The 72089-nt window shown below is 38.5% G+C and overlaps 1 protein-coding gene across 1 annotated transcript; it reads right to left on the bottom strand.

Annotated features, from left to right (window-relative positions):
* Positions 1-31181: 31181 nt before the first annotated feature.
* On the bottom strand, positions 31182-32144 carry LOC126471145 (uncharacterized). Its single transcript, XM_050099243.1, has 3 exons — positions 32099-32144; positions 31555-31724; positions 31182-31424 (listed from the first exon to the last, which is right to left on the bottom strand). Exons 1-3 carry the CDS (start codon positions 32142-32144, stop codon positions 31182-31184), a joined length of 459 nt encoding a protein of 152 aa, XP_049955200.1.
* Positions 32145-72089: the final 39945 nt, after the last annotated feature.

The following is a 72089-nucleotide window of genomic DNA, read 5'->3' on the forward strand; positions in this document are numbered from 1 at the left end:
GACATGCATTGTAGGCTTGCACCATTTTTTGAGTCTCAGTGTCAATGCCTGTGCAACAAACATGATGTGATGCTATCATGTGTATTATTCCCCAAAGTGACCTTTGCAGTAACTGGAGTAGCAATGGCTGGGATGTAGGCAGGACGATAAAACTACAGTTTTCATCCACATAACCAGCAACATTATGAAACTAGTTGTGTTGACCCTATGTTGTACTGGGAAGTATGTTATAAAAGCCGGCAGTAATCCTTTCGGTAGCTGATATGGCAACCCATACTTAACTGATGATGTGACTCTGCAGAGTAGCGTGGTTCCCTGTGTACACGGGTCTATGTGGTGAGAAGTAACAGGGAGTTCTACTAGAATAGATTACACATTGTTATTTATTTGTAAATGCATTGCCTTGTACGTATGAAACTTACTCCATGAAGTTTCATCGGATGGAGAATTTTCATTTGCCAGGCCTATAATGAATGTCAGGCAGTTCTGCGCTTGGGAATAAGCCCCATTACTGTGATCATTGTACTTACTTTTGTGGGAACTTAGACTGGAGGCTTATAACAGCTATGAGTGGCTTATGATCTGGAATTATGTAAAATTGTGTTCCTTACAGATATATGTGAAATATCATAATCCCATATGCTATCACTAATACTTTCACTCTATTTGTGAGTAATTAATTTGGGCCACCACTAAGTCACCTAAGGTAAAAGTGGTCGGCTGGTGTATGTTGTAAGAAGTCTCAGTGTACTTCTTGTGTTCTTCTGCTATACTGTCGCCTCAATGACAGTGTCATATCTCAGTATATGGCCAATTCATGCATCTCTTGTGTGTAGGTTAAGCTTTGAAGGACATAGCTTCCTTGCCTTCACTCTGTTGAGCATTCTGCATTAGCACCACATCTGGAAGCCTACTACTTTGTGTTAGCCTTATTACCTATTCAAGTACTAATGTTGACATTAAGTGTACAGCATGCACTCATGGACAGGTTGTCTTATACTGTTAATGCTTATAAGTTCCCAAAACACAGAAGAAATGTGTGGTTACATCAAAAATGGCAGAAGCAGCCTCTCCAATTGCCACACTCAGTTGCTTTGACGAAATACCTGGGGGATCATTAACAGAATATACTGAGAAACAAATGGCAAAAAGACAAGTTGCTTTACATACATGTATAATACCAGATAGTGAACTTACATTAATTTTTGGAGCTTTCTAGAATAATTTTTCACTCTGCAGTAGAGTGTGTGCTGATATGAAACTTCAACGCAGACTGAAACTGCCAGTCAGACCAAGACTCAAACTTGTGAACTTTGCCTTTTTGAGCAAGTGCTCTACCAAATGAGCTACCCAAGCATGACCCATGATCTGTCATCTCAGCTTTACTTCCACCACTACCTCATCTCCTAACTTCCAAACTTCACAGAATTACTACTGCAAAACTTGCAGGGCTAGCAGGCCTAGAACAAAGGATGTTGTGGAGACATGCTTTAGCCCAGTTTGTGCATGTTGCCAGTAGTTTGGAATAGAGGAGATGAGGTCCCGGTGGAAGTAAAAATGTGATGATGGGTCATGAGTCATGCTTGGATTTCTCAGTCAGTAGAGCACTTGCCTGTGAAATGTGAAGGTCCTGAGTTTGAGTTTCAGTCCAGCACACATTCGTAATCTGCCAGGAAGTTTAATATCAGCACACAGTCCACTGCAGAGTGAAAAATCACTGTGGGAACATCCTCCAGGGTGTGGCTAAGCTGTATCTCCACAATATCCTTTCTTCCAGGAGTGCTAGTTCTGCAAGTTTCACAGGAGAACATACCTGTGTTTGTAACACTTCTGAGGCTGCACAATTTGCCCCACTTGTTGGGCCAGCATCTAGTTTTCCTGCCCAATCTGGACAAGTGCAGAGGATGTGTACGCTAATCATATGGAGCTCCAATGGCAGTTGTGTAATGGAGTTCCTCATAGAAATAGCATGCAGGGTAGGAAAGAATGCCAGTGTGCACTCAGTATGTTTGCCGTGGGATCTCAGGTACAACTGGCTGCAAACAGTGGCACATGTTGGCATGAATGATGACTGCCACTTGGATGCTGAGGCTATCCTTGGTTTCTTTCAGTTTATAGCTAATTTGGTGCATCACACAGAATGCATGTTGAGCTGACTATTTGTTGCATCATACTAATGGTTGATCACAATCCTCTGGTTTGGAGCAGAGGGGAAGGTCAAAAAACAGAGGCTCAGCCTCTCCTTTCAATCATTGTACAAATGCTGAAATGGCAGATATAGACATAACTGAGCATGGAACAGAAAAATAACTACAACTACTTAGTAGTGGATAGGCATTATGACCAGATAAGATACCTATAGGATTCTACAAAGGTTATGCAAAAAAACCATACACCCCTTCTAGAAGTTGTTTATCATAGTTCACTGGACCAAAGAACGATACCTGAAGACTGGAAAAAAGCACAGGTCATCCATATTTTGAGGAAGGCCCATAGGGCAGATGCATCTGTTGCATAATTATGCAACAAGTTTTATGCTCAAGAGTTATGACATTTTTGTTGAATGAAGCTCTCCTCTATAAAAATCGACATGGATTGTCAAACAGAGATCTTCCAAAACTCAGCTCACTCTGTTCCTCCATGAGATACATAGTGCTGCAGACAATGGCGCACAGGTTAATGCCATGTTCGTTGACCTCTGGAAGGCATCTGACATTATGAGCTTATTTAGTATCACAACAGATTTGTGACTGGATTCAAGCCTTCCTTGTAGACTGAACTCAGCATGTCACCCTTAACAGAACAAAATTAACAGAGGTAAAAGCAATTTCCAGTGTACCCCAGGGAAATGTGATAGGGCCATTTCTGTTTACAGTGTGAATAAATGATCTAATAAATGTAACGTATTCATTTGCAATTACATCTACATGGATACTCAGCAAATCACACTTAAGTGCCTGGCAGAGTGTTAATCGAACCACCTTCACAATAATTCTCTGTTATTCCAATTTTGAACACTGTGTGTGTGGGGGGGGGGGGGGGGGGTAGCGAACAGCTATATCCTTCCGTGAGAGCTCTGATTTGCCTAATTTTGTTATGATGATCATTTCTTCTTATGTAGGTCAATATATTTTTGCATTCGGAGCAGAATGTTGGTGACTGAAATTTCGTGGCAAGATACCGCCGCAATGAAAAATGCCTTTGTTTTAATGATGTCCACCCCAAATCGTGTTTTATGACAGTGACACTCTGTCCCCTATTTCATGATGATGCAAAACGTGCTGCACTTCTTTGAACTTTCTCTATACACTCCTTTGGTTTTTGAACACATTCTAAGTTGATTTTTGAACTAATCATAAGTTGATTTTTGAATGCGTGCGTAGTGTACGTGATGTCATTGCCAGGGGAATCTCTGTCACATCAAGAAGTAAAAAATTTTTGCAGACAAAAGAGCATGGGGCTATACGAGCTGAGGTGAATAAACCCGAATGGGTGAATGCAATCGCTGTTTGTTTATGTGGTTGACTGGGTGTGGCAGTGATGGGCATTGTTATAACTATTAGTGAAATCCAGAGATTCAAGCTGCCAGAGTGGAAAAAACGACTAACAGGAATAACAGCTAAGAAAGATTACCTATAACCTTCTCAGTGTAACCAAGAAAATGAGATTTTGACAGAAAATTTTTGCCAGAATGCCACAATACTAGGGCCAGTAGTACAGTCCACAGTTGGCAGCCACTTAAGTACAATTCTTGGCATACGTGTTGTACAAATACATTATAATGCCTGACCAGAGAATGAATATATCTACTGTGAAGGAGATTAAATAAATCTGATCACACTAGGTAACCTGTGCAACCTAAACTACCTTCTTTCAATTCTGGAGATTTGAGAGCGTCCGTAATGTTTAGGAAAATATTAATCTACTTTCTCATCAGTAACTGAAGCTACCATACATAATTATTTCTAAACATGTTCAGGAATTATGGAAAATAATATGCACTGCATATGTTGAAATTTAGAAAAAATGATGAACACTAGACATTAAATAGAATACATCTGTATTTTATATTAGTAAACAGTGATAAATCACTAGCAGTTAATGTACCTCAGCTATCCTTTCTTCCCTGTAGATAGTTTAGAATGAAAGATTTTCTGAAATGGATGACTATTAAACTGATAAATATTGCATGGGATGTTAATAACTCTTCCATAATTGCTCTACCAAGTTGTTAAGTTCTCAGTAACACTTTATAAAATCATAAAAGTAAACGTGAAAGGATGTGCCTATAACTCTCTACTTTTTTAGGAATCACACAGGTAATTTAAAAATGATTACAAGTCCTCTGTTTATTGCCTGAAAATTTGAAAAAGAACTTACCCTTCTCTCATTCGTTTCTTGGCACGTTTAATCAATGGCGATTGGGATGTAGTATCACAGGAATTGGGAGTTAGCTGCTACAGGAGCTGCTTTGGCTACATACATTATCACTCATGTTCCTCTATATTCAGAATACCTATAAACATGAATTAATCTGGGACAACATTTCAGTTTGTCCTTTAATAGGCAGCAATGGAATAGAACAAGTTAGGTCACCTGAAAAATTTTGTACTATGTACTGGGCTTACAGATAATTAATCAGACTTTGCCTGTCCTTTTGTTCCTCTAGGATTGCAGTATCAGTGTTCATAAGGGAAAATATACATCTGCATCTACATCATACATGGTGTGTGGCAGAGGGTACTTCTCACACCTATAACTGATCCCCCCTTCCTGTTCCACTCCCTAATGGTGCATCGGAAGAATGATTGTCAATAAGCCTCTGTATTAGATAATATTTCTTGAAATTTCTCATCAGTGTCATTTCCTGAGATGTATATGGGAGGAAGTAATATGTCATCCAACTTTTTCTGGAAAGTATTCTCTCAAAATTTCAGTAGTAAATCTCACTTGTAATGCTTGCCAATGGAGACTGCTGAGCATTTCTGTAACACTCATGCACCAAATAAATGATCCCATGACAAAACATGCCCCCCTTCAATGGTCTTGTTGATCTCTTCTATCTGTCTACCTGGTAATGATCCCATACTGAACAATACTCAAGAATCGGTGGAATATGTGCCTTATGAGCCCCTTACTTTGTGGATGAGTTACATTTCTAAAGATTCTTCCTACGAATTGAGTCTGACATCTGTTTTTCTTACAATTTGTTTTATGTGGTAATTCTACTTATGGTCACTTCAGACCAGGGTACAGATTAGCTAGCTGTTTATCAAGGAGTTCCTTGTGAGGTGGCGGAGTGGCCATGTATGTAAAAATTAATATTCCATTTGACTCCCTAGACATACCACAATACTGCACTGAACAGATATTTGAATGTTGGTTCAAATGGTTCTGAGCACTATGGGACTTAAAACATCTGTGGTCATCAGTCCCCTAGAACTTAGAACTACTTAAACCTAACTAACCTAAGGACATCACACACATCCATGCCCGAGGCAGGATTCGAACCTGTGACCATAGCAGTGGCGCGGTTCCAGACTGCGCGCCTAGAAATTTTAATGTTGAGCAGAGGCAGTTGAATTTAATGAAACTAAACTTCTAACTTTTGTTGATTATAGGTCCCCTAACTCTGACTTTAGAGCATTTATGCTCAAGTTAGAGTGGGTTCTTGATTCACTTTATAGGATGTGATAGAAATTAGTTATATGTGGTGACTTCAATATTCATTTTGATTATGATTGTTCCAGAAAATGGATGCTGGTAGATCTCCTAAATTCATATGGTCTTATGTGGACGGTGTTATTTCCTGTCAGTGTGCAGGGGAACAGTGGCACAGCCATAGACAATCTTTATATTCATTCTTCGTTACTTTTATTTATTTATATTCTGTTAGTAAAAGAGTTATGGCCTTTCAGACCATGATACACAATTTTTAACATTAAGAGGCTTTTATTCTCAAACAAATGTCACATATAATTACAAATTATGTAGGAAAGTTAATCCAATGGCAGTAGAGAGTTTTCTAAAACTCATCAAGGAAGAAAAGTGGCACAGTGTTTATAAAGCTGATAACATAGATAACGAATATACTGCTGTCCTTAACACATTTCTCATGCTCTATGTGAGTTACTTTCCATTATAACGTTCCAAATGGGGTAAGAGGCAGCCTGGGTGGCTGACTAGTGGGATAAGGATATTGTGCAGAACAAAGAGGGAATTATATGAAAATGTTAGAAGTAGTCACAATCAAGTTACAGTTGCCCATTACAAACAGTATTGTAAGATGCTTGAAAATGTTATTAGGAGGGCAAAGAGCATGTGGTGAGCAAATGAAATAGTTAATTTGCAAGATAATGTTAAAACCATATGGTCAGTTGTGAATCTGGTCAACAGCACAAGGTCAATGACATTGAGTCAGTTCGTAGTAAAAATATTTCTGGTACTGATAAACTAGATATATTTACAATATTTAACAATAATTTTATAAGCATTTCTGGTGAATTAAATAAAAATTTAGTTTCTACTGGGGATCATATAACTCTCTTGGAAAATGCATTTCCAGGAATGATGCCTGAAATACTCCTCTGTGTAACTGACATGTAGGAGATTGCATCAGTAATTGAATGACAGAAGGCTAAGGACTCTCATGGATATGATGGAGTGCGTAGCAGAATATTAAAGTACTGTGCTGCACATGTTAGCACTGTAATTAGTCATATTTGTAATTTTTCCTTAAGGAAAGGTCAGATTCCTGAATGGTTTAAGTATTCAGTAGCAAAGCTGTTTTATAAAATGGGAGAAAGGGATAATACAGACAATTTTAGATCTATTTTTATGCCATCAGTGTTTGCTAAAGTTATTGAAAAGGGTTTGTATGTGGGGATAATTGATCATTTTATATCACACGATTTGCTGTCAAATGTACAGTTCGGCTTTAGAAGTCGTTTAAAAACTGAAAATTCTCTTCTCTCTGTGAGGTACTGGATGGGTTAAACAAAAGGTTTCGAATGCTAGGCATAATTTTTTTATTTAGCTAAGGTGTTTGATTGTGTGATCACAAAACATTGCTCCAAAAGTTGTACCATTATGGAATACGGGGACTAGTTCACAACTGGTTCACCGCTTACTTTAACAACAGACAGCAGAAAGTCATTGTTCACAGTGTTGAGAATGACTATGATGTGGGGTCTTGAGTGGGGTACAGTCTAGTGAAGGTGCCAAGGGATGAGTGTTTGGGCCACTCCTGTTCCCTATTTATATAAATGTTATGCCCTCTGGTATTGCGGGTAACTCCAAGATATTTCTGTTTGCTGATGACACTAACTTGATAGTAAGGGATGTTGTGTGCAACATTGGCTCTGTTTCAAACAGTGCAGTTGATGACATAAGTTCATGGCTACTAGAAAATAAACTAACGCTGAATCGCAGTCTGACCCAGTTTTTTACAGTTTAATTCAACAAAACTCAATGTTTTAATTTCTCAGAATGGGCATATGATTAGTGAAACTGTACAGTTCAAATTGCTAGGAGTTCATGTAGATAGTACACTGTTGTGGAAAGGCCACAAACAGGATCTTGTTGAAAGACTTGATGCTGCCATTTTTACTATTCAAACGGTATGAACACAAAAATTAGTCTTCTTTGCTTATTTTCATTCACTTGTGTTGCATGGTATTATATTTTGGGGAAACTCTTCCCATTCTAAAAGGATATTTTTGGCTCAGGAATGGGCGGCTTGTGCAGTAAGTGGTGTAAATTTGCGGAACTCTTGTCGGCCCATGTTCATTAACCTGGGAATTTTGACAATGGCCTCTCAGTATATATATTCTTTACTGTTGTTTCTTGTTAACAATATCAGCTTATTCCCAAGAATAATCAACTTTCACTCAGTGAATACTCAGCAGAAATACGACCTGCATTCGGATCGGACTTCCTTAACACTTGTGCAGAAAGGAGTGCAATATATTGCTACGTCCATTTTCAATAAGCTACCACAAGAATTCAAAACTCTTAGTATTAATTTACTTGCTTTCAAATTGAAACTGGAGAATTTCCTCATGGGTCACTCCTATTCTCTTCAGGAGTTCCTGAAAAATTAAGCTGATTTTTATGTTATATTTTTGACTGAGTTTCCTGATACTTATTGCTTGACCTATTTTTTTCTTCGTAAACATTTTATTTTTATCTTTTATTACCTTTAAGTTGTAATTTCATGTCCTGACATGTTCCATGACCTCGGATATTTGATCCTCAATTTGGTCCTATGGAACTTGACGTTTAAATAAAACAAAATAAAGATAGCTACTCGTATATACTTTATGGCTGAAACTGTTTCACATAGTTTGTAATCAGTGGTGTAGTACACAGTAGCGGATTTCTTTTCCTATTTATGTGCGATACACAGACTGGCAAGTTGCACAGGTCACACCAATACTCAAGAAAGTTACTAGGCGTAATCCACTAAATTATAGGCCCATATCATTAACTTCGATATGCAGCAAAGATTTAGAAAACATTGTTCTTCTGAAATACAACCACCTCTTTACACATGCAAATTTTTGAGTGTTATAGACAAGGGATTTCAAATTTATTCAGTATTTCTATATTTCCAGAAGGCTTTTGACACTGTACCACACAAGTGACTTGTACTGAAACTGCATGCTTATGGAATATTATCTCAGTTACATGACTGGATTTGTGATTTCCTGCCAGAGGGGTCACAGTTCATAGTAATGGATGGAAAGTCGTCAAGTAAAACAGAAGTTGTTTCTAGCATTCCCCAAGGTAGTGTTACAGGCCCTCTGCTGTTCCTTATGTATATACACGATTTAGGAGACAATCTGCTCAGCTGTCTTAGGTTGTTTGCAGATTGTGCTGTCGTTTATGATCTAGTAAAGTTGTCAGAAGATCAAAACAAATTACAAAACTATTTAGAAAAGATATCTGTATGTTGCGAAAATTGGCAACTGACGCTAAATAATTAAAAGTATGAGGTCATCCAAATATGAGTGCTAAAAGGAATTCATTAAACTTTGGTAACACAATAAATCAGTCAAATCTAATGGCTGGAAATTCAACTAAATACCTAGGTATTAAAATTATGAACAACTTTAATTCGAAAGAACACATAGAAAATGTTGTGAGGAAGGCAAACCAAATACTACATTTTATTAGCAGAACACATCGAAAATGTAACAGACTGTTAAAGAAATTGCCTACTCTACGCTTGTCTTTCATCGTTTGGAGTACTGCTGAGCAGTCTGGGATGCTTACCAGGTAGGATTAATCGAGTCAGCCCCAAATCTAAGATAGTCCGAACCGGGGCAGAAATGTCTTTGAGCATTTGACTTAGGAAGTAAAAAATTAAAAAAAATCGTTTTTGAAAATTATGTTCATTTTGTAGTGCACATCTCTCTCAAGAGTCTGATATGTAAAACATACATGTTCGAGAAAATGTAAAACAAGTTGTTTGGTCTTAAGTGTGACAAAGTGAGGTGTCAGGCATATTCACGCATCATTCTTCTATCACACATCACTGTATTTCAGTCTGTGGAATTAAAAAGTCAATATTTTGTAATGGAAGCTGTCAAACTTATATTCAGCGACAGTGGGAATTAAAATGTCCTGTGGTGCCTATTCTATTCCCAGTCGGCCAGTTTGAGATCATAAATCCCTTTTAAAAACAAAAAATAAATAAATAAAAAAAACAAACAATTAATACTGGTTGGTATTATATATGACCGGGAGAATAAGAACTCTTCAGAAAATTTGCACTCTTTATTGCTTTATAGTTAATAACTTTCTCTTTTGTGTAACATAAAAATAAATATAGGAAACATAAAACCAGTAAAGGCAAGAGACAAGCATGACGTATATATTTCTTCAGTCCTTAGGTCCCAGCATTTTTTTCTCTCTAATGTAGCTACGGCTTTACACACAGTCCTTTACTTTCTGCAAAAGAATCTATAAGCCACACTGTTTTGGCATAAATGGTCTTTCTATATACCTCATTTACATAAATAACACAACAGAATGTATTTCTCGAAGTACCAATATGTAATGTCTATAATGCTTGTTACAGAAAAAAAGTTTTATTTTAGGAAATTTGTATCACATTTCAATTACATGCTCCAGCTTCTCAAGCATGAGATCGAAAAGTAGTGGTACGGAATTTTTATATAAATATGGAATCATCATAATTTTCCATGTAATTTGTGTAATGTCCCAGCTCCTTCTCCTTCCTTGATCTAACAAACAATCTTGTCATCAATAATTCTGTAACATTCCCTGATTAACTTCACTAACCCTGCCAGAATCTCCAGTTCAGGTAATTGACAAAAATAACTTCGGTGGATGTTGTTTTGCAAATGTCAAACATATCTTATTAATTTTTATAACATATTGGATCCCTAAAGTGAATAGTAACAAATCAGACTACATATTGTACATTTACAACTTATTTCTACAGTTAAAAGTATGAATTACATGGTTTTGTGCATAGAATACCACAAGATTGAATAAAAGCAGTATTGCAGTAGGTAAGCTGTCACAGACTTAAATTTTTTCTTCAAGATGAGGTTTTATTTGTCTTGGATATTTGTGACTTAGTTTTTTCTCTTGCATGGTATAAACCTTTTTTTGGAAAAAAATTGTGTTGCAATGGTTAATATGTATATTACTGTGCTATCTGGTACTGTAATCATGGTCAATTATGTTTTGCATAAAAGTGTTTTCTTTTCTCATTACACTTTTTTGACTTGCAATACTACTTTAAATATATAAATGCAGGAAATGAGCAAAATTTTTAGATCTTCAAAGTTAGTTTTGCATGATTTTCTGCTGCTTGCTTGTTTAATTATTCCTATAATTGGCTTCTGTTTCCTGAAAACTGTCTTGGTGTGATTCACATTCTCCAGAAAATGATACTGCAGTTCACTGATGAATGTACATGAGCAAAGTATATAGCCCAAACTAATTCTGCACTGGTGTTATTGCAAAACAATCTTACTACATAGCTAATTTTTGCTAGTTTTGCATTTAGGGATGTACTATGAGAGCTCCCTGTAAGATTTTCTTGAATATGAATCAAAGGAAATTTAGTTTCAGTTACAGCATCAATGTTTTGGTTATCCTGACATATTATTTGTTGTGCTGCATGAAAGAAATATAAGTGAAATAAGTAACTAGACTAATAATGAATGTTTACATGTTTCAATTATATTTGCTGAAAATACTCTGACAGCACATTGTGTATTACTTACTTTCCAAAAACTGTATGCTAACAACCAGCATTATTACACATGGATGTATGTAGCTTCAAAATGTCTTTGATTTATGTGTTAACAAAAGTTTCCATTTTAGAAAATTAATTAATGATGGTGGGGTATTCTGAAAAACATCAAATTTTTGTAAAATTTAATTATAAACTTCCCAAGAAGGTTAACTACATATTAACTTTCATGTGAGAAACATTTTTTACATATCATCAGTTTGATGAAAGTACCTCAAAACCTAATTACCAAATTGCCTTGTGGGGTGTGTTTTACTTGTTAAAAGTGAAACTGGGCACAAGAAAAGTATTGCATCGTTTTTCACCCTCAGCATACCTGCCAAGTTTCATCAAGATCATTTAGTGGCACTTGAGAACGTTCCCTTGTTAGTTAACATGTATTAATGTCTGTTCCTTACTATAACAGGCCACAGGCCTGCACAGATGCCTTTCTGCAATGATGAAGGCCTATAACAGAAACTGCAAGTTGACTGAAGGTCTGCAAAACTAGCTCTTAATTTCCAATGGAATGTGTGTACTGACATGCAACTTCTGTATTTACAGATACATATGGGTTCTGTTGCACATTGCAGTGTATAAACAATCTTTGAAAACAACTGGGAACAGTATAAACAATCTTTGAAAACAACTGGGAACACTAAGTTTTAAAGTGTTGTTTCACATAAAACAGACAATAATGAAGGTCAGCTCTGGCCTTCACTTGTACTTAGAAACATTGCACCCTTCCGATACATGGAAACTTTTATCGATTGTCCAATTGGATTGAGTTGTAAAATCTTCTAAAGAAGTTAAAACTATTTTTCTTAAGCCGTAAGCAGTTCCTAAACTTGGTTTACTATTATGATACTGTGGTTAAAATACACTAACAGAAAAAAATCACAACACGAAGAAGGGGTTGTACAGTTTGGTTGCAGGACCTCAAGTAGCCTCTATCTCAGCAGCACATGGTCATCACTGCCACCTCAACACTTACCTCCAATGATCTCTCGCTTGACACCACTTAAATCAGAAATAGTGGTGGTTTGAGGTCAGTGGAATGCAGGCTACAGGGCATCTGGCTCACAGCTGTTCTTGAAGTAACTGATTTGTATCAGTTCATTGTGTCACTGTTGTGCCAACTGGTGCTCAGAGTGCTGTTAAAATTGCAGCACAATATGCCAGGACCTTCTGCTGAACACAAAGGTGTTTCCTCCTGCTAGTGCCAAGTGTCTGTCCTGAGCCTGGTCTTCTTGCGACTATACATTCTTGTGACCATGATTACCAGCAATGATCTACATTGGTTACATTCCTGACAAATCTTGCTGCAATATCTCAGAAGGAATATCCAGCTTCTCACAGACCTATTACATGGCCTTATTCAAACTCAATGTGGTGTTGACAATGGCATTTATGTTGCCTTAAATGCATTCTTGACTAACATCAACTCACCACATTCAATCTCAAAGGCACCTAACACTCTTGGCCATTACCGCATGTGTTTAAAGCAAACCTGCATCATCACAGTGATACTGTTAGTGCTATTTTTAAGCAGTTCCCATGTAATGTGAACAGACATTATCTTTCAGGTGTCGAAACTTGCCTACCAACTTTTGTTTATGTCACACAATTCTTTCTTTGTATTTTGAATTTTTTCTATCAGTGTACATTATATTACGAAAGTGTGAAAACTCAAATGCTGGGCAAGGTAGCATGCTGCTACAGTAATATAGTGCAGTATTCAGGTTTTTTGAACAACTGAATCATTAATTTGCATTTTTCTGATATGGTAAAATGTTGCAGCAGCAAGGTTACCATACATATATTTGTTAACACAGTTGGAAATACTTTGTTGGAACTGTGTTCCTTAGACACATTTTAAGCCGAGATGACACCTAAATGGAAATGACATCACATAAAAGGTAAAAATCTCTTTAAAACAATTTTCTCTCTTTCCAGAATTTCAGATCCTCTTCAAAGCAGATACATTTATCCAGCTAACCTTATGCAGATCTGAAGATTAGATACAATAGATGGAGATATCGTTAGTAGCCTTTTACTGTTACCACAGAGGCACCAAATAATCTGTAATAGACTATTCATGCTTCTTAAAAGTCTATAAGCTTCCACAAGATTATAGGTCAATGAAACACACAAGGCCAACAGCTTACTCATACTTCAGCACGCTTTCAAATTTGTTGTGGATCAAGGGATAAACCAAAGAGCACCACAATGTGTAATAGATGACTCAGAAAACAACTTACAGAAAGTAGTGGTAATAACATGAAAATCTTATTGGTTACCCCTCACCTGGACATGCTCTCTTCAAAATAGTGTCATCTGAAAACTATTCTGGGGCTCACTACACTAATTTGTGCCATTTTGTGGATTCAATTAACAGTACTAAATCTGAAAAAAACTTCACAATTAATGTTTATCAGTGAGAAAAGGATGTTTGTGGCAATTAGGCTTTACTTGTGATGACATTGCCATCCACAAAGTGCAAAAACATTTACCAAAGTCTGGCTAGCCTTGAAGAAGCCCAGAGCAACACACACAAACACACACACACACACACACACACACACACACACACACACACACACACTCACACTCACACACACACTCACACACACACACACACACACACACACACACACACACACACTTCATTTGAAAGCCCTGTCTTTTCATAGTACCATTGTCTATTAATGTACAAAGAGTGACAATTTGCAGTGCAGACATTTCACCATGTTATCTAAGGCTATTCAATGGTTCTGGGCATTCATAACAAAGAGGAAAGCAAGTGAATAGGTCTCCTGTAGGAGAAGCAGCAATTGTATTGACTGCTTCCTCCTTCTGTGAAACACCGTGTAAAAAACAAAGAGGAAGAGTGTAAGTTGTTTTACTATCCTCTCCATAATAATGTTAGTACTGCCAATTGTGTTTTGAAATATGTGTTTGTCATTGCATGAGAGAAGCACTGACATACTTTGATGATTTTTGTAAAATTTCTGTTGTTTATGAAAGATGAGGCTAAGAGCTGCCATTAACCTGAACTCGTATTAACCCTCCTACACAAAATACCATTTTTTATATTTGACATATGCAGAAACAGGTATCCAAGTATCTTTATATTTTTAACTGGTGTAGAATATAAATGAATAAGCAACATAAAGGCTAAGAAAACAATCTCCTACACACACTGTGGCCCAGATTGTCTCATGCTTATTCATGGTTCTAGGTTTTCAGTACAGAGGATAATGGGAGTGTCTGTGTCAGCTATGGCTGAAACAGTATCTGCATCCACCTTTAATGACACAATGCCAGGCAGGGCACCAACTGAATATACCGAGAAGCAATCAGAAGGAGGGTAAGTTTATCCTCATTAATGTCTAAATATAAACACATATTGAGTTACTTTTTCTGATGTATTGGTGTTTTCAAGTTAATTACAGGTGAACAGGTATACAGTAATTATGTGCACTTTCCTAATTTTAGTTATGTAAATAGTTATATGAGCTAATATAAGTAGTTAAGATGTTTATTGACTTCAGTACATGTTTCTTGAAGGAACAGGTATGAAAGGTGTACCATCTATTGTAGCTCTACCAGTATTAACCTGGTTCTCATAGTCTCCCCTCAGTGGCCCCCCTTTTGATCGGCACAAAGCTGAAAAGTATAAATGAGTGCAAGATGGTATTTACTCAAAGATGTACACAACACCCTTGTTTACATTGAACTAACACACTCATTTGTTCTTCACTAAGTTTGGTATTAGAAACAGTGACCAATGTGTTAATTACAGAAATTTGCTAGCTTATTGAACCACATCTGCTCTACAATTATGTTAGTGAAGTTATATTGCAGCACAAAGAACATTTCACATTTACACATGCCAAAACTTGCACTTAGCATTCTTCTGTAGTAATTCACTAGAAAAAGATTACGCTTTGATGGTTCTTTTAAGCAAGTCTATAATGGGAAGCACCATGTGCAACTGTGACTAGTTTTGATGTAAATAACATTCTTCACTCTTGCTTATCACAGTACAGGTTGAGTGAAATGTTAATTACTTTAGGTTCCAGAAATCATCCAAAAGCTATTAACTGTTAAAGTTCTTGAGTTCTTACTCGTGAGCTATCTAACTGCAAACTGGCAATTTTGAGTGAAGTTTGACTACTTATAGATAGGCATAACAACAAACTGTTACTCTGAAAACCATACAATGTTTTACAGTTTAGCTAGGAATACTTTCACTGTTTTTGATTACATCAAGAACTAATGTGATTTTGCATTAACTAAGGGAAACACTTTTTTAACCTTGTTTCACAAACTTCAGTATTACTGTATGACCTAGGTTTCAGGTTATAAACCTATTTTCCTGAAACCTATGTCATACAGTAAGAATGAAGTTTTTGAAGCAAGACTAAAAGAGTCTTTCATTTAGTTAATATGATATACAGTATTTACCAAGAAACCACAGATGAATCAATTAAAAGAATGAGATTTTGCCTGATAGAAAATATTGCTTGATACAAATGTAGAAAATTACATGTACACTATTCTCCTTATGCAATGTGAATCCCCTTTTATCTATGCCTGATGCTATATTAAAATTTAGGATAAATTACAAGAAATTATTAATCATTTAATTAATTATTTTTGTGTATAATTATCTATCAGTGGCCGTGCTGCAGTGGTAACATCAGTTCCACTCAGATCACTGAAGTGAAATGCTGTTAGCATTGGTTAACACTTGAACTGGTGACCATCTGTTGGCAAGTGGGGTGCACTCAGCCCTTTTGAGGTCAATTGAGGAGATACTTTGTTGAGGAGCAGCTTTTTTGGTCATGAAAACTGACAGTGGCCAGGAGAGCAGGGTGCTGACCACATGCTCTTTCATATCTGCATTCAGTGATGCCTGTGGGCTGAGGATGACAAGTCAGTGTAGAAGGAAAACTATTTAGTGTAGAGGTATCCAGCTTTATAAGTATGATGTTCAGGCTCTGTGCTGCAGGATTTGCATTGTTAGTAGTGCTAGTGTAATGACTTGTTGTTAGGTGTTGGTACTGATATGTTGAAGCAGGATTGAAACACAAGCATCAGTTTGCACTACAGTAGCAGTCAGTCAACATGAGCTTGGACTAGGTGAGCAAGGCTTCACTCATAAAGCTGTTTTATCAAAATAAGCAGCATATTCTTCATGAATATTGACACATTAAAGGAATATGGTCAGGACCTCTTTCTTGAAGAATGTTATTAGGAAGTTTGTATTAACAGGTGTTTTGGAAATTGCTCCTGGGAGAGGACAATTGTGGTCCAGATTGTTGAAGAAGTTACTGTTATATGGCTGAGAATTGTGGATGCAATGTGCAATCTTCAATCAGTTCACAGGCTGTGTCACAACAGCTGAACATTTCATGGTCCACCGTTTGAAAAGTAATACAAACAATTATGAATTGTTATCCCTAATACAGCTCCAGGCTGTATTGGTAGCAAATAGTCATAGTATTGAGAAACGTTTGTAACCTGGAACATAAAAATGGTGTGTAATTAACAGATGTTACTCTCTAATGTGGAAATTAAATGTCTTTCTTTAAATGATTTACAAATTATTCATCTTCCACAAATCCTTACAAATGTTTCCACTAAGTTTCATTGTTGTACGCTCACTAGGTTTTCGTGGGGGATCTCTCAACTAGGGAAAGTTTAATTATAAGCACCGTGTATATGACTATACTTATCTTCATGTCTGGATTCTGTAACTGTCCATGGCAAACTCAGATGTTATACAATACAATAAATGCAGTATAATACAACAGAACAAAGGTCAAAGCAGTGTTTCTCCTGAAATGTATGCAACAGGAAATTCACAAATAATGCTGCTGTTAAGGCTTCTAGCAGAACAGTAATTATTGTAGGTGAAGTGTGTTTGCTTGCATTAACCCCTCAATACCTTACTGCACCATACTTTACATCTATGCCAGTGCCACTGTGAGCCCCTGCCACTACCAGACTGCTTCATTGCACTTTCACTATTGCTAGACAGCCATTCACCAAATGCTCAGCTATTCACCCAGGCACATTTGTTAGACCAAATGTGCCACTTGATGTGTAGAGCCTTACAATGGGTTTTTTTTCTGTCATTGTCTCTTTTGAGAATGTTAAAATGTTTAGACTCTGTGCCTGTCTTATACATTAAAATTTTATAAAATGTTGACAAAATCATTTTATTCCTTACAACTAACCATTTCATCTTGTGAAAGAATTAACATGTGCTACCTCCATATTGTCTCACTTAATCATACAGTGGCCCACTCTTCCTCTCCTTTAAATTTGCTCACTATTTTTAGTTGTAACCATTATTATCAACACAGTGTTACCAATGGTGCGTACTATGCCATTGTGTCACACAGTTTGGCTTTGATGGGGTTTGTTGTTATACTGCATCTTTCCCATGTTGTGCTTATCTTTCATGGCAAAGGCCGGATGACTTCCTGATTGCATGGCATACCAGCTGTTACATTTGCTGTGGCAATAGCTGTGTCCTCTCTCCAGCATATCTGTGGTTGTTAGTTCTCTGGCCCATGATTGATAAGGGCCAGCACGTTTGTAAATACTCAGAGAGCCTTGGGCAGTCTGTCAAATTTCATACAGGACTAAAGGAGAAAATGCACATGGGGTATTAGAGTCACACATGGAACAAGTGGTTTCAATTTTTGCCTCTCCATCACAATGTAGGTTTTCCATAATTTCTATTGATCATGCAATAAAAATATTTGGTTGAGTCTTTTAATGAGACCACATCCAGCCTCTTCATCCTTGTCATTCATCCACCATAAGCTAGAGTCCTGTACCTAGTGATTTCACCTTGAACTAAACATTAGACACTAACCTCTATTTCATTCCTTTCTTCCTTTCAAACAAATCTGCAGTCCTCTGAACTTGATCTGCTTTGTATGATACAGAGACAAGTAGGCAGAAGTAAGAAGTGCCCAACAGCCTTCACCACTGCCACCTCTTAGCATCCTGCGGAGATCTGAGGAAGAGTTGCTACAATGTCCTCTCCCAACACCACAGGATGTTGAGCACTACATTGGTCTTCCATTATATGCTAGTAGTAGTAGCTCACTGGGAGGTGCTACTGCAATACATACAGATGCAGATACATCAGAGGAATCCCCAACTGGAAGACATAAGTTGTTACTGTGAGTTTCTAAAATCACTTCCACAGTAGACAAAAACATTAGTCATCTGACATGCTATTACTATACTAGTGTATAAAAAAACCAAAAAAAAATAATGTGCATAGCTTGAAAAGAGTATTTTAAGGTTCACAGAACAAGATAAACCATTAATCACAAAATGTATGAAACTGAACCGAGTCTACTCCAGAAACTGAACAGAGCCGACTCCATGTATTTTGAAAAACTACCCATTTAAAAAGAAGTAAAAACCTGAAAACTATCTTAAACAACAACAAAAGTTTAGCGGACAAAATAGTTTCTCCCAGCTACCAATCATACTTGCGATAAATTAGTTCAGAAGTACTTTTGGCAATTGATTCCAGTCCTGAGATTTTGGTTTTGTCGATCTGGAAGAGAGATGTTTGCTGATGGGTTGCAGTATGCCTTGCATCGCATCCTAGATGTGCTTTATAACAACATTTCTTAAGGTTCTCTAATTCTGAACCCGTGGTAATTAAATTTTGAATCAGGGATTTTGAAGTACTCCACTTTTTGCCATCCAACACTACTTGACATTTGCACCTTTGATGTACTCAATATTGCCCTAAACACTGAACAGAGTAAGTCATATTCTCTTTCATCCATGCTATTACATGGTATACTACAATACTCTGATGTGATCAATCCCATGAGATTGATCACATAAATAATTTAATTTCAAGTTATTATTATTTTACCAGAAGTGCTACTCAGTTCAAATTGTGATCCCTTTTGTTGGTTATGATCAAACTGTTATGATCAGCATGTTTTTATATGTTTATAAGAATAATATCTGATAACTACACTGAATACAGGGTGAGTCTTATCAGCATTTAGAAGCCCCAAAAGTGCCATAGATGATGATGAGACAAGTAATTTAATATAAGGCACATGGAGTTACAAAAGTCAGGAAATACCCCAAAAAGGAATGAGAAATACTGAACATCTGACATCACCAGATGGCATACCTCATTGCACACGCAGCAGTTGGCCTAGGGCATGAAGAGATTATTGAGTGATGTAGTACTTGCACTAAAGCAAACAGTGCAAATTTCTGACATCTTTTGTGAATGTGGTCTGTTGTAAATGTTGAATTTGCAAATTTATGGTCCTTTCTGTAACCAAGTAAAAGCTGTTTTTAATTTGTGCTTCTTTCCTTTTTCCTCCTTTTTTCTGTTTACAGAAATTATGTAGTAAAGAAAACATAAATCATTTACTGGTAGCAATGCAGTATGGAAGCTTATACCAACTTACTTGTGATGGAATATTGTATGTTTTTGTTGTATTGTACTTTGTATTAATGAGTGGTGACTGCAAGACCAGTAAATTAAATAATAAACCTTACTTCAATGTAAACACATAATTGTTTAATGGAATGAAAAAATACTGCTCGCCAGACACAAGACTCAAACTCTGAGCCCCGTGCACTGAAGTCATGCATGGGAGCCCAGAACCACACTGACGGGAATACTTGAGTAGGGTTGAGATGAGCAGGTGCAACAAACTGATAGGTTCAACTGGTGCATCTACAATGAAGTACTCCAGGTGGTGACATCATCTGTTGAACATTTGTCACCCACTTTTGGGATATTTTGTGACATCTGCAATCCCATGTGTCTTAAATTAATTCACTCAGCATCATTTACATCACTTCGGAAATTTTTAAATGGTGATGAGAAACACCTTGCATATTACATTAATTACCCAGTGAGGAAGAAGCACTAGACAGTGGAGAACAATATCACTGTGATTCAGAGTTAGACTGTGAAAGAGATGAAGAAGGTTATAATGATACTTGCAGTTATTTTATTAGCACAGACAATATATGTAAGGCTCAAAAATTAAATTTCAAGAAATAAGCAAGATTACAAAACAAAAATTGAATGAAAATACCACCTTACCCAAGGCATATTGCTGAAATACTGGCTGCATATTGTTACTTATTTATCCTGGTTAAGAAGAAAGGCAGTCACAGAAATTTAACTGAACTATGAAATTCTCGTGGGTCACATACTGTAAGCTCACATATAGTGTCATCACAGTTTGTTAAACACAAATAAACTTTCTGTAACAATAGGTTTCAATTGTCTATTAGTCCATGAAATCAAACAATAATACTTGGTGATAATTAATATAAGCCTTAGTTCCTGATAGAAATGAAAGTGCAATAGTTTCTGTTTGAATATGATATAAATCCAAGCACTACTTCTTTATGATGCATGTGTATTGAAATTATAACGTAAAGCAAGTGCAATAGCTTCTGTTTGTATATGATACAAATCCAAGCACTACTTCTTTATGATGCATGTGTATTGAAATTATAACATGAAGCAAAGTTCCACCTGTGATTAGAGGGGCTGGAAACCAATCGCTCAGCTGTCAAAGCACTATACAACACAGTTGTAAATTTGTCCACATAAACATCAGTGGTGGTCATAGTTCACTTGCTTAGGAAAAGTTGGATTATAGCAACTGAGAGCAATCTAGCCACTGGTTGGTCTTATATTTGCCATTTACAGAAGTTTATTTGACCAGCCTATTGTACTGGTGGCTCCAGGCTCACATGCTGGATGTAGGCAATGTCACACAAATTGACATGTTCATATCTTCCATTTGCATATCTGGCAAGGTCCCTAAATCATATACAGTAGTTTTGATGGTGTGTATGCATTACAAGCATTTCTTGCTTCTGTTTTGAGGTTTGCACTTAAGCCAGTAATAATCAAGAATACAAAGAAGAAACACTAAAAAATTGGGTATTTTGCATCCATTTTTAGGTCTGTGTAGATGAATACTGTCTAGGTTATTTTTGTCACAAGACAGGAAAAATTAGAGTATTTCCAAGGAATGTGTAGGCATATGCATTTTAATCTCTGAATGGCAGTTAGTTAATAGTACAGAATTTTTCTAATTTTTGGGTGAATGTAATGATGAAAACCTGGAAGTGGAAGAAATGTATAACTGAGTTGCTCAAACAACAAGTTTAGGAACCATTGTCATTCACATAATTACGAATGTTTGAAAGAAACAGACAAAAATCGTAACATATTCTTTATATTTATGACATAATTTTCTGTGGTAAATGATCATTTATAAGAGTAGTATTATTGCATAAAAGCAAGTAGTGAGTAAAGTAGAGCATCAATTATCCAAAACAATTTGGGGCTGGGGGTGTTCAGATAACAGATTTTTTACATAACTAATCCTTTTTTAGAAAAAAAAGTACCACTATCATTGGAGGAATATGAAATGAAGAACCAGATTTGTGTGTTAAATCCAAAAGTGCATGTTTTTTTGTATGTATTACCAATACTGTACATAGCTTACATAAATTACTCATTTTCTATTAAGGCGTCCCTACCATCTATGAAAAGGAGTTCTAAATTAATATTTTCTCCAGACCTGAGACATGCTTTTATTGTCACTAAATCTCATGCACAACTTAAACACAACAGCTGCATGATGTCACACTCTTCCAGATTGCAAGGCAGTGAAAAACTTCCTCACTGTGTGGTTCTTTAATGGTACAGTCATCACTAGCCTCTATCTTGTCACTGCAAGCATCTTGGTCATAGATGACGTTACCAATGACCTCGTCATCTGTCAGTAATCGATAACCAGGAGCATTGGTATCCCATTTGAACCAGTCTTGAATGTTTTTCTGTTCATAATCTCCAAATCTTGAAGATACTTTAACCAGCCCATGCTGTTGCAATACAGATGTATGGTTGGTAGTTCTACAGTTCCAGTGAGGTGCTCATCTGATGGAAGGAGTTTGTTCCAATGTTTTGCTAGAGTAGTGTCCTCAACAGCAGTCTGAACGTCTACTACTGTGTGCACAGCGTCCTACAAGTTAATGCCTGAGGACTGGAGTAATGTTCTGAGGCAAGAAAATAACTTTAGACTTTCCATTTTGTCTTTGCATTGAACAGTTTGAGGGATGACTTGGGGACAACAAAACATTTTCAGAATTACCAATTGCATGCCGTTGCTTTTACACTTCAGAAATAAATACAGGGTGGTATTATTCTGTAAAAATGCTAGCATCTGTCCTTGCATTCTTTTGATTCTTGTAGGTGACCAACTATTTTTTACTCCCATAAAACAGTGTCAAGTTTGGGTTTCCCTATGAACAGAAAGGGTAGCCTATGTGTTCTGGTAACATTTCTGCACACCATAGCAATGATGCAAGGTTTTCTTCCCTTATAACCAGGAACTGACACTTCTTTCTAGGAAACTAGTGATTCTGTTGGCATTTTCTTCCAATACAAAGAAATTTCATCTATGTTGTAGATATTTTTTTGTTATAGCACTTGGTGATAAATTTATTTAAAGTCTCTTTGAAACAATCTGCTGCTTCAGTGTGAGCAAACAGTTCTTCACCTTGAGTGTCCAATTCCCCAATTCAATGCCTAGATATAAAGTGCATAATCCAGCCAGAAGAATAATGGGTAGCTTTGAGAATTGAAATAGTGAAGGCAGCAGAGGATGAATTAGGTAAAAATATGATGACTAGTAGAAATCCTTGGGTAACACAAGAGATATTGAATTTTACTGATGACAGGAGAAAATATTAAGATGCTGTGAATGAAGGAGGTGAAAAGGAACAGAAATGTCTCAAAAATGAGATCAACAGGAAGTGCAAAATGGCTAACAGGAATGGCTGGAGGACAAATGTGAGGATGTAGAGGCATATATCACTGGGAGTAATATAGATGCTGCCTATAGGAAAATTAAAGAGACCTTTGGAGAAAAGAGAACCACCTGTATGAATATCAAGCGCTCAGATGGAAAACCAGTTCTATGCAAAGAAGGGAAAGCAGGAAGTTTGAAGGTTTATATAGAGAGTCTATACAAGTGCCATGCACTTAAGGGCAAAATTATGTCAATGGAAGAGGATGTACACGAAGATGAGATGGGCAGTATGTTACTGCATAAGAAATCTGACAGAGCACTGAAAGTTCTAGGTTGAAACAAGTTCCTGGGAGTAGACAACATTCCATTAGAACTACTGATAATGTTGGGAGAGCCAGCCATGCACGAAACTCTTCCATCTGGTGAGCAAGATGTATGAGACAGGAAAAATACCCTCAGACTTCAAGAAGAATGTAATAACTCCAATTCCTAAGAAAGAAGGTGCTGACCGGTGTGAAAATTAGTGAACTGTTGTGACTCGCCAATCTTTCAAAGTGCCGATGTGCAGTTACGTGCGTCCTCTTCATGTGACGCTGTCTGCCAGCCATGCAGCAGCAGCGCCACCTAAGCGGCCAGCCAGCCAGCAGCCGTGAGACTTGGACTCAGTTAGTATTTGACTGTTAAAGTGACACACATCTTACTCTGTTTACTTGATCTGTGACATTCATGTATTGCATTGTCCGTGAAATATATTTGTTCAACTTGAAGTTATAACATGAACTATCAGTTTAATGAGGCACAGTTTCAAAATAATAACTCAATTCCTTTATAAGCAAATGCAAAAACTAGTATAAGCTGACCTAAGGGAAGATCAGTTTAGATTCCAAAGAAATGTAGGAACACTTGAGGCAATATTGACTCTACGACCTATCTTATTTATATGATTTGTAGTCGTAGAGGAAGCTTTTGACAATGTTGATTCGAATACTCTCTTTCAAATTCTGAAGGTCACAGGGATAAAATACAGGAAGAAAAAACCAGTACAAGATTTGAGCGGCACAAATGGGAAGCAGTGGTTGAGAAGCAGGGGAGACAGTGTTGTACACTATCCCTGATGTCATTCAATCTGTGTACTGAGCAAGTAGTTAAGGAAACAAAAGAAAAATTTGGAATAGGAATTAAAATCCAGGAAGCAGAAATAAAACCCTTGAGGTTTGATGAAGACATTATAATTCTATCAGAGACAGAAAAGGAGTTGGTAGAGAAGTTGAACAGAATGGATAGTGTCTTGAAAGGAGGATATAAGATGAACACCAACAAAAACAAAATGAGGTTAATAGAATGTAGTAGAATTAAATCAGGTGATGCTGAGGTAATTAGACTGGGAAGTGAGACACTTAAAGAAGTAGATGAGTTTTGCTATTTGGGCAACAAAATAACTGATGATGTTCGAAATAGAGAGGATATAAAATGTCGGCTGGTGATGACAAGGAAAGCATTTCTGAAGAAGAGATATTTGTTAACATCAAGTATAGATTTAAGTTTCTCCACTAGGCAGTGCCACAAGTTCCTCCAAATGTCGTAACTCAACATACACACATATGTAATACTAACTAATGTAAATCCACCCGATGATGGAGGTTTAAACCTTCGAAACGCGTCGTGGAAAAAATAAAATGGTGACTGGTAACAGTAAACTTGTTGTTTCATTTAATTTCAGGAATTCTTTTCTGAAAGTATTTGTACAGAGTGTAGCCATGTATGTAAGTGAAACATGGGCACAAAGGAACTAGCAGCTTTTGAAATGTGGTGCTACAGAAAAATGCTTAAGTTTAGATAGGTAGATCATGTAATTAATGAGGATGTACTGAATAGAAGTGGGGTGAATAGCAATTTGTGGTACAATGTGACTAGAAGAATGGATCAGTTGTCAGTTGGTAGGGCACATTCTGAGGCATCAAGGGATCACCAATTTAGTATTGAAGGGAAGTAAATCATAGAGGGAGAATGAGAGACAAATACACTAAGCAAATACAGAAGGATGTAGGTTGCAGTATTTACTCAGAGATGAAGAGGGAAGAACAGGATAGAGTAGCATGGAGAGCTGCATCCAGCCAGTCTTTGGACTGAAGACCACAACAACAAGCAACAAGCCAGCCAGTAGTCACTTTAAAGTCAGTATTATCCCAAAGTTTCTTATTTAGTGAAGCACTTTTTCATAACTCAAAGGGCCACTTATGGACTGTACCTGCGTGAACCAAGTGTACACTGCAGTGTCTAAATTATGATTTTCTGCCATTTTCATCATTTTTCTGTGTAAGATTCCATCTTCACTGCCAAGTCATTTGGCAAGTTTTGTAATAGTGTTACATTCTTTTTAATATCCATTCTTGTGGCATGCCATATACCCTAGCTAAGCTTGATCCACTAGCACCATTCCTCAGTTGGCCAAATACTTTAAGTTTATTGGGAATATTGAGAACAACTCATTTACATTTATTAACTGTTGTGAACAGTATAACTACAGCATATTTCAAGTGAAGGCTAAAAAGCCACTCATGGATGATGACTAGAGGATTGAGTTCAGGCAAGAACTAGTGGTCACTAGCGGAAAAGTACGATGTACAAATTTAAATTTATTGACTGAAACCCTTTCATATAATCACTGTTTCAGTTGATTCACAAAAAGTTATCAATATCCTACTCTATAATATGTCATGTTTACCAAGAACACCTTGTAAATACCTTCTCAAGGAATTTTTCATATTAACTGTTTCACAATATGTCTATTAGCCCATGAACTTCATCATAAAAATTCAATCAGGATTTGAGGTGAGTACGATGTTCATAGCTGTTATACTAGAAGAAAAAAATACCTTTATTACTCTTCAATTGACACTGTGCAAAGCTCATTCCATAAGGAAGATATAAAAATAATTTTATTTGTTAATTTATGTACTAACGTCATGACTGATTTGCCATGGAACAGAATTTTAAGGGACCTATTTGAGACCTACAAACTTATGCAGATATCTTACTTTCAAGCTAATCTGTAGACTAGCTTAAACCCAATCTTTCTCCTTTTCTACAGACAGAGCACAATCTTGTCTTGCATTCAGGATGGGAAGGAAATCGGCTGTGCCATTTCAAAGGAATCATCCCAGCATTTGTCTGGAGTAATTTATGGAAATAATGGAAAATCAGAATCTGGATGTTCGGACATTGGTTTTAACCATCGTCGTCCTGAATGGGAGTCCAGTGTGCTATGTAGTGCGCCACCTTGCTCAGTAATATATAGAAAAGTAGTAACACACACACTGATTAAACACTGCAGAGTCAAAGAAACTGGTACACCTGCCTAATATCACGTAGGGCACCAGCGAGAATGCACAAGTGCCACAACGCAATGTGGCCTGGACTCGACCAATGTCTGAGGTAGTGATGGAAGGAACTGACACCATGAATCCTGTTGGGCTGCCCATAAATCTCTAAGGGGACTAAGGGGTGGAGATCTCCTCTGGACAGCACATTGCGAGGCATCCCAGATACACTCAAGACTGTTCATGTCTTGGGAGTTTAGTGATCAGTGCAAGTGTTTGAAATCAGAAGAATGTTCCTGGAGACACTCTGTAGCAATTCTTTTTATGTGGTGCGCTGCATTGTTCTGCTGGAATTGACCAAGTCTGTAAGAATGCACAATGGTCATGAATGGATGCAGGTGGTCAGACAGGATGCTTATGTACATGTCACCTGTCAGAGTGATATCTAGATATATTAGGAGTGCTATATCACTCCAACTGCATATGTCCCACACATGTCACACACCAGGAGGAACACCACTGTGCCTCTCTAAGAAATGGGAAGATTTGGCTTATTCCTCAGGTAGCCACCATACTTGCTGACAATGGTCATCTAGGGTAGCGCAGAACCACGATTCATCACTGAAAAGAATGTGACAGCTTTCATCAGCAGTCAAAGCTACCTGGTACAGCACCACTCCAGACACAACTGTTTGTGTTGTGGTGTTTTAGCAGTCCACACAAAGGACAGCAAATCCCTACTCAAGCTGCTGCTTTCCTATGACCAGTGGTACAGGATGACATAGAATGTTGCAGATAGTCCATTACTTGTGGATCTTCAACTTTATCTTATGTAGTTTACAGGTGAATGGCCAGACATCAGTGTCCAGTGAGCACAGTATTTCAGTGAGCAACCACATTGCGATCATCAGATGCACTGATGAACTGACTGCTTAGGAGCTTGTTCATGGTCTGCACTCAAGTGTGGACGTGCATACAGCATCTCCTGCCTCATCTCCTCCTCCATATTGCTCCATCGAAGGTTTATGACCCAGTGACTTGTGATGGTGACATCTCCAATTTCTGTTGCTCTGTATGACTCTGAAGTCAGTTTTTAATGGGATACCACTGCACTCTTCTCTGTAACCTTGTCCTGATTTTCCCCACATATACCAATGCCCATTGTTTCCCAAAATTTCCTATCAAAATTTAATCTATTCATGTGATATCTATTCCTGTCTTTATCTTGTTGCTTGTATGGTTCAAAGTTTATCCTTCTCTCATAATTCTTTTGTGATAATTAGCCTGATTTCTTCTATTTTTTCCCCACACCAAAGTGACTAGATCTCAGTTGGAGGATCCCTAATGTACCTCATCATTACCCCTATTTTCATATCTACTGTAGTTAAATGGTTTGGCGTTTCCTTCCAATGATCTGTTTAAATTTTCTTGTATTCTTTCTCATTAATATTTCTGTCATTTAACTGTGGATCACTTTTCTGACATCTTCCCTCATAATTATACAGATAATTTCTTCCCCGTTTCCTTCTGTAATTCCCCACTCTTGCGCTGAGTCACACTATGGAAATTCTGATTAAAAACTATGTACATAATTTCTCTCTAATCCCCTATCCAGTTTATCTACATATTTCAGAAATCAAAATAGAATCGTCTGCCCCATATACTAAACCCTGTTGCACTTTCCTTGGTAATCTGTTCTTTCATACACCTTTTTGTGTAAGCTCATCAAATGATTGATCTAGGATTATTAATTTTCTCAGGTGCTTCTCTCAAAAATCTTTCATGTTGCCATTCACTTCTAACTAATTGGTCCATTTATGAATTAACTTTTGATACAAGCTTGTTCAGTTTCTGACAATTTATTCAGAAAGCTGTTTTCAAAAGCACAATATGTCATTTCTGCATAAATATCTTGGTTAGTCCAAGAGAGTGCTTCCTCATCCAGAGACTCTTTTACAAACTTTATCTTAAGCAAATCAGTCAAACAACTATCAAAATTATGACAAAAATGTTGATAAATGTCAACAATGCTAAGGTTATTATTTCCTCTAAAACTTTTAATTGGCACATTGGTGCTCATCCCACTACTGTTACTACTGAAACTTCTAGTTACAAAATTTTCCTCCAATTCAGATAGTTTTCTAAGAATATTAACTACTTTACAATTACATGGAATTACATTACAACTTTCTCTAGTGCAACAACTTTATCATTAACTACCTACTTTTCAAGTTATTAATTTTACATTCAAGATTATTGTCATTTTGATCCATTTCTGATCTTAATACGTGGCCTTCTTGTTTCATCAGATTGTGCATTATTTCAAAAGTTTTCCAAATTTCTCAACTTTATCAGGACAATTTTGTTTTAAATTCAGTCACTTCACGTATAACAGAATCAATCTGTACATTGATTCATTTGTCCCCTGAGTGTGCAACTAATTTATATTTATTAAGATTCCCTATCGTTTCAGGCACTTGAATGCCAGTCTCCAAATTTCGTTCCTCAACTCCTTTAACTTGTCATTTTTAGCAGTGATTTTACCACCCCTATCACTTTTTATTGTTTTAATCCTACCAATCAAATCTTCATTTAGTTTGCTTTTTAATGCCTCAGTTCTACCCCCACTCCCAAATTGTTATTCAGTTCCCTGTTGCATTTTTCTAGTTTTTCTTCAAAAAGCTTGGTTAGTTGTCAAAACAAACTATACTAATAGTTCCCCCTGATAATCCTCTGTGACTGAAACTTCGGAATGGACAGCAAGCACTACTAACATTCCTGCCTACTGCTCCTTTGTCTTGCCTCTGATTTTGTTCCAACCTTGTCATTAAAAACAATTTCTATCTCCTAAGGCTATTCGTAAGTTTCATACTGTCATTGAAAACTGGTTTTTTAATAACTGTGTATGTAATGGGGAGCAGTCATTGTAATTACAATGATGTGATCACTCGCACTCTTAGCACTTAATATGAGTACTTTTATTCCTGCAACATATACACAATGCGTTAGCATAGAGCATGTACTACAGAAAACTCATCTGGCAAAGATACAGTTGTTTTTGCTGTGGTAGGGCAGCGATGTTATTGGGGGATAGAGTGCTTCTAAATCCCCCCAGAGGAACCCCCCCCCCCCCCCCCCCTCAAATCACCAGAGTGCAGCATGGTGACTAGTGTACATCATTATGTGTTGTCCTGCTGGTGATGGGTAATGTCAACATATTGTAGTCTGCCAGGTACCTGGGTGCCTGTAAAGTGTGGCTGGCCTGTGAAGTCAAGCAGTGGTGCCATTCTCACAGTGGCGATGTCCATTGAGGTGTTGGTGGCTGTTAGTGCGCCATCCAGTATCATAAAATTCTCTGGGGCCGACAAGAGCATGTAGCCGTCCAAAGAAAGAGTAGATTTCAGACTTGCTGAATCAGTCGTAGGTGGAAGGGGCATGCAGTGCTCTAATGACCTCAAGACCATGCTATAGCCTGACTGTCTATTGTTTAATTTGCACCTGAGCATGACATGTGTACATGATTGGAGGTCCTTGTGCTCAAAGATGGTTGGTTTGTTGTGGTGGGATGGCGATGGGATGTGGATGTGGTGGATGTGGTTCCTGACATGTTTTACTAGGTTGACATCAACAGGGTCGGTGGTTTGTGGTACAAACTCTGTTGGGAGGGTGATCGGTTCCCCATAGAGCACCTCTGCAAGTGGGGCACCCAGATCATCTTTGTAGGCAGCTCGTATGCCCAGCAGCAACCAGGGGAGAGCCTCCGCCCACTTTTGGTTGTGGTGTACGAGTGCAGTGCCACTGTTCCACAAGTTCATTGGATTGGGGATGGGAGGCAATTGTGTGTAACTGGTGGCACCCACAGAGGCGGCAGAGCTCAGAGAACAGGGTCAACTAAAACTGCTGGCCCTGGTCTGTTGTCAGGGACTCCGCGCAGCCAAAGTGTGCAGTCCATAATGTGATGAAAGCTTGGGTGACGGTGTCAACTGAGTTATCAGTCAGAGTGTGGCCTTCACCCATCAGGTTGTCCTGTCTACAGAACATGTACTTGTATCTGTCTGAATGTGGGAGGGGCCCCACCGGGTCTATGTGGACATGTTGCAAACAGCCCTTCAGGCTGGAGAATTTCCCGAAGGGTGACTATGCATGACGTTCTGTCTTGGCCCATTGGCATTTGTTGCAGGCTCTCGTCCATGCAGTGCTGTCCCAGTTAATGTTAGTCCAAAAGAAACTATCTGTTATCAGTTTTAGTGTCGGGCATACTTCGGGGTGAGACAAGCTGTGGAGGAGGTCGAAAACTGTCTTCCTGAAGTTCTGTGGGATGACAGGTCATTGTCTACCATGGGATACGTTGCAGCAAACTAGTTTTGTTGTGCCTGCAATGGTGCACTTCCTGAGCTGGAGGCCTGTTATGTGTCCAGATAGCAGGTTTTGAAAGTTGGTGTCAGTTGCTTGTGCCTCCAATAGTTGGTCAAAGTAATGGTGTGCCAATGTGGCAGCGAGTCATGAGACGAAGTCAGCCAGCATGTTGTCTGCTCCCTCATACATAGTGTAAGTCGGTAATATACTGGTATATTCTGAAATCAAGTTCAGGTGGCAGAATTGTCAAGAGGAGGTATTGGGTGGCAGGTATTTAACAGCGTCTGTGTTGATAGTAAGCTGACAGCCCTCAATGTCATGTGGGAAGTATTGAATCACTTTGTATATCGTCAAAAGCTCACAGTCAAAAGTTCACCACATATTCTGGGAGTCAGTAAGTTTCCACAAGAAAAGCCATAGGGGTTGGGTTGCACTGGGGACTTCCTGTTGTAGCACTGCCCAAATCGCTCGGTCGTTGGTGTCGGATATCATAACCATATGAGTGTCCATGGATGAAAGTGCCAGGGTGGTAATCTGAGCCAGCTCTGTTTTGATGTTCTCGAAAGTTCCTTGCAAATCATGAATACAAGTGAGCTTATGTTTGCTTGATGTGTTCTTGCCACAGAGTGACTCTGTGAGCAGGACGAGTGTCTCTGCGGCATGGGGGAGGTGTTGTATTAAAAATTAATTACCCCTAAGAAAAGGTGCAACTTTTGATAGTCCATTCTTGATGGTAGGTCCATACTTTGTCTCTGTTTTCTGGGGTGGGATGGATGCTCGAAGTGTTGACGAGCTGGCCTATGAATGTAACACATTTTTGCCAGAGTTGGCATTTGTCCTCATTGACAACAACAGCCCGCTCTGCTAGTTTGTTGAATACTACTTGCAGGTGTTTCTCATGACCTTGAGTTGTTTCTAAGAATATATGTACATCATCCAAGTAACAATAGCAAAAGAGCATGGTAAAAAAACAACCTGTCAATGAACCACTGGCCAGTCTGGTCTATGTTCTTTAGTCTGAAGTGCACAAAGAGGAACAAATAGGCCAAAGGGAGTAATTATTGCAGTCTTTGTGATGTCCTTCATGGCCATTGGGATCTGCCAACTATCTCTTTTAGAGTCGATCACGCTAAGTATGGTTGCACTAGCCAGTTGCCGGAGGAAGTCCTGAATATTGGGCTTGGGCTAACTATCAATGATGGTGTGCACATTCAAATGTCTGTAGTCTCTGCACATCCACCACATTTTATCTGTTTCCATTGTCATTGTAGTCAGTGAGGCGCACGCACTGTGTGATGGCCTAATGGTGCCCTCATGTAACAGTTCCTTGATCATGGCCTCGGCCACCTTTAGTTTGTGAGGGACAAGGTCGTGGGGCTGGTGTTGGACCAGTGGACCTAGGGTAGTATTAATTCTCAGCGATGGAGTTGTTGTTCAGGTGAATGCGATAGGCATTGCAGTATGAGCATCTTCGCTGTCTCATATCTGCCAGTGGTTGGTGCATGCAGTAGGACATCACTGGTAAGATTGATGTTGGTAGGGAGGTGGTTCAATAGCACCAAAAACTTGTCACAGTCATCTGTGATCCTGGCCAACTGCATCATACACTCGCAGAGTGTGAACCATTATTGCAGGGAATCAACTTGTAGCGGTGGCAGATGTAACTCGGTGTGTGGCTGGCGGTAATCTGCCTAGTGGTGAGTGACCAGGACCTGTATGAGGTTGTACTCATGTGAAGTAAATGGTGCAGATTCATGAAGACCTTTTGGTGGCACTGATAAAGGCGGAGGCTGGAGCTGTGGCACGGTTGTTGCGGTAGGTGTATTGGTAATGAGAGAGTCATGACCGGTTATCACAGAATGTGGCACAGGTGTCACAGCTGGTGCATTGGCGTCATGAAGGATGGTGTAGTAGTGGGGAAGCAAGGAATACAGTGCGGTGGACAGGGTGGCGGATGGCACATCAGTGTAGATCACCCAACCCGGCAGCTGTTGGAAGTAGTCCATGTGTTCACACAGTGTGATTCGTAGTTGCAGTCAGGCTCGCCATACTGATATGCTGTTCTCACAAAGTGTGAAAACCCTGTGCTGTTGCAGGTAGACACGGTATGCCTGCTATTTGAGTGACTTCATGTGGCAGGTGTGACCCAGAGCATGACACGGCTGTTGTCAATGTGACGTCATCGTCATGACGTGACCTCAGGCACAGTACAAAGATAACAAGTGTGACGTCACCCAGGTGATGCATGATATAACATAGAATGTAAATTTCAGGTGTAGGACATGGAAAAGTATGGTCTGGCATAGGTAGGATGGATTTGTCTGCAATAACCTGCAAATATCAGTTCTCTGCAGTGGAAGGTGGTCATACATGGTGGCGATTGTTGGTCAACAGTTGCAGTAATCTGGAGTATGTCTGTCCATAATGTCAGTATGTGCTAAGTCATTAGAATGAAAATGAATGGGTTGTAGTTCATTAACAGGGTCACTGATCGGTATATTACTAGCACTGGCTAGGTGGGAGGTGGAGATGGCAGCAGGCAGCCATTGTACACAGTGCACACCTGTTGATGTACCACAGTTAATTAAGGGTGTGGCAGGCTTCATCTCATGATTTTCAGTGCTAACATAGTACTTGATCTGTGATTTAGTGTGTTCATCTGTTTGGCGATAGGTAACAATGCCCTGGTTTGGTGGTTGTTGAAACAATTGTAACACTGAATGAGATTTTCACTCTGCAGTAGAATGTGCACTGATATGAAACTTCCTGACAGATTAAAACTGTGTGCCAGACAGAGAGTCGAACTTGGACCTTTGCTTTTCACGGGCAAATGCTCTACCAACTGAGCTACCCAAGCACAACTCATGCCCTGTCCTCACAGCTTTGCTTCCACCAGTAGGAGCCCTTGTTTTGTTCAAGACATCTTCAGGACTTCCTTCAAGTTTGTGAACAAATATATTTATATATATAAAGATGGTATCTGTTCTTTTGGACATGTTCGAAAGAACATGTACCATCTTCATATATATATATATGTAGTTACAGCTCACCGGCCACTTGACCATCTTCTCCTTTTGTGGGGATGCACAAACAGTGCCAGAACTCTTACAGGAATCAGCAAAAAACTGTGAATAATGAGTATAGTGGGCAGGGGCACTATGAATATAGTGTGGGACAATTAGTTGGACATGTGGATCTCACAGGAGGCATACCAGAGATAAGTCCCTGCTGTCACACTATCCTCTGTGTCCTTGGTGGCTCAGGTGGATAGGGCACATGCCATGTAAGCAGGAGATCCTGGGTTTGAGTCCCAGTCAGGGCACACATTTTCAACTGTCCCTGTTGACTTATATCAACGCCTGTATACAGATAGGGGTATTCATTTCATTGTAATGAATATATTTATGTTTGAATTTGGCCTACTGAAGAGGCATACAATGAATGTTTTTAATGAGGTTGTTCTATAGGACAAATTTCAAAGTCGGGTTGTTTTTCTGACTTTTTCAAAGGTTCTAAGCAACAGTTATTGATACCATCTTTCTCAAACATACATTTTCCTCAATGAGCATTTTTTTTTAGAAAGCAACTTGCATTCTCTTTGGGGGTAGATCATCTGATGATGTAGATCTTTCATTAGCTGAATATGCTGTCACTCTCACTGTTTCATTTTTTATCAATTTCTGGCTGTGTTGTTTCACCTCCTGTAATTGTTATTACAGCTGCTCCTCTGAACACTTTCTTGTGTAATCAATGTTTCTTTGTGTGATACTGCTGCGGCACCTCAATAAGTAGGTAGAAATAATATGTTGTAGGTCTCCTTTGTAGTTGGTGAAGAAATTGTGTAACATTTCTGAATTATAGAGAAAACATTTTTCACTAACACTTTGGTATTCTGGCTGAGTAGTCATTTGCCCCATTTGCTTACATGAATTTTGTTCATTGCACAGTGGTTTCTTTCCAGACCATAAATAGTGAGGAAAAAAAAGCATTTGAAGTGGTATCGCTGATCTTACTGTAAGTCCTGTTTGGTTTTTGGTTCTCTTTATTTACAGTACACAAAAAGATTCAGTAAGGTCATGACTTTGTTGTTTGCTTATCGGAATCAGTTTTTGATCACCTAGTGTACATAGCCTGTCTCTTAAGATTCTCTTTGCTACTTTTATTTCAGTTTAATAGATGTCATCGTTTGCATTTTGCTCTCTTCTTCATGCAGTTTGCGTAAGTGCTGCCTTCCAATTGTTATTACCTAAGCTGCATATAATAATGTATGGCAAACTGTAATTTTCCAGTTTTGGACATTAAGTAGGTATATTTGTTAACTGAGTTGGTCATTTTCATTATTCTTACTTTTTTGTCTGATTTTTAAACATTGAGTGAAGCATGTAAAACAGATAGCAAGATTAACATGAGAATTTTTAGTGATTGACAAAAATGCTTCAGACAAAAGTTGCTATGGGTGATAGGGCAAATTATGCGGTGTTAACAGCCTTAAAGAGATACAACAGTCAACTCTCTTATTTTAAATTGTGCTACGTTGTACTTTGGCTCCAGAACAGTATATATTGACATGAAAAATCAGCCAACCAATTGCAAATAAAGGTTTATTATCCCTTGATCATGGTTTCGATATTTGTAAAAATATCTTCTTCAGAAGCATTGGCACTAAAAATGTGTACAGCAATTACAAAATGATTTTTACTAACAGAAAACAAATATTAATAGAAAAACATTTCTGAAGTAAATGTACTCATTTATTACATCACATGATGCACCAATTGATTAGATGAAGCTGAGCTCCACTTGCCATAAATGAAATTGGTGAAACAAGAGTTACCACAAGCCATGGCTTTAGATAACGTGAGATTACATGTATCGGACTTTAGAAAGACTACTCAGTAAATGCCCACAGGTAGAGGCTCCTGTTATCATATAAACAGAATGGGCGTCTCAAAATAAAATACATGCATAAATTACATATACTTTATGCCAGAGACTAATTCAATTGCTAGAAATATACAGGCTCAAGCGAGCAGGAAAAACTGGTCTACAGAGAGTGCTGCTTTTGGCTGATTTTTCGGTCTGTTCTGAATTACACAGTTGCTGTTTCACAGCCATGTTTAAGATTTTGAGCTATTGATGAGGTAGGTTATTTAATATAAATATTTTTTTATCTGGAAAGCAACAGATTAAAATGCGTTTAAAATAGGCAATTTACTACTATTATTGTGTTGGGCTGAATAACACACCACTCTGAAGTTCTTGCAACTGTTGACGGTAATATGAGGTCATGAATTAAGATATTCTTAAACTGTTGTATATTGATCTTAGGGAAATAGGAAGGGACATTAGGATTTAATGACTATTTACAGTAAAGTCATTAGAGATGGGGCAAAACCTGAATAGGGTAAAAATGAGTAAGAAAATTACTTGCGTTCTTTGAAAAGAAATCATGACAGCCTTTGTCTTAGTTAATAAAGGGCAGTAATTGAAAACTAAAATCTAGATGGCCCCTTGGTAATACAGAACCCATCATTCCTCCTGATAGTTCATTGCCCTTTGGATGATCTGATTAAAGTGTGGATCAACCACATCCAATACAGTAATGTTGAGATTCACCAGCAGATATAAATACTGGGAATGTTGACACCTGCTGATGAAGTATGATACTGGTGGCTTAATAGGATCCATGAATGCGGTACATAAAATGAGATGATGGTGATGTGTTATTAAAATAACAAATATAGTTTGTTGTGCTGATTTATTACTATGATTCCTATCACTGCATTTGTACAACACAATTTATGCAACTACAATATGGTACTCTTAAAAAGAATCATCTGGGGAATTTATAAGGTCAGTTTCAAATACAAAATCAAAAGAATGTTGGGAAAAATCCTCTGTTACCATAAACTTCTGTAACTGCTCAACAACTAAGGTAAAAAAGGAAAATGGAAAGACCTGTTATTCTATAGCACACAATGACAACCATATAATATTTTGATAAAGAGTTGTGATGTCGTACAGGACTTAAAAACATGTCACATAAGAATCATTGGTAGCTCTTTTCTTGTCATAAAATACAACAAATTCAATAGAAATTTGACTCACTGCAATGAAAATAACAAAAATACTGCAGATTTGTGGGTCACCTTTCCAGGGTAGTAAACAACAAGCACTGGATACTGGTTAATGCATGCTTGTTAATAGTACAATAATCTGTCATAGACAGATCATTATGTCTGCATTTAAAAACCAAATAAGACCAATTTCCAATCACAATTAATAAAATAATCTCTGCCCAAGACCATCTACCATTAGGTAAAATGAAATTACAGCAGTTATATGGAAGCTGAAGATATCTCCATAACCAAAGTGAGCAAATTACCAACACAACCAAATATTACAGAATTATTGTAAGAAATGATGAGTTTTTTTAAAGGCAGAAGCAAATTGTCTCCCTCTTTTACTTTTTGATTATACATGGTACTGAACTACTATGGACACTCTGTTTCAGGTTGATGCAGTGACTGGAGGGTGTTGTACAAAGGGCACAGCATAAGGTGTGGAGCTGAAGCATGAGTGCAGTCTAATAACAGATACAGTTTCTTGAGTATAGAGAAACCCAAAACCCACACTTGGAGTGAAGCCAGCATCACAATGAGTGTAGCAGTAATATTTCTTTGATTTTGTGTAGTTTACTAATTCATGAAAAAATTTTATTCATCATTCAGTAGAAAGCTTACATTTTATTGTTCAATATGCCTCCACATTTTATCATGTGTGTTCACATGAGTTTGCTTGATAAGATATTTGTCAGAAAGGTTTTAAATGTTTTAGCTGCTTGTTCCTTATAGGCCAGCCACAAAAGTGTTAATTTTTGGAAAAATTCTATACTGAAATGCGGTAATGTCTTTACCATATTAGTAACAGTTTTTACCACTGGATCATCAAATATGTAGTAAATATATTTTGCTTTGTCACATTATTTGGCTCTTCACTTGGCATACGTAAGACATTTTTTAAATTTTAATCTGTTTGTCTGTGTATGTCAATGAACACTCAAAATATGTAATTTGTTAAATAATCAATGCCGTAATGATGAAACAACTATTGTATGAAATATGGCACATATATTTAAGACTTAAGAAATTATTAATTCATTGCTCTCAATTATGTATGCTATAAAATAGCACCTAGTCACTCAAGTATTATCTAAAGTTTAAAATAAAACAGGAAAACTTTTATTGTTTTATTTATGAATGATTCTTCTTATTCCATTACCCAGTTCAGTGATATAATAAATGTTATAAATTGTGCTGCCATTCAATTCATTCCACTCTCACACTAAAATTTTTTTATAGGCTACATACTTTTCTCAGCTAATCACTCAACATGACTTAAGCTTCACTTGAAAACTGTGCAGGGCCACCTGTATTTAGCCATTTTGATATGATTAGAAGCTGTTTTCAATACCAGCAGATTTCCTACACTGTATTAGGTATCATAATGTCTTGTACTTTTGTGTTTCCATGTTATTGTCCTCCTCCCATAACCACACTATCTAAGTGTATATGTTCACATAATTCATTCAAACCCTTCTTCCATTGATTAGTAACAACTATAATGCATGCCACTTTCATGTCTCCTCCACATTATGTTCATTAGGATAGCGCATTGTCCATAGGGTAAATAAGCCATTTCACAGATAAATCCCAAACTTTCTTACTATTTTTATCATCACAATCATCAGCACTGAATAACAACTATTTATACATTTAACTATTCAGTCTAATAATTGCAGACCATTTTTGTATGGATGTCCAGTCATTGTTATTATTAGTTACATTGATGGAAATCTTGACCTGTTTTGCCTGTTACTGTCAAGAAAACAATGTAATTTGAATCTTAAGCCTTTCGTGAATGATGGAGTAGGGTTGGACAATGTAGAAAGAAAGCTATTTTTCTGTAAGTTGTGACTCACACACACACAGTCAAAAAAATGTTGACATCATGACCTAGATAGCTATGTGACTCCTTTTGTGAACCATTGATGCAAAAGTGTTTTGAAAACTCTGTACATAGTGGATATTGTCAGGATATGAGTTACATTAAAAAAATAATAAAAACCTATGTTGATATTCCTAACTCTGTATGTCACCAAGAACATGCTGTAACAGTGTTGATGTTTCTTAAGGGCAGTGGCCCCCTTTGATGAATGAAGTGTGTACATGTTCTGTTCCATAGATGGGAAGTAGTACATGCTGTACTTTGCCCTTGTGTTTATTGCATAACAGTATAGAGAGTTATATAACATAAAGTCCGACCCAATAGCTGAGTGGTCAGCGTGACGGATTGCCATCCTACGGGCCCGTGTTCTTTACCTGACTGTCAGAGATCTTCTCCGCTCAGGGACTGGGTGTTGTGTTGTCTTCATCATCATTTCATCCCCATCCAGCATGCAGGTGGTGGCGTCGAATGTAATAAGACCTGTACCAAGGCGGCCGAACCTGTCACTCAAGGGGCCACCCGGCCAATGACACCAAATGCTCATTTCAATTCCATTTATGGCATAAAAAAATGCCAAATATTTCGATAAGCTTTTGGGCCTTGGTGCATCAGATTATATGGCTAAAGTTCCTGCTTGTCAATATGCTATTAGGTATCCTGGTCAATGATATCCCCACAAAAATTTATTTTGTCATATGGTGTTTTACCTTTGAGAGACCAATTATTTTAGTTGACTGTCACTGAACAGAGGCCACATATAGACTAGCCATAATGCAGTTACAAAAGATGCCATTTTTGAAGATATATATGAAGGACCCAGCTAAGTACACATGACATAACAATACAGTGGCATATCGTGCAAAGAATAGTAATTGACATGTTGCATGGTGAAGAGATCCACCTGCATCACCATTTGATAATTCAACACCTGCATCCAGAAGATTACCTTCTACAGATGCAGTTTGTGGATGGATTCAACCATCATATTAACCAGATGATAACTTCTTAAAAGTTTTAATAAGGTCTGATGAAGCAGGAGTAATGGATGAGGATAACTTCAATATGCATAATGCCACTATTGGTGTGCAGGCAGCTTGCACATCTCCTAAAATCATGTATATCAGATTTGCTTTAGTGTGAATTTACAGGAAGTTGTATTTCAGGTCCCCACTTCCTAAATCAGTTGACTGTATCACCCATTTCGTGCTGTTCTAGGCGCTACAATCTGGAGCCGTGCGACCACTACAGTCGTAGGTTCGAATCCTGACTTGGGCATGGATGTGTGTGATGTCCTTAGGTTAGTTAGGTTTAATTAGTTCTAAGTTCTCGGTGACTGATGACCTCAGAAGTTAAGTCACATAGTGCTCAGAGCCATTTGAACCATCACCCATTTCTCATAAACAATTTGCCTGAGGTGCTGGAAGATATTCCATTTTACATTCTGAGGAGGTTGTAGTTACAACATAATGGTGCACTTGCGCACTCTGGAAGGAATATGTAGAGCCATTCCTGGAAATGGGTTAGTTACATAAGTCCAGTTTCATAGCCTCTGTATTTGCCTAATTCCTTTATATTTGTTTCTCCAGAGGCACTTGTCCTGGTGTGCAGATTTATTCTATTGGCAAGGAATGTACAAGATCTAGTAAAGGAACATCTAACTGCTCATGTAACTGTGTATGCAAGTATGTCTGAAACATTGCAGAGGAGCATGATCCAGTGAGTTACCAAATGTTTGGAAAATGCAAGGAGGCCACTTTGAGCAGTTGATATTAAAGTCTTTCGAAATAACATTATTTTAAAAAAATTTCTCCACAATCAGAAATCTCAAATATGAGTTATAATAAGCTTCTGAAGGTAATCATTATCTTCTTTATTATATATTATACTATGAGAATCTGCTTTGAAGGCAGTGTATGTTTCATCAAAGACATGGTGTTGTGATAGTGTATTTGTACTATCTTAGCAGGCTGCTAAAGTATTTCACCTTGCAGCTTATGCTGAATGTAGTTTGTATGTTTAACTTTTTAAATGATTTTTGTCCTATTACAGATAATTTTTGTTTAATATTATTACTATTATTATGATTGCTATGCTCATAATTAAAATATTATAGTTGCAGGATATATATGGTTTAAAATATAGTGTATACTATATTATCATCGAGTTTCAAGGATCTCTGTATGCAGAATCTGTGTTTTTTCTACAAGTAGGTCATAATCGATGATCAAAAAATAAATTCCATAGTTCTGCATCAGACAATATGAGCCTGTTAATATCTTCATCCTCCAATATACTTTTTCTTAAAACTGTTAGCGGCTAGCAATTGTCTAATTTCTTAACACAGCATCATTAGTTTTTCCAGTAACCTGAAATGATCTGTTGATAGAAGGGGGCAACTTCTTTTGCATGAACTGTATAGAATATTAACAGTACTTTTCAATCCCCAATTTCTTGACACAAGAGGACAATGTAGGTGCGTGTCTATTCTGTGATGACTACAGTATTATCTGGCATTGTGGTTTTCAGGCAAGGAGCAAATGAAGAACTGTATTACAAAGTTCCACAGTGAAAAAAATTTGAAAGACCAAATTTGATACTTCAGCTTTATATCTATCATCAGACACCTTCACCCCAATATCGTTACTGAGCAGTTGAGTATGTAACTTTGAACCACTTACTTAATTTGTGACAAACAAAAACTAATTCAGATACTTGGTCAGTTGGAATAATAAAGTTTTGCTTTTGAGTTCACTGAACACATCTTGAACTACTATCCTTATGTTCAGTATCAAAATGTTGACCAGGTTCAATGGTAAGTTGTGCGTCTTAATTATAGCTGTGAGCAATGACACAGGAAAAATGATATGGAATACGACAAGAATTATAAACAGCGAAATTAATATTCTCTAGCAGCTCAGTCCAGTGAAATGAATAAAGGTCATTACAATTCTGTCTAAAGTCAGTATAGCTGTCAGAATCTCATCTGTTCAAAAATGTGTGGATAGCCATCTATCTTGAACATTTGAGGACATTGCTTCTGTTCGTAACATTTTCGTTTCTTATGATGGTATTCCAGATGCTATGGATTTTTTTACTGATTGCCATTTTTTATTTGTAGTTCACTGTTACTATTTGAGTTTACATATTGTCATTTTTTCATTTGGAGGTAGTGAGTGGAGCTGTGGACACTAGAAAATGGAATGCCATGTGGGAACATTTCTGACATATTCTTCTTTTTTGAGTTCAAAGAGAGGGATAACAGGAGTGGAGGCAGCCAGAGACATTTGTGCTGCGTATGGGGATAGTACCATTGGACAAAGTATGGCAAGAATATGTTTTTCCCATTTTAAGGACGATTGTTTTGACATTAGTGACACCCCACGTTCATTTAAACATGTCAATCTACAGTCACCCTATCAGTGTACTTGAGAACTGGCAAATTTGATGAACTGTTATGATTCCACCATGTTGAGACATTTCCAAAGAATGGGAATGGTTCAAAATCGAGTGTATGGGTACTGCATGCTCTAAGCCAAAATCACAAAAATCAGTGGGTGGTCATATGTGCATCTCTGCTTGCTCGTCTCCAGTTGGCTCATGAACAACACCAACCATTCCTATCCTGTATCATTACTGGTGATGAGAAATGTTGTCGTTATGCTACCATAAAGAAAAGAAAGGAATGACTGAGCCCAAACAAAGCAGCAAATCCCTGCACAAAGACCTAAGTGCATCCACAGAAGATAATGTTATGCATCTGGTAAGACAGTGATGGTGTGATGTTCTAGGAATTGCTTTCCCAAGGTGTAACCATCACTGTTGACATTTATTGCCAACAGCTGAGATGTCTTGCAGACACAATCCATGCACAGTGATAAGGAAGACCACGTGAAGTGATGCTGCTCCACAGTAACGCCCGGCAGCATTCTGCTAGACTGACAAAAAACACCACACAGGTCTTGCGACCTCAGATTTTCACCTTTTCCACTCTCTGTTGAACAGCCTTCAGGAAACGTCCTTTCTGCATGAAAATATGCTATGAAAGTGGTTTGATGAGTTCTTCAACTAAAAATCACATAATTTCTATAGTCGCAGAATCAAAGAGTTACTACAGCATTGGCAGACTGTTGTAAATAGTGAAGGAGCATACATTAGAGATAACCAAAGTTTATGTTCGAATTTATTCATCAACCCAATATATGCTAATTGGCAATACCAAATATCAAGGCAAAAACTTTATTTTTTATCCCTGTTAATGTAAATGACTTAAAAATAAACTTACAGAAATAGTGTACTGGTTAAAAGAATTAAATTGTGATGTTTATTCACTGAAAGAACACTGGCTAATTCATAGTGAACATGGATTAAGTGTACCTTATCAGTGCTAATTAGCCACATGTTATTGTAGAGGAAATCTTAAGTATGATGGTGTTTCAATCTTTATCAAACAAACCACTAATTTAGAATATGAAGCGTAGAAGCAGTTTTTGAAGTTTCAAAAATGCTGATTCTAAGTCAGGAACTAATAGCTGTACCACACAACACTCTCCTAGTAATAACATGGAATTATTTCTAGAAAATCTTGAAAAAATGATTATAATTCTCTTAAAATATTATAAAAATTTAAAAAAATGATACACCAGGAAGGAACTACGTAAATTGGTCACAAATTGAAATTCATACAGGTATTGAAGGAAAATACAAATTTGTAAACTTTGGCAGCCGATGGATGAATATATGAGGCTGCAGCATAATTTCACCTTGCAGCTGGCAAGTATAGTAAACACAGGACATGCCAGTATCAGGGCATTAAGTCTTCGTGAATTTCACACTGTCTAATCAAGTGGACAGTAACTATGCCTCACAGACAGGTGCACAAACAATACATGCAGCTGTTAGCATTTCAGAGCGGGTATGTTGCTGGGCTCAAAGAAATTGGTGGGAGTAATTGGTGAAATGCTCAACATTTGAATAGTGGCAATCCAATTATTTAACAATTTCAGCAGGAATGGGTAAACCATAGTCAAACATAGTATCAATAAGGAAGTGGTCGAGCTAGGGAGATGACAGAAAGTGAAGACAGAACAATTCTTAGAGGCACTCAGAGCACTGGATGCAACATTATCATTGATCTGACATACAACTGCTGTTTCAGTGACAACAACAACTATTAATAGATAGCACACCGAAAAGGGGCTGAGGTCATGGTGTCCCTTGCCCCAAATGCCATTGACCTCTGTACACCAGCAAGCCCATTTGCAGCAGTGTTAGGTACATTCAGCCAGGAATTGCAATGAATGGAGTAGAATTGTCTTCAGGGATGAGTAACACTTTGAACTGACGCCCAAAGGGCAGCAAATACATGTCTGGAGATAACCTGGACAGCAGTAGGATATCAACTGGACTGTCGTCCACCATATGGCCTGACAAGTGGGTATGACAGGCTGGGGTGCCACTTCATTTCATAGCAGCCACCCTTTGGTTGCTGTCTGTGGTATCCTTAAAGCACAGTAGTACATCAACTATATTGTATGCACCATTTTGTTGCCCTTCAGTGCTTACATTCTGGTGAGATAACACCTATATGCATACAATGAGAGTTTCTATTGCTGGTCTTTATGCTTCCAAACCATACGTTGGCCAGCAAGGGTGCTGGATCTCTTACAAGTATAGAATGCTTCGAGCATTATGGACAGGGCCTTCTATCCAGCTCAGGATTTCGGTGGTCTAATGCACCAGTTGTACAGAATTTGCCACAATATTCCTCAGGAGTACAGACAATTCTGTCAATCAATGCCAAACTAAATAACTGCTTACAGAAGGGCTAAAGGTGAACCAATGAATTTCTGACTTCCTCAATTTGTAAAGCTCTGTCTCTCAAATAATTCATTCGGTTTTCCTGAAATTGTAATAATTTACTTCTCTGTAAATGCAAATCACATGTATCGATATCCATCCTATTTGGGTAATTCTTTCCTGGTGCATAATAATGGCAGAGTTATAATATTTAGTAATATTAACATAGACATTAGGTATAAGACTAAAAATATGTTGTACCTATTAGATATGTTAAGATCACTAGACTACTACTGTCTGTATGATAATCACATCAGGCTCAATGAAAGCTTAGATAATATAATCTGCAACTTTCAACCAAGTAAAACTGTATTTAATACTACAGACCTCACGATTTCTGACCATTCTGGACGATGGCTTAGGCCCCCTCTAAGCCACAAAACAGACAGTTCTTCACCTTAACTTGGAAGGGAAATCAGACCAAGCAATGAATATGAATTGAATCAGTTAAAAAACCATCTTAGATTCATCAACTGGGATACAGTAGTCGATAATGTTATGTTTGCCAACGAATCAACACAGAAATTTTTAAAATTACTTGTAGAAAATCTTGTCACATGTCCTATCTATAACAAAAACCACACAAAACAGAATCAGTGTAATAAACCTGAAGAACTGAGGGACTGGAACATGCCCCAGCTGAGCCAACTTAGTGAGGAAATGACTGAACACTGCTACAGATTGCAGCAGACTCTAGCTGAGAAGGAAGCTTACACAGCAACAAGAAGGATGTATAGATTATAAATGAGAACAGTCAAAGGATACTTAATGACAACTATGTACTCAACTCAAAGTGTGAAGTAGAATGGAAAGTTATTAAAACAAAAGTAAGCTCTGAAATTAAACACAACATTTGAATCTAACCAGGCACCTAAATGCACAATTTACCAGTCCTGGCACAAATAAAAAATCTCGCTGAAGATGTAAATAATGCCAAATCTTTGGTCCCAGCTCTAGACAGCAAGCTACTGACAATTTTTGCTGGTCTTGTGTAACTTACCGAACAGTATGTGAAGCAGTTGTCAAACTTAGCAACTCAAAAACCAAAAGCTTCTATGGGTTCTGAAACTATGTAATAAAAACATTAAGAAAGAAATTTTACAGCCACTAACTCAAATCATCAACCAAATACTTCATGACGGTATCTCTCCAGATGGCCAAAAACTACTATTTTAATACCTACTCATACCAGAGGTGATAAAGCATCCCCTAATAGCTGCCATGCCATCTCACTCACACCAATAATACCAAACATAATATAATATTATATGTAGAGACAGATGGACCATCATTTCAATGAGAATACCATACTTAGCTGTTAACAACATGGTTTCTTTTAAGTTTAACGAAATAACCTCTGAAACTCTTCTGAATTTGAGAAAAATGTTTGATACTGACTCCCACAGCATACACTAATCATAAAGTGCCAATACTACAGAATTGGAGAGAATGCTCTTCACGTTACTGAGTCACATCAAGCAAGGGTGAACAGTCACTAACTATACTCAAAGATCAGAATGCTGATCTGCTACAAAATGAATCCCACATGGCTCAGTACTCTGTACTTTCTTATTAATTGTGTGTATGAATGATTCACCCTCATTTTTATCATTTGAGTTCTTATTAGACATAGGTGATACAACTCTAATTATGCAAGTTGATGATCTGGAGGAGCAATGGACAATTGTATTATTGGTTTGAGATAAAGTGTTTACAAATTATAATAAAAGAGAAGTCATTGTTTTCAGTTTTAGTGTCTCCAATAAAGATTACAAAATAATTAACCTGATGGTTTTCTACATAGACCAGAAACTCAGCTGGATGAGTCACATAGAAAAACTGTGCTCGAAATTATCTTGAGTGATTTATTTGTTGTACAAACTGAGGAATAATTAAGCATAAACCTATTAGTGTATGGACATTTCACATTTTTCCACTCCTGCCTTACAAAAGGAGCTCTTCTACATGGTAACTGCCCCAGGTCAAAATTGTATTCAGATGGCAAGAAAAGGCTGCCAGATGTATAGCAGCACTTACCACAAGAGAATCTTGTAAAGATTACTTCAAAGATCGTAGTGTAATTGTAATTCCTAGCCTCTATATGTAAATTTGCCTTCTCAATGTTAAAGATAAATTATATGATTTTAACCTTAGGATGTCTGGCCTCAAACACAACACAAGAACTGGACAATCAATTGATACACTCACAGTAAGCTAGTTAAGGTTCACAATAGCCACAAATATCTAGGCCCCAGATTTTTCAGTAGACTTTCAAAAGCTGTCCATTGTCTTAGCTACAGTACATTGAAAACTGTTTTAGAAGATTGGTTTAAGAGGACAGCATGCTGCTCCATAACAGAGTATGAGGAATCGAACTTAAGTGACTCAAAGTTCTAACTAATTACTGTCAGACAAAGTTGTAAGAAATCATTGCTTAAAAGGTTATTGCGTATATAATTTTCACATACTAGGTAATGATGTTCCACTGATGTAAATATGATGAAGTTTTATGTACCTCATTTCTCTTAGCCTTATATATAAATATTTCTACCAATAACATGTAAAATGTTTGAAGTGAAATAAACTGTATTCTGATCTCTATTCGCTAATGGTTCTCTCCTTATCCATATTATGTGACACAATTTTTTAATTAATGGATGGGTAGAGCCATAAAAAGATCGGTTTCCCCAATGCTGTATGTAGATTAATGGATTAATTTGTTTTTTTACCAGTCACACACAAAAAATAGGTGTAAGGCAAGACAAGTAGTCACAAAATTTGTGACTGTTTAAAGATCACAAGATATTTCTCAGAAGAGTGGTCAGTCAGCTTTCGGGCACCTCAAGGGTCATTAATGGAAATTATTCTTCTCCTGAGCCATATCAGTGACTTGAACGTCCATACTAATTTACATAAAACAATATTATTAACAAAAGAAGTACAAAATGCAGATACCCTAAATGTAGTTAGCTCTTTTATAAGTCAGCTCAGTAAATTGTCAACAATATATCAATTCACTACAAACCCTGAGAATGGTAATAGCAAAAATTGACACAATTAAGTCAAACAAAAATACACATTCAGAACGTTTTAAATCAACACTATTTGGTATGTATATATGGGCATGATGCCAATAAAAGGTCCAAATTAGTTCAGCACATATTTTCACCTTTAATCGTCTTTGGTTTCTTGAAAAATTCGATGCCAGAGCTCTCCTTTTGTTTGTTGTTTCGTCACTCTCCCTAACAAGACCTCAGCAGTAGTCACCCATCAAAGGGCTCCAATGGCCTTGGTGATGGTATTCTATGGTAAGAATGTCTCGGTGAAAGTGTTCTCCATGCTCATCGCTTACGGCTCCCAAATTTTCCAGGAAGAAATCGAGGTGAGAATGTAAAAAGTGAATTGTAAGCAACATTCTTATAATTTTCTAACAGTTCTTTCATAATGATAACATAGTTTTGTCTTTTCTGTTACCCAAAAAGCCCTTCAAAATTGCTTTAAAGAAGATCAAGCACCTAATTGGATATCTGTGAGTTTGCTATCAAAGCTTGGATCTTTCAGAAATTTTCTTATTTGTGGTCAAACAAATATACCCTCTGTCAGCTTTACATCACTTACTTTGGGAAACTTTTCTTTTAAGGTATTGAAGGCCTCACCTTCTTTATTCAGAGCTTTGACAAAGTTCTTGATAAGGCTCAATTTGGTATAAAGGGGAGACAAAATGATTTTATTCCATCCCAGGGGACACCGCCTTATAGTAGGCACCTTCAGTGCCGGGCGGGAGGGTTTGTGTGCTTCGGTGAAGTCGAGAGCTATGCCGGTGGTACCATAGCTACTGGCAGGATCTCCCAAGCCGGACTTATCTCGACAGAGGAGCTAGAAAAAGTGTGTCCCACAACATAGGGCAGGGAGGGCTCTACAGGTGTAGTGAAGCCAGCTTCCCTAGAGGAGTAAACATCATACAAATCCTGGTCCTCCAGGTTGGGGGTTGGGCATGGGGCTAATAACCCCATACCGTTAAAAAAAGAATATTATGGGAACTCAACAGAAGCCTCGGAAACTGGATGGAAAGCATGTATCACGACCCCGGCAAAGGAAATGGATAAAGGATCTAACTGTAGCATCGTGGAATGTGAGGACAATGCTTCAACCTGGAAAAATGAAAGAAATAGCCAATGAAATTTTAAAATTCAAATATGATATTGTAGGGCTACAGGAAATAAGATGGCAGGGGAATGGGCAGATAGATAAACCTGATTACTCATTGGTATATAGTGGACCAGAAGAAAGAACAGGCCAACTTGGAACAGGGTTTATAATAACGAGGGAAGTTAGGAAAAGCCTTCTAGAATTTGAACCAATAAATGAAAGGATGTGCAGACTCAGACTAAAAGGTAAATTTAGGAATATATCAATAGTTAATGCACATGCACCAACAGAGGAAAAAGAGGATATAATTAAAGAACAGTTCTACGAAGACTTGGAAAAAGTATGCTGTGCAGTACCTAAATACGACCAGATGCTAGTAATAGGAGATTTTAATGCAAAAATAGGGAGGAATGAACATCCGTATGGAGTTTCTGGAAAATATTCACTACATGAAGAAAACAATGAGAATGGAGACTTACTATGCCAATTCGCAGCAAGGAATAATATGATTATTAAAAGTACCTGCTTTCCACATAAAAGGATCCATCTGGGTACTTGGAAGTCTGCAGCTAATGGAGTAGTCAATCAGATTGACCATATTTTAGTGATTGCACGCCACTCCACATCAGTTACGGATGTATGGAGCTGCAGAGGACCAAACTATGATTCAGACCACTTTTTGATAAAATCAGTCTTGAGAGAGAAACTGTGACTAACAAAGGGCAACAGAATGGGAAAGATGATGAAATGGAATACAGACAAACTGAACATTCCTGATGAAGTAAATAAATACCAAGTAACACTAAGCAGAAAGTTGAGCAATGAAGAGACCACAGTAGGAGTAGATGAAAGGTGGAACAGGTTTGAAAAAGCCATTAAGGATGCTGCAGAGGAAATAATAAACAGAAGAACCCAGGAGTGGTTTGATGAAGATTGCAGGTCAGCAATAGAGGAAAAGAACAGGGCAAGAACAAAAGTGCTACAGAGAGAAACCAGAAATAATGTGGAACAATATAGAGAATTAAGGAGAAGAGCTAACAGACTGTGCAAGAGAAAGAAAAGAGAGTGGAATAAGAAGAAATTTCAAGAACTTCAAGAACTAAAGGAACAGAGTGAAATAAGAAAGTTCTATCATGCCATAGGCAAAATGAAGAATAGATTCCAACCAAAAACAACGGCCTGTTCCAGTAAAGATGGGAAAATGATAAGGGAGGAAGAACAGATAGTGGAAAGATGGGCAGAGTATTTCAATGATACACTAAGCACCAGCCTAGAAGATGAAGAGACAGCTGCACAGGAGGGAAGAGTGGAGCTGGAAGTAGACAATGAAACCAATGAGGCAAGAAAGCCAACACTACAAGAGGTCTCCCAGGCTGTGCAGAAGTCAAAAAACCACCGAGCCCCTGGGGAAGACAGCATAATTGCTGAATTAATAAAAACTGGTGGTGAGGCTGTAATAAAGGAACTGCACACATTAATATCAGATATATGGGAAACAGAAACTGTGCCATATGATTGGAAAATTGGAATAATAGTCCCCAATTATAAGAAAGGGGACAGAACAGCATGTGAAAACTATAGAGGTGTAACACTCCTAAGTACAGCTTATAAGATCTTCACAAGTATATTAAACGAAAGGATACAGAAGTGTGCAGAAGGCATACTAGGGGAATATCAGTGTGGCTTTCGACCAGGCAGAGGAACAACTGATCAAATATTTGTGATAAGGCAAATGATGGAAAAGTTCTATGAATATGATATAGATCTGCATTTCTTATTCATCGATTTCAAACAAGCCTTTGACAGCATAAATCGGCAAGAACTATACAGAGTACTGAAAGAAGTTGGTATATGTGTTAAATTAATAAGACTAATCAGAATGACAATGACAGAGACAAGAGCAAAAGTAAAGGTCCTTAGCAGAATAAGTGATAGCTTTGACTTTAATAAAGGTGTGAAGCAAGGGGATAGTCTCTCCACTGTCCTATTCAACATAGCCCTTCATAGTGCAGTAAATAAAATCAACAAAAGAGGCACCATATTTATGAAAACTAGCCAGATATGTGCATACGCTGATGACATTGCTATAGTAAGAAGAAATACCAATACACTCCTAGAAACATACTGGGCAATGGAAACAGAAGCGTTAAAAATTGGCCTCATAGTAAATGAAAACAAAACAAAATATATGGTAATATCACAATCTGAGGCCAGAAGAACCCCTAAAAACCTATACATCAATGGGTAATGCTTCAATGGAGTGTCCTCTTTTAACTACTTGGGAGCCCTAATAACAAATGATAACAGTATTGGAAAGGCTATAAGGGAATGAATACAAGCAGGAAACAGAGCTTACTTTGCAAATATGCAGCTTTTCAAAAATAGCCTTGTTACAAGAAAAACTAAACTGCTAATATATAATTCCCTAGTCTGCCCAGTTATCACATACGGCTCAGAGGTATGGACATTGACAGAACACGATAAAAATGCTCTAAGAAGCATTGAGCGGAAAATACTATGCAAAATCTATGGGCCAATAAGGGAGGAAGAAGGCTAGACAATACGCTACAATGCCGAATTACAAGAGTTAATACAAGGCAGGGACATAGTAAAATTTGTGAAATCACAGCGAATACGATGGCTAGGATAGTTGGAGAGAATGGCAGAGGATAGAACTCCAAAGAAAATGATGAAAGGTATGATCCATTCAGTTAGGCGAAAAGGGAGACATAGAAGAAGATGGATCGATGAGGTATAACCGAGAAGTGTGGAGGAAGGTTGTTGAAGAAGCCAAGGCTGACCAAGGGCTGTAGAGCTACTGAAGAAGAAGAAGAAGAAGACGAAGAAATGATTTTATCAGGCTCAACCAATGGGGTGTTGTTCACATTTACGTTTCGAGGAACATATGACTTCCTTAGGCCATTCCTGGACTGTATAGGGGTTCATGGTGTCATGGCTGTCCCAAAGGCACAAAAAGCAGCAGTATTTCGTGAATCCAGCCTGTAAACCTATAAGGAGTGCAACAACTTTTAAATCACAGCAAAGCTGCCATTCATGATCCTCAAATTTGATTGCCTCTAGCAGCAAAGCCGTGGTTTCACAAGTTTCTTTCATGTCTACTGCGTGAGCCAAAGGTACCATAATGTGGGGTGAAGTGATACAACGGGGTGAATTGAGACAAAATGCAACGTTTGCTATAATATGTCTCTGTAATAGCAACTCAAAGTAAATGTTGGCTACAATGACGTTTCTCTGACCATTTAGGTCTGTCCTAATGCCTGTGACCATCAACTGTTTTTTCCTGGCATTTTTTCTGGTCAGTTGAATTGTTTACTTTGACAGGTTATGTTGCGCTTTTTTTAAGATACTGGAAACTTTACTCAACTAACACATATCATACATTTCAATAAAGCTGAACTTCTTGTAAAAGGTGCGGATGCTAATCCTGTTGGTATTGAAGAAAACCTGGATGAATCTGTAAAAAGTCTGCTTCAGGAGCTACAATATGGGAAAGAAACACCGAGACCACGAACCAGGTGGACAGAAAGCTCCACATTGAACCAGAAAGAAGTGTCAAGAACGTTAGAAAAGATGAACCAGAATCAGAAGAAGAAATGGAGACGTCTCATGACAGCAATGACGAAGATGAGGAATACTATATTGCTGCCCCAGAAGAAAGTGAGAAAGGAACTGTGAAGTAGTTGAGCCAACCACAGAAGTTGATTGCATGACACTCACTGTAGGAAACTTTTTGCCTGTAAAACTAAAAGACCAAATAACAAAAATAGATAAGTTAAATTGTTCGTAAGTCTCAGGTGTGTCAGATACCAGCAGTGGTAGTAACAGGGTTATAGAAGTAACTTTTCTAAAACAGTATAGCTGCTATAGAGACACTTATGTATGGCCAGAAATCAAGGAGTCAAGTATTGTATACCATCATGAAGTTATTTCATGTATTCCAAAGCCAGCGACTCTTGACTATGGTTGCCTTCAATTTCCAAAAAATGTTTTCTAATTTCTTTGTGAATAAATAGTTTTTTAAAAACATGCTATGTGTTTCAGTTCACCCCAGCACTGTTAGAACATGATACAGCAGCCATTTCATATGTTGTATCACCTGGCCCCTTTACCTGAGGTGAAGTGAGAAAAGGTTTTTTTTAAAAAAAATAGGTAAAGAAAATAAGAAAATTAGAAAGATTTACATGGACAGATACTCCAAACATAGATCTAACCAGCCACTGGTATAAATAGATTTTTTTAAAAAAAATTATGTGTTTTAATATGTTCTTAATTTGCCAACTGTATCACTTCACCCCATTTTAGAGTACCGTTGGAAATGCATTGTCATAATGCAGTAGTACTGCTTTCAAACTGTTTTTACTGAAGTCAACACTCATGTGGATTATGTTGCAGGCCTACACCTAGCTGCAGCATCACACCATTGACATGTCTACATACACACACGGAATTCTGCATATCGAAATATTGAGCAAAGGAAGCACCTCTTAATCTGAAATAGGAAATTGCGGTCCCCGAAACTAGAAGATTCCGTTGTTGCAGTCTCAACCCCATGAGTTCAGCTTGCTGTTTCGAAAGTTTTAGATCGCGAACCAAATGGTTCAGTTCCTTTTGATTAAAGAGCTGAGGAGAGGAGTAATGATATTGAGGGCAGTACTCTTCTATATATTCAATACTTTTTGATTCACTTGACATGGTGTCTGGTTCAGTGGCTTTCCAGTTGCAGACAGGAGCAGGCAACCCCTCATCATAGAGCACAGATAAATGAACTGAAGATAGGTTTGGATACTTTATTTTAGTCTAGTTTTGCTTGAATGCTCCAAAATATTTGTAAGATAGAAGTAACAGTCTGAATAATGGTCATTAGGCACACACCACACCATTGGAACAGTGAATGGCATAGCTCGGCGTTTTCCTTTCAACCACTCAGTTAAGATTGTAGTACAGGTTATGCAGGCAATATGAGGTGCAAAATTTTTATCTTATCACCAGCAGGACAATCAAAATACATTTTATAAGCCTTCTTAACCAAATCAATGATTGGTTTTCTTTGGGTTTTGGAGTGAATTTCCCACACACATAACAAAAGTTGTTGGGGTGGTTTGGACACCAATGAGATTCACTAGTTGCCATTTTTCTTGGTGCAAGTTTCTAACACAAGAAGTTCGCACTATCTTTCACAGGAAACAGTCTTTGAGGATCTCTGCCACACCACTGGATGACCATACTAACCATATACTGACGATTTGTAGATCTTCTAGCTCTCCTGCGCATATCAAAAACGAACAATTAAACATCAAAACAGAAGAGGGGCAAAAAGCGAAGTACTGAATACAAAAAATGAAAAAGCTTTAAAAACTCAAAAACGGTACATACTAGAACATTTTGAAAAGTATATTTGGATTCAACACAATAAAATATATACTAGTAGATGTATCACATCGCAGATGTAAAATAGCTGTTGGCTAGTGTTGTTATTGGAAACAGAGATAGACAGCTGTATAAACCATTGTTTAAAACACTGCAAGCGCTGTTGTTACAATGCATGAATGTTGCAGACAAACTAACGAATATTTAAAAATTTAACTGGCACAGATAGTTGCATGAGACATAACTGTGACATACACAATAACAATTCAGGATTTAAAGGAGATAGGCACGTAATCTCAACTAATATGTGTTTATGCTAGAATGGTGCAAGCAACATGGGAATAAAACTGTTCTACATGTTGCCCGATGATTTGAGACATTCACACATCAAAATAAGTTTTGCATCACCCCGGTTCCCAGAACACTGGAAGATAGACGTTGACTGTAGATATTGTATCACAGACGCAGTCCCTTTGACTGTACAGAGAAGTCAAAAAACATCCTGAAAGATGTAAACAAACATGCTTGAGCAGCACCTGTCAGCCGGAGGAGGTTCGACAGCTGATCAGTTCCAGTCATTCCATCAGGGAGGAGGTACACAGCTCATGTTATCTGAAGTTCAACAATGTCTAGATGGTCAACACCGTAGTTCGATCACTTCTGCATTGTTACTTTGTGCCAGGAAGGGCTCTCAACAAGGGAAGTGTCCAGGTGTCTCGGAGTGAACCAAAGTGATGTTGTTCGGACATACAGGAGATACAGAGAGACAGGAACTCTCAATGACATGACTCGTTCAGGTCGTCCAAAGGCTACCACTGCAGTGAATGACCGCAACCTACAGACTATGGCTCACAGGCATCCTGACAGCAATTCCACCACGTTGAATAATGCTTTCCATGCAGCCACAAGAAGTTGTGTTATGACTCAAACTGTACGCAATAGGCTGCATGATGCGCAACTTCATTCCTGACGTCCATGGCAATGTCCATCTTTTCAACCACGGCACCATGCGGTGCAGTACAGATGGGCTCAACAACATGCCGAAGGGACTGCTCAGGACTGGCATCACGTTCTCTTCACCAATGAGTGTTGCGTATGCCTTTAACCAATCGTCGAAGACATGTCTGGAGGTAACCCAATCACACAGAACGCCTTAGACACAGTGTCCAGCGAGTGCCTCAAGGTGGAGGTTCCCTGCTGTTTTGGGGTGGCGTTATGTGGGGCTGGCGTACATTGCTAGTGGTCATAGATGGCGCCATAATGGCTGAACGATATGTGAATGCCGACCTCCAAGTGACAGTGCAACCTTATTGGCAGTGCATTGGCAAGGCGTTCATCTTCGTGGACGACAATTTGCGTCCCCATCATGCACATCTTGTGAGTGACTTCCTTCAGGATAACGACTTTGCTCGACTAGAGTGGCCAGCATGTTCTCCAAACATGAAGCCTATCAAACATGCCTGGGATGGATCAAAAAGGGCTGTTTATGGATGACGTTACCCACCAACCACTCTGAGGTGTCTACGGCGAATCGCCGTTGAGGAGTGGGACAATCTGGACCAAAAGTGCCTTGATGAACTTGTGGATAGTATGCTATGACGAATACTGGCATGCATCAGTGCAAGAGGTTGTGCTACAGGGTATTAGAGGTACTGGTATGTACAGCAATCTGGACCACCAGCTCTGAAGGTCTTGCTGTATGGTGGTACAACATGCAATGTGTGGATTTCATGAGCAATAAAAAGGGTGGAAATGATTTTTATGTTGATCTCTATTCCAATTTTCTGTACAGGTTCTGGAACTCTCGGAACTGAGGTGATGCAAAACTTTTTTTCATGTGAGTATATTAAATGTAACTGTATTTAAAAAATCTAGTAAGTGAATGTTGGAGCTTTAATATAGGTACATATGAACATTATTATTTCTCATTGCAAACACTAAATTCTTATAAACTCCAGTATCGCCTGGTACATCATACTGCATATCACTGAATAGGCTAATGAAATACACTACCTGACAAAAAAGGTGAAGCTCTCAGAAGGGGAGGATGGTATGAAATGCAGTGTAATGGGTTCAGAGGTTATGAGGTGTTACTGCAATGATTACAAAACTGAGTCACATTTACAAAGAACTTGGTAGTATGTGCTCATCTAACAATATGAAGTTGCAGCCCTTCTAACCCAGATAGAATCATTTGTAAACTGTTGTATCGTCTACTGAGACAAGAGGTCCAACAGCTGTTGAAACTGGTCGTTGATATACTGGCACTGGAACAGAGCTGATGTCTGCGCCGGTCCCACACCTGTTCCATTGGGGAAAGACATGGGGTTCTTGTTGGCCACAGGAGTATCTCAACACAACACGCACAGTTCATAAAGACTCCTGCCTGGTATGGGCAAGCATCGTCATGTTGAAAAATGGTGCTGCAAAATTTGTAACTTCAGAGGTAACAGGGTTTTTGTGACACACCATTGTACTGTCAGAGATCCTTATATCACTACCAGCTATCACTAGAAGCCATACCCAGTGGCTCCCTACACCATGATGTCAGGAGCAACAACAACGTGTCTCTCTGTAACATTGGAAGAATGGGACAATACCATTGTATCTCTCTCAAACAGTGGAACAATGGGACCTCTTCCTGTCACCATGATATTCACCAAATATGACCAACTATCATAGTGCAGAACTGCAATTCATCACTCAACCAAAAAATGGCTCTGAGCACCATGGGACTTAACTTCTAAGGTCATCAGTCCCCTAGAACTTAGAACTACTTAAACCTAACTAACCTAAGGACATCACTCTACATAATACAGCACCAGTCATTAGCAGGCAATGTATCATGCTCACAGTACCACTTCAAAAACATGTGTTTATGCTGTAGTATCAATGGCAGCTTACGAATGGAATGGTACATCCATAGTTTACCTGCTTCTACTCTTTGACAAAAAGTATGGTATGACGTATAATGTATAGTGTTACATGGAGTCAATTACTTTTTCTCAGATGACAGGTGCATATGTGAAGGGGTTACGATTGACTGGAATCTTGATGATGAGTATGCCTCTGCTCACATTCCGGTGCAGTACAAAATGAGGCCACTGTCATTCCCAGATGTCACATAATTCTGGATACTCAATGAGACGATCAGCTACCTTAATAGAGACCCACAATAAGACCACTTTCAAACTCTGTCAGGAGCTGAGAAATCTGTCTCACACGAATACATATCTTTCACGGTAATCACTCAGCACCTGATACCATTAACATCCGTTATTTATCCTATCAGGCCAGGTAACAAACTAAACATGAACAAACCTAATGCACTCTGGTGGCTGTTTTACCTGTCAGAAAGAATTACAACTCTAATCATTTAACCATCAACCAATGGCATGTACATGCCTGCAGTTGCATTGACATCTAGTCATGTCCTACGGGGAGCTTCAGTTTTTTCCCTTGGCCACTGTAAATAAATGGGATAATGGGAAGCATATCTAACCCATCTTATTGCTAATTAATGACTCTTGTTACTACTATCATTTGCGTCTTCAGCTGTTATACTTAAAAATTCTGGTACACATGCTTAGACAACATCTAGCCAGATTTAATTCAAATTTTTTGCACATAATTAATCATAAAAGTAACGCAGATCACACATAATAAAGTAACTCATTTGCTCCACATTGCGTGTAATTACTTTCATATGTTTTCTCTTATAAGCACTCATAAAATTGTGTTACCTTTCATTACATGGAAAGTTGTCCTAGACCGAGGATTACTCTAGATGTTAGTGCATAGAAATACTTGTTTCAAATTATGAACCAATAACTTTGTACACAGTTTACAATACATTTGAACATTTTACAAAATTGTCAGTGATATAGAAATGCATAAGATGAACACAGATCATAATTCTCGTCTAATTTAATCTCTCTATCTATCTCTCTCTTTCACTCTCTCTCTCTCTCACAAACACGCACACACAAACACAGTAAATACAATTCCACTTTATTAACATGACTTCACTCACACCACTTATTTTAATGTAGTACATCCACCATCCTTCTTCCTTTTCATAGTTACTTTCAGCATGCTATGTATTTTCAAGATAATTAGGGAAAACAAGACGAGAGTAGAATGACCAGAATCACCTATTATAAAAAACTGTAACATTCAGACAATATACACATGTGAATGAATGCACACTGCAGTATCTGAGGATGTTCTCATTTCAAAAATGCCACTTTAAAATTTCAATTTCATGCATATTGTATTACATTATGTAGATAGGTTCTGATTAAGTAAGCCTTAAGTTATTTCTAGATATTTATATTTTTCCTGTCCTTCTTATTCTGTGCGGTACACCTTAATACAGAATGTGCCCAACATTTATGGAACCATTTGCAATGAACTGAACGTGAATCAACTCAAGATGGTAAGCATCCCAACATCTGGATTCTGTATATAGCCCTAGTAATGTTTACCATAGCTGTACAGTTATTCTTCAAGTAGATGATTATTTCAATTTGTGTATGGTGAAGACTCAGCTACAGGATTTGAACGTTCCACCCCAGTTATCAATCATGACGTGGACTCCAAGAAATTAATAATTGTAATTTTCTTTCTGTCTCAGTAATATTTTACGTTCAGTACCTAGTCTTTGCAGGCACATACACTTGCCACTATATGTGTACTGCATTGACAGATCAAAGTTCAAGGGCAGTACAGAGCCCATCCCCATTATTCCCCATTCGACCTGAAATATGAGGTTTGCTGAAAACTTAAGCCTAAGAATTTTTTATGTGAAAACTTTTAAATAAAAGAAACTTTATTAACATTATCCATCTTTATTCTTCATATCTGTATATTTGGAGCCATCTGACACCAGAGGGCTCCTAATTGTAGCGTGCAATATGGTGGAGTGTAAAGTAAGAGTCGCTGCGTGAGAAACAGTGTACTGTAATCGAGTTTCTAATTTCAAGAGCTTGCCCATACACAGTGCATCTTCTCCTTTAGCATAACAATGCCAGATCACATATGAGTGCTGCAACATCTGAAACGATCTGATGCATGGGTTCACTGTCATCGATCATCCTCCATACAGTCTCATCTTCGGTCAGTCGTGGTGGCCAAGCGGTTCTAGGTGCTGCAGTCCAGAACCAAGTGACTACTATGGTCGCAGGTTCGAATCCTGCCTCGGGCATGGATGTGTGTGATGTCCTTATGTTAGTTAGGCTTAAGTAGTTCTCAGTTCTAGCGGACTGATGACCTCAGATGTTAAGTCCCATAGTGCTCAGAGCAATTTGAACCTATTGAAGTCTCATTTTGTCCCCATCTGATATTCATCTGTTATTAAAACTTAAAGCCACTTTAAAGGTGTAATGATGTAGTGCAAAAACAGATACACCAGCGGCTCCGTCATCAAAGTCAAACATTCTACAGTGACAGTGATATAGGAGTCTAGTCCCAGATTCCTACAGTCACCAGCAGAAAGCCGGGCATGATACACTGGTGAAGACCTAGCTATGCTTCAAAGCACCAAGAAAACATCATTAGCAATAACAAACATATTTATTAGGCAGTAATACAGGGCTGTCTTCCAAAGTGCTGTGCCACAGCTGGGCCAGCAGAACAGTAGGATCATCAACAGAGAAGGCCAGCATGTGCCGCTGTTGCAGTCTCACCAGTGCAGCGAAGTGTCATGTGGTGGCTGTTACATCATATGGTGGCCATTGGGCCATCGACGACAGTGGCCTCCAGCTCTATGTATCACCAAAGTACTGTCATGAAGATTTGCACTCAGGGGTGCTGCCCTCAGGTCTGCCTGGCCTACTTTCTGACTAACAGGTATCGACTCTCACCTTCCAGGCCCCATTTCTGTTGCCTCAGATGTTGACAGTGCAGCTGGCGGCAGCAGCGTCCTACCAGCAAGACTCATGACTTCATAGATGATGGAAGACTGCTTTGTGTGGTGAGGCTTGACCTCCATAGCCTCCCCTCTCACTGGGTAGCTGCAACTGCCACAATGACTGAGACTACATACTGGGAAGGCAGCAATCAGCACTCAACAATTGGACATATATTAAGAAGGATGAGTTTTTTGTATTGGTGTTTCCTGTCTTCCCATGGTGCTCTGTGGCTGTGGGGATGGCAATGACATCATGTGTCCAGGTTTACCCCTGCTGTCAGCTCTCCTAGTAACTTCAGCCTTTCGCAACTTGACCTTTCAGAGGTTGTTTTCTGCTGATTTAGCAACTGAACAACACTCTGCTTCTGACTAGTATGATGGTACCTCTCGTCTTCCGTGATGTCATTATGCGTGCTTGCTGACTTTGTCGCTCAGTTGTTCCCCCATGCCGTAATTGCCACCATATCTGCCATAACTCGCTCAGCATGTCTCGCTCTGGCAGTCTAATGGTATTGACACAAGCAGTTTATCTTGCAGAGTTGCCAATTTACAACTTGGACGAATTGTTTATGTCATTCAGCGATGCTTTCTGCAGGCATAACATCTCTCCCTTCCTTTAGAAAATTCGTCTCGAATTTTTCAGTTTGGAGTACTCGTCATAACCGGATCGTACATATTTTGCACCAATGGTAATATATTATAAATCTTTAGTTATTCTTTCATTACCATACAGCTAATTTACATGATTTTCTACTGTTGATACATCGAATCGAAAAGGCAGATCTTCGCAGAAATCGTTTCTTACACACCAGTACAATTACTCACAGCAATCATAGATGTCGCTTATAGTCGTGATACTGTGATGTTGTCTGCCTTGGTAAGTGCAGGAACATTTTTTTGGCTGCAGTTCCTCCTTTTTGCATTCTTACTAGTTCATCCAATGAGCCCAAAATATCTCGATTCAGGTTGTAATTTAGAAAGGTTAAGTTTTGCATAGGCTGCACCTGTAGCAGTTTATTGGGCCAGTACAACAGGGGTTGTTCCCACTTAAGTGTGGTCATAATAGTGATCGGAGCTGGCAGATGTAATGTGACACCCGCTAAGAAACAGGTCGTACCGTTCATTTTTGTTCTACTAAGCTGTATTTCTGCTCTGTTGATACATCTTATTTCTTGTGTTCACAACAGTTAACTGTGACGATTTCTGGTGAAAAAACTGACTAGACCTAGTGGGTGACTACTCTCAGAAAATGTGGATTTGGCGTTAACACTTCCCAGTGACATTCATTAACTTCGGCTTTTACCAGGAATAAATGGACCTTGCATACCTGAACACCAGTCTGTATCACTCCGCACAGACAGATCGTAACAATTTCATTCTGGTATCTCTGTAGGTCTTCCAACAACATTAGAGCTACGCATCCCTCTGGTCTGAAATTATTAAGGGGAATTGGAACGCCCTATCGCAACAATGTTAAATTTGGTGACTTGGCTTCCCTGTATTTCGGGAACCACTATAGCCATTGACGTGAAACTTTTCCAGGACATTAAACTGTGTATTTTGAGTCTACTGAACTACAATAATTGCATTGCAGCCACTGCTTTCGGAAATACAATTTTTTAATTACACAGTTAACATTTTGTGTACTTTTTTGTACGTTATCCTAAATAATTTTAATTATACATAGCATTATGTTCTTCTTTTGCTTCAGTACACTCAGGATATGTATATTATTACTCCCAGGAAATTTGAATACTCTACTCAAAGTGGTCTCTGAGATTTAGAGAAAAATGCAACTGAAAATGTAAATTTCCAGGCATGCCTTCTATAGCTTCAAAAGACTGTGACTCACTTAGTGTATGCTTAATTTTTTTATTTTTGGTCACTCAGAAACACGCTGCACCATACTGTATATCATCCTCTTGATCTTTTTCCAAGTTTTCTCTTGTTTTCTTCTTTCTGGACTCCTTAGTGGCCAATTGTACTTTATACTCTTCTTTATCAATGTGAACCTTGTCCATCTGTTCAAGTTCTCTGATGCAGTTTGCTCCAGGATTAACTCTCACATGCTCTACCACTTTCACCCTACCAATGTTGCCATCATTAAAAGCAATAACAGAATCACTGACCCCCCTCCCCCACTTTAGTGCCTTCATTCCAACAAAAACATTTTTTGGTAAGTGAGTCCATATAAGATTATTGAACGACTCATTGGGATTTTGAAGCTGACCATGCAGACACTTCTTCAGTAATTCAGGATTTGCCAGGTCTCTGTAAATAGGTGTAAATAGGTTTTATGATATCCATGACTGCTTTTGGGATGGAATGTTTATGGCTGTGTGAACCGTTTGAGTACTGGACATTGTGGTAACTGCACCATGAATCAGGTCCAGGAGGGCAAAGGTAGTGTACTAGTTTTTCATCAATTGACAGACTGTGCAAGAAGGTAGCCCATGCTGCCTGCTTCATTTTCTACAAATCCTCAGTATTATTTCTAATGGCCATCCCATAATACTGCTGTAGTTCATCAGTCTTTTGTCCGTCAGCCTGCCTCTTATGGTTTATCCATCAGAAAGTTTTTTGTCTCCCAAACATTGCTTCAACTTCCCCAACCTGGTGCCCATTCTCTTCTAGACATGACCAACACATTCCTGTTTTGTGATAAGCTTCTTACCATAATGCTCAGGGGCTACTACATTGTTATATGCTTTTGAATCTCCATCACCATCAATGTAACACACTCTCCTTTCGTTCACAGATGGACTAAAAATTTCACTACGTGCAAAGGCCTCCATACCATCACTTGTTCCATCACAATTTCTCTCACAGATGTGCCCTTCTTCTTTCCCTGTCTTACACTTATAACAATTTTTGGTTAAAATCTGGAAATTGATTAGCTTTCCAGTATACACACTGGTCATTGTAGAAACAGCGCTTCTACAAAGTTCCATCAAAAGCTACTAGTATGTCAGTCATACTATCATTTATTTCAACAGCTTCGTTTGCAGCGCCCTTCATTGTCTCACAGGCAACAGATTCCACAGCAGCCCCAATAAATCCTGTATACTTGTCGATTTTACAAGGTGGGCATGGCATATTCATCATGGCAAACATTGTTTCTGACACAGTGTGATTTTAGCCAATACCTCTCAATCCATAAAACCACCTAACATTTGCTTCAAAATAATTATCATTACACTAATCAGAATACCAAAATGAATGAGTATATTTTTAACTGGCACAATTAATGATAAGTTTCCTGGCTAGTCCATTTGATACCTCACTGTCTTCATGTAAACTAACTGACCCTCCACATATTTTACAATACACACATTCACCTAACACCCTTGTTAGGAAATGTGATTCTATCAGAATATAACCTAACCTACAATTTACATCACTTTCGTTTTGAGAAAACTGTGTATCACAATGTTTTATTTTAATCTTCGCAGCATTAACTGGTGTTTCTCTACACACTGACGAGTCTGCCTTTATTTCATTGTCTGCAATTTCACATGTCACACGTTGAACACAATTTTTCCCTTTATTCAACAATCTATTACTATGAAGCCCACGTTTGTTACAAAGACTTCGTTTTGGCGTCATACTTTACTTTTTGAGAGATTTACCAAACTATTCGTCACTTTTTCTTGGGAAAATGTTAGCACTTCGACATACAACGCATGTATATACTACGAAACGATGCGATACGGTTTTTGACAGTGCTACAATCACAAACATGTAATTTAACCTTTATAACACCTCAATCCACAGCCTTCTGCATAATAAATTACCGATTTTATTAGATCTTGAAGTAATGCACATAAAAATTTTAACATTTTCAACCAGTGTAGATTATATTTGAAAAATAAAATAAAATATTTTGCATGATATATATATATATATATATATATATATATATATATATATATATATATATATATATATATATATAGGGTGAATCACCTAACATTACCGCTGGATATATTGCGTAAACCACATCAAATACTGACGAATCGATTCCACAGACCGAACGTGAGGAGAGGCGCTAGTGTAATAGGTTAACACAAACCATACAAAAATGCACGGAAGTATGTTTTTTAACACAAACCTACGTTTTTTAAGTGGAACCCCGTTAGTTTTGTTAGCACATCTGAACATATAAACCAATACGTAATCAGTGCCATTTGTTGCACTCCTCCGCTGTTCGATCGTGTGTATCGGAGAGCACCGAATTACATAGGGATCGAAAGGGAACGGTGATGGACCTTAGGTACAGAAGAGACTGGAACAGCACATTACGTCCACATGCTAACACCTTTTTATTGGTCTTTTTCACTGACGCACATGTATGTTACCATGAGGGGTGAGGTATACGTACACACGTGGTTTCCGTTTTCAATTGCGGAGTGGAATAGAGTGTGTCCCGACATGTCAGGCCAATAGATGTTCAATGTGGTGGCCATCATTTGCTGCACACAATTGCAATCTCTGGCGTAATGAATGTCGTACACACTGCAGTACATCTGGTGTAATGTCGGCGCAGGCTGCCACAATACGTTGTTTCATATCCTCTGGGGTTGTAGGCACATCACGGTACACATACTCCTTTAACGTACCCCACAGAAAGAAGTCCAGAGGTGTAAGATCAGGAGAACAGTCTGGCCAATTTACGCGTCCTCCACGTTCTATGAAACGCCTGTCGAGCATCCTGTCAAGGGTCAGCCTAGTGTTAATTGCGGAATGTGCAGGTGCACCATCATGCTGATACGACGTACATCGACGCGTTTCCAGTGGGACATTTTTGAGCAACGTTGGCAGATCATTCTGTAGAAACGCGATGTATGTTGCAGCCGTTTGGGCCCCTGCAATGAAGTGAGGACCAATGAGGTGGGCGCCAATGATTCCGCACCATACATTTACAGTCCACGGTCACTGTTGCTCTACCTGTCTGAGCCAGCGAGGATTGTCCACGGACCAGTAATGCATGTTCCGTAGATTCACTGCCCCATGGTTTGTGATACCCGCTTCATCGGTAAACAGGTAGAACTGCAACGCATTCTCTGTTAATGCCCATTGACAGAATTGCACTAGATGATTAAAGTCATCACCATGTAATTGGTGATGTAGTGACACATGAAACAGGTGAAAGTGGTGACGATGCAGTATGCGCATGACACGACTATGACTCAGTCCACCGGCTCTCGCAAGTTCCTGTGTACTCATGTGTGGGTTCATGGCAACAGCAGCTAACACACCAACTGCACCCACTTCTCCTGTGACGGGCCTATTACGGACCTGTTTGCGTGTTATGACCATACCTGTTGCATACAGTTGGCGGTAGATGTTTTGCAATGTGCGGCACGTTGGATGCTCTCTGTCCGGGTACCATTATGCATACACCCTGCAGGCTTCAGCTGCATTTCGTCGACACTCGCCATAGATGAGTATCATCTCGACCTTTTCAGAGTTCGAATACACCATGGTCACAGTTCCTACAACACTACACTATCACAGATGTCTGGTAACACGGTGTACTACAGTTGGTCTGCGTACAGAGACGAATGCAGAATAACAATTGCAGCAAGTGCTACATGCAGACACTGTGACAGCAAGACCAAACCACAACAGTGCACTACAGCCACACTCGTAAACACGGTCGTCATCATAAAAATGTCCCTGCAGATGCTGCTCGCTGACCGTGGCCCGTGTTCGTTACAACACGCAACTGAACGTCGGAGGTTTCAAGCGTCAACTTTAGGTTACAATATCTCTGGATGTAATTAACGTTTTACAATGCAACAAACGGCACTGATTACGTATTTGTTTATATGTTTGGATGTGTTAACAAAACTAACGTGGTTCCATTTTAAAAAAACGTAGGTTTGTGTTAAAAAACATACTTCCGTGCATTTTTGTATGGTTTGTATTAAACAATTACACTAGCCCCTCTCCTCACGTTCGGTCTGTGGAATCGGTTCGTCAGTATTTGATATGGTTTACGAAATACATTCAGTGATAACGTTAGGTGAGTCACCCTATATATATAAATATATAATTTTATTCAGAAAACTGCAAATTTTATAATGAGACAAAAATCCTCTCTAACTCATCTTAGTACATATTTGGTCTGTATCTGCACCCACTTACCCCCTTCTTCAGAAGCTTACCTGAACAGCTCACTTAAAAGGATTAATATGTCCCATGTGAATTGTCAAAGTCTTTGTTGGTATCAGTATTTTAAACTTGAAATCTGAAATCATTTCCACTACTAGGTATGGTCCATGGTGTCTGGTCAGGAATCTCTGTGTTTTTTTTTTTCTTTTGGTGCATATGGATTCATTACTAATACTTATTGGCCGATCTTGTACTGCTGTAGCTTCCCTACTCATTGTCCCATGTGCTATAGCTGTACTAATGCTTCTGCATTTGCTTGTCTTACTTATTCCCAAATGTTTCATAATTTCTTAGCAAACATTTTTACTGATTCAGCATTGGACCCAAGGCCAAAAGGTGAAGAAATTTTTCTTCCACATATTACCACATATGGTGAAAGACCAGTATCCATATGGACTTTAGCTATATGCAGCAATTACAAAATTTAAATATATGTTCCAGTTTTCATGATTACTGCTAATGTAATAGCTCACCATCTTGCAAATCATGTTGTGAACTCTCTCTGTTTTCCCATTGGCTGAAGAATGGGAGGCCCTTGTTTACAGCTTGCGAATTCAGTTGAGCTGACACAATTGCTTAATAAGATTGGACATTATATTGGTACCTGGTCTGTAATTAATGTGTCCAGAATGTCAAATGTGAGTAAACATTTATTTACTAATGCTTGAACAAATGTATTCGAATTTTGGCGAGGGATTGCTGTCATTACTATATAACATGATCAGTGGTCAATTTTAGTCAGTATATACTTATTTCCTGATGGTGTTTTATTAAATGAGCCTAAAACGTCCACCTCAAGCATTGTCAATGGTTAAGACGCTTCAGATAGACATTGTAACAGAACTGGTCAGTGGCTGAGACCAGCTCATGGTGCCCACAGTATACGGGTCCTCACATATTTCCTGACATCTCGTTTTCAAATGTTCCACCAAAATTTTTCAGAAAATCTTCTATCAGTTGCTTTTCATCTACCATGATCTCACAACATATGGTCATGAGCTTGTGAGAAGACTTTTTCTGGAAAGCTGCAGGTACCACCACTCATAATCTGCACTTGGTTTTTCTGCAGTGATTTGAGGTTGAGACTTGAATTTTTGTCAGTCAGCATCTACAGCTTGAGCCTTTCATCATTCAGCAATGCTACTAATAATTGTTAGTAGAACTGCAACTTTCCTGCTCAAACTGTTGGTGTTAGCAAGCCTTTCACCTGGCTTGTGTGTTATCTCACAATCACATCCACTCAAACGGAGCACCCACCATCTTAATCTGCTACAAGAATCCTTCAATTCTAATAAGCGTTTGAGATCAGTGTGTTTTGTCACAACTAAAGTTTTGGTCATTTAAGTGAGAGCAGAAGTATATAATACCACCAGAGATTACTCTTAACATTTCTCTGTTGTGGAATAATGTTGCTCTGCTTTGTTCAACTGTTGGGATGTTTATGCTACAGGATGCTCTTTACAACCTATATAAAGGGCAGTCACGATTTTGGCTCATGTGGTGCACCAAACCACTCAGCCTCGCTTCATATTTCCCCTCTCGCCATGCTACACTGAGTGCAAGTAGTGTGAAGAGAAGAAAACTATGAATGCACCCCATTTAAATGGCAATAAGTCACACTACATACGACTTGGTTTTACATTTCACATTTCTCAACAACGTATGTCACAAACAAAACAAATTTTCAGCATTATTCAATTATTTTTGGCACGCTGAAGACATAACATAATTTCTAAATGATACAGACGGCCAGCATACGGACAGACGCAGACAATTTCACGAGTTTCTCGTTTAACTGCCACATAGTCGTAACGTATTTAGTTTCATAACCGAAAAATGTCTTTCATACAAATATGTCGATAGAAATATTGTAGCACTTTTGTAATCTCGTCATGGAGACGTGGAAACTCTACCTGAGGAAAACAATTTAGACATCCTGGACATTTTTGAAGTAAAATGATTTGTCGTAACTGGAATTACGTTGTAGGTTACTCAGTCACATCTGCACATCCGTAGGGGCGGTTTCAACTGAAGCGGCAAACGGTCTCGAAAACGGCTTGTAATAAACAGATGTCGGATTGACAGTGTCCTCAAAATCTTTATGAAAGTATCCTTGTAATTCTTTCTTAGCCACAATGAATTCTTGAAACCTCGCATTTTCTTTAATCCCAGTGTCCCTTCCACAACGTGATTTTTTATTTAAATGCATCCCCATCAAATCAGACAGAAGTTACATTGCGAGTGTGGACAGGACGCAGTCAAGTGCACTTAAAGTAATATGTCTGCAGTCTGTTCCGGATGTTCTAAGTTTCGTTCTTGCACTCCTTTCTCCTTCTTAAATTCAACAACAGCGAGTTTTCAATTGAAAAATTGTTCCAGGCATGCCACTTCACTTTCAACGTCCTTTTCAGTAATACATGAAGTCTCCACACTCTTTGTTCAGTTCCATTCAAAACTGTTGCAACCGACATGGGGACAATGCATGTGCCTTCAGATATTTTGCTGTTTGTACCACCAACTTCTTCACGTGGTCCAGGCATGCAAATTTAGCACGAGGTGTTCTTGATGTACGGAACAATGAATCCCATTTGTCTATCATTGTAATTTTTTGTTCTTTTATTTTCAGCTAAATCTTTAAATTCATGCTGTTTGGTAATTTAATGTCATTTTATAGCAAATTTTCAGTACCCATCACTTATGCGACTGCATAATACATGGTGAGAATCCTCATACCTCCGTTCTGCCATTCCCATTTATTTTTAAAATGTTGTGACTATAGATCTCTAGACTGCCTCTTCTTGTGCAAACAGACACATGAACTGCGAATTTCCTTCATACCATAAAGAAATCGCGAAGGTTAAACAGCACTTGCAGCACGATTCTACCTAACTGAAGAGACATGTTCCGACCGAAAAACTCCGCACCCTGATACTAACTGATATGTGGCGTTCTTCCGAGTACTTTCGAGAAGGACTGAGCAAAGCCGAGTGACAAACTGGGCTTGGCCCGCTTTTGGGTCCACATGCTGCACACGTGAAGTCTGGCACGGCGTCGCTGGCCCTGATCTATATTCTGCTCTAGGGCAACCCGAAGAGTCACAGTAAGGCCCTCGCATTTGATGGACTTCCTAACGGTGTAACACAGCGCTATCAGAAGTAGAGCAGTGCTAGGTTCTACAGGGACAATCTCAATGGACTACTGTAGAAGTACGATGAATCAGTGAATCTTTCTCTGACAGGATTAGGAAATTTAAACTGCAAATGTATGAACTAAAGCAAAATGCGGGGGCCAATAGGATGATTATGTGTGAGGCAGAGAATAGATCTCTGGATGTGTTTCTAAGAGGTATTTCTATTGATGTGAAGGAGGTCAGAATAGAGAACCTAGGTGACTTATCTGCTACCGTTAGGATGCTATGAAACTGGAAGACATTAACTTTGCTACACGAATACAGGATGATCGCAGCGTTTTTTTTTTTTTTTTTTTTTTTTTTTCCTTCTGAAGTGATGTGGGCGCATGGCCACATCAGGAAACAACATCGTCAACCCAAATGTTATGAGTGTAAGGAGGTGGGCCATAAAACGCGTGACAGTTGGAAGAAAGCACGGGACAAATAATGTCTTCATAATCAGTCATTAAATGAGAACAGGGGTGCCTCATCCGTTTAACACTATTCACAGTAGAATACGAGACTTCACAAACGTATGCAGAGACAGAGTGCTTCTTGCTAGGCAAAGTAAATGGCAGAGAACATAAATTTCAGGAAGACACAGAGACTCACGTGTCAGAAGGCAGTCTGGATGCTTTGGGCAGAAAGATATTGAGGTCGCCACTGTATAAAGTTATGTGGACTAGGTGATACTAACATGAAGTCGTTGGTGACAACACTGTTCGTTTTAACTTGAGTAATAAGAGTTTTCGAGGGCATGTAGAAGTATTGCCATGTTTTGGCATAGGGGTACTGTGCGATCCTGGAATTCGACTTTCTTGCTCAACATCATTTAAAAACTGATCTTTGGCAGCGCACAATTGAACTAAGGGCATTGTTTCCACTAGGAGCAACAGCTAAAACTGTTAGACTGTCACATGGTTCACCAATCCTGGAAGTGATAACCAATAAACTGCAGATACGGGCATGAAAGCTTAACATGCGTTATATGATACCACAAGGTGAAAATGGATACAAACCTACCTGTGCATGTATTATATGTTGTAGAACCATTGTAAACTGACTCAGAACTGGATACGTCACACTGTTTTGTATGCTAAAGTATAGTACACATCAGCCAGTGACTTGGACGGAGATTTAATAGTTCCATTCAGTTTTGATAATTTGGATGGGGACAAAGCGAGGACTTTCCATCATTTACTACTATGCCCTTTGTGACAGAAAATCACAAATCGAGTCGCACAACTGGTACGATAGTCCATCGCACGCCTTTTAATTAGAAGTTACATGTGAGGTACGCTATCAAAAACCTTCCAGAAATTTTCAAATATGGAATCAATTTCACATCCCTTGTGAATAGCACTCATTACTTTGTGAGAATAAAGAGCACTATGGAACTTAACTTCTGCGGTCATCAGTCCCCTAGAACTTAGAACTACTTAAACCTAACTAACCTAAGGATATCACACACATCCATGCCCGAGGCAGGATTCGAACCCGCGACCGTAGGGGTCGCGCGGTTTCAGACTGTAGCGCCTAGAACCTCTTAGCCACTCCGTCCGGCGAGCTAGCTGTGTTTCACAGGAACGATATTTCCTGAATCCGCGTTTTCTTCGAGATAACTCATCATGTTCGAACACAGTGTGTGTTCCAAAATCCTATTGGAAATCAACGGTAGCCATATGGAACTGTAATTCTGGCGATTATCCCTACTTCCTTTCTTGGATATTGGTGCGACTTGTGCAGCTTTGCAGTTTTTAGGTATGGATCTTTCAACGAGCCATAGGTTGTATATGATTGTAAATATGAAGCTATTGCATCACTATGCTCTGAGAAGAACCTGTCTTATGGGCAATCAAGAGCAGTGGCCAGCAAATGCGTTATGGAGGATGGGGGGGGGGGGGGAGGATGGGAGGGGACGGCTACTAGGGTGGTCGCCCAGGGCACCGCGACCCAGGAGCGCTGCGCACTCCAGTGGAGGTCTAGGCAATGTATGTCTAAAAAAAAACAGTAAAAGAGATGAACAATGTTGGGTCTAAAATTAACCACAATAGTTTAACGTTTACAGTACTTAAAAAATACCTTAGAAACATTCATTTTATAAAATTTTAGAATTTTTGATGTGGTTTGAAAATGTTGTTGAAAAAAGCTCTGAATTAGTACACTCTTGTAGCTCAATGACATTTACGGCACTTATTCGACAATGGCCGCATATCAAAATCAGGTGCGGTCAGCCATGAAAGGAATGGGTATTGAGAAAGAATGAATGAAACAATCCACCACTTTGTAAACGAAGGCGCCCATAGTTGTTGAGGGGGGGGGGGGGGGGTAGCAAGGTGTGGAGGATGGGTGGTGATACGTAGTATCTCAATCTCTCCGTCTATATATTAATGATAGATTAAAGTCTAACGAACTGTGAAAACAATGCCATCGCCATCTAGTGAAACTCCCTGAAAGTACAGCTCTACACAGCGCGACGTAGCCCTGTCTACCTGCGCAATTATATGCGGAGAAGTCCCAAGTTCTGAAGTAATTACCTAATGACTGAAACGAAATAATAGTTCATTTCATTACACTTCTTTCTCAACATTGGCTAGAACCGTTCAATACTTAGTGAGTTGTG

The sequence above is a fragment of the Schistocerca serialis genome, chromosome 3 (genome assembly GCF_023864345.2).
Source record: "Schistocerca serialis cubense isolate TAMUIC-IGC-003099 chromosome 3, iqSchSeri2.2, whole genome shotgun sequence".
Classification (NCBI taxonomy): Eukaryota; Metazoa; Arthropoda; class Insecta; order Orthoptera; family Acrididae; genus Schistocerca; species Schistocerca serialis.

Coding starts and splice junctions, on each gene's coding strand:
- LOC126471145 (XM_050099243.1), bottom strand. CDS start 32,144: ATGATCAAGGAACTGTTACATGAGGGCACCATTAGGCCATCACACA. Junction 31,725..32,098: donor CACCATTAGGCCATCACACA/GTGCGTGCGCCT, acceptor ATATATTCTTAG/AAACAACTCAAGGTCATGAG. Junction 31,425..31,554: donor CCCCAGAAAACAGAGACAAA/GTATGGACCTAC, acceptor CTCTGTGGCAAG/AACACATCAAGCAAACATAA.